This window comes from Centropristis striata, chromosome 15 (genome assembly GCF_030273125.1).
Source record: "Centropristis striata isolate RG_2023a ecotype Rhode Island chromosome 15, C.striata_1.0, whole genome shotgun sequence".
Classification (NCBI taxonomy): Eukaryota; Metazoa; Chordata; class Actinopteri; order Perciformes; family Serranidae; genus Centropristis; species Centropristis striata.
Genome location: NC_081531.1, coordinates 1,742,442 through 1,813,310, shown reverse-complemented (window position 1 = coordinate 1,813,310; position 70,869 = coordinate 1,742,442). Strand labels below are relative to the sequence as shown.

Genomic DNA, 70,869 nt, shown 5'->3' with positions numbered 1-70,869 from the left:
TAACTACTTCACTTCACCATTTACATCATTTATTTCCTCTTTAAACTGTCTTTTAGAGCCCAACCAGGAACTGTTTGGCCCTAACCTTAGAGAACTGCTGACGGAGCACAAATTCAACCAAACGGCAGCTTTTTTCTTTACAACACTGAACCTTATGATTATGTAGAATGATGTGTTGATCTCCTGCGGATGGTATTTTGGGGTAGGAACAAACAACACATGGTTGTATGTTTTAGAGGACTTGTTGGACTTTACGTTGCTTCAACACAGGTCAGTATTTGAGGGATAACTACCAATTTCAGTACATTACTTTACACATGAAATGATACAAACGGTTCATGAGAACAGCGACTGTATTTCAGTTTCTTCTCTCTTACAGGTCGTACAGAGCACAAACAACAACAAGTTTATTTCCTTGTCGGCGTCAGTAAACTTGTGCACTAAGAGTTCTGCAGTAAAACTTTGTTGTGAACAGTACAAACTATGAAAGCTATGAACTGTTTCATGTTGGGAGCTCAGGGGAGCACAGTGCCCCCCGACGGTCCACCAGTTTCATCAGTGTGTTCCCGTTGTCACAACAGCCAGTAACGAGTGTTAATGTTTCTGATCATTAATGAGGTCCACTGTGAGTGGCTTCCTGACAAAACACTTATCAACACTTTCTGATGGTAATTAGCCCTCAGGGAGCAAAGACAGAGGAGGTGATGGATGTTTATCAGAGCTCAGAGGATCACGCTAATGAAAGCTCCTGGGATCTACAGGGAGGAAACTTCAGCTGCTGGTTTTCATACACAGCAAGACAACTTCTGACATTCAGGGTCCAAAACAAACTTTTCATCTGGTGCCATCAATCTTTGAATCTTCATAATATAACGGTCTGTTGGACAGACTCCTCACACAGGTTTTTTGGCTTTAATCACAACCAGGAATTTCATCCATAAAACACAGAATTGTGCTTCTGTCCGGGTTCTTTCAGTCTGAAAGCTGCGTTTCCTGGTTCCCAAACAACAAAGAACGAGTCTACACAATGGTTTCCCCAGTTCGGTTTGGAAGAAGTTGACAGAACCCTGAACTCAGCCTCGTCCAACACCTTCGGTATAAACTAGAGCACCAACTGTGAGCCATAAAGACAAGTTGCAAAATTATTTTGAAAGCCTTTCCTGCGCTCACGCTTCTTTAGAATCAGAGACAGCGGACGGACAGAGAAGGCAGAGAGAAAAGTGTGAAGGCTGCAGGCTGGAGTCTCTCCGGCCCCTGAATGCCTCACTGCAGCTCTTAATTCAATTAACCTGCTGGTCACTGAGACACCTGGGAGCTCTGAGGCCTCCAGGACGCTCATTACAGCCCAATTATGAGTGGAAAAGGTCACTCAGTAGAGTTCAAATCTCTGCCAGGTCAAAATCTCTAGCTAGCTCAGCCAGAAGCTGTGAGACACTCTCCTCTTGTACAATTGTTGGACGGACAAATATAATATCATTTAATAAACTAATGGATGATGGGGAGGCCATTCGTTCTGGATTATGGCTGCATGGCTGGCTCACACTGCTCTTCCACCAGCCGTACAGCGGTTTACAACTTTAAAACCAAAACATTTGTACTGAATGACAATAACAACCCAAACTGCATGTTATCAGCATAAAGTGGACATAGCAGCTCAATTTATTCACTGAGCTCAAGTTTCACTCACTAACATCATCAACATGAAGAACTTTGGGCTCATTGGATCCACAAGAGTCTCAGCTTTACACTCAGACCTGATTTATGCAGCTCTCAGACTGTTTAGGACCCCAGGATGCACAAAGACTCACACACAAGAGGACACAACAACACATTTACTGCAGGAGAAACTCTGACTGTTATCAGCATAAAGTGGGCATGTCAGTAAAGAGGAGACTCGTGGGTTATCAACATAAAGTGGGCATGTCAGTAAAGAGGAGACTTGTGGGTTATCAACATAAAGTGGGCATGTCAGTAAAGAGGAGACTCGTGGGTTATCAACATAAAGTGGGCATGTCAGTAAAGAGACTCGTGGGTTATCAACATAAAGTGGGCATGTCAGTAAAGAGGAGACTCGTGGGTTATCAACATAAAATGGGCATGTCAGTAAAGAGGAGACTCGTGGGTTATCAACATAAAGTGGGCATGTCAGTAAAGAGGAGTCTCGTGGGTTATCAACATAAAGTGGGCATGTCAGTAAAGAGGAGACTCGTGGATTATCAGCATAAAGTGGGCATGACAGTTAAGAGGAGACTCGTGGGGTATCAACATAAAGTGGGCATGTCTGTAAAGAGGAGACTCGTGGGTTATCAACATAAAGTGGGCATGTCAGTAAAGAGGAGACTCGTGGGTTATCAACATAAAGTGGGCATGTCAGTAAAGAGGAGACTCGTGGGTTATCAACATAAAGTGGGCATGTCAGTAAAGAGGAGTCTCGTGGGTTATCAACATAAAGTGGGCATGTCAGTAAAGAGGAGACTCGTGGGTTATCAACATAAAGTGGGCATGTCAGTAAAGAGGAGACTCGTTGGTTATCAACATAAAGTGAACATGTCTGTAAAGAGGAGACTAATATGTAACATAGAACCCAATTTATTCAGAAATCTGGAGGTCAGGGGTCAAAGGACCAGTTTGAAAATGGACATCACCCCCCCAAACAATTTTGTTTGGTAAGCTTTGCTTGAAGTGCAACTCTTTCTTTCTGTGGGACAATAAGTGACATCTTTGGAAGAAATAATCATCCTTGTCCAGTCTTGAGACCAGCTTCAGACCTGCAGAGGGTGTTTCAGGGCGGGGTTGATGTTTCGACGGTAACTGGCCTCACTGACGGCATCAGAACACGAAGTAAAATCAATAAAAGTTAAAGCACTCTCCTAGACAAGTCAGAGCATCAACTCTCCGATGAGAGGACGGGAGGATGGATCAGGACGATTTACAGTGCTGCCGTCATTAGACATTAACTTTTAATTTGTGTGTTTGATGAAACACTGAACTGCTCACTGTTTTATTGCAGGTAATATTGTGATTTTTTTTTTATTTAGTCAAATCAGAGAACTCTTTAGTTCACGTTTGTTTGACATTATTTTACTAGAGTTCACCGTTGTTAGAATGTTGTTTTAGGTCTGAAATTCTTATCCCTGATGCCTGTTTGGAGGTTTTGATGAACTTGTGTTTTACAGAGTGGTTCTGCTTGGGATGGAGAACGTGACGGTGGTGACTCCTCTCAAACAGCCGATTGTGTTCGAGCTGGAGGGTTTCTTTATCCCTCTGGGCTACGGCGCCTTTTTCTTTACCCTGGCCCTTATTCTCTTCATGATAATCCTGCTGGCCAACGGCCTGGTGCTCGGCGCCATCGTCCTGGACAAGAACCTGCACAGGCCCATGTTTGTGATGGTTGGTAACCTGATGGTCTGTGACTTGTTGGGGGCCACGGCCGTTCTGCCACGCATCATGATGCACTTCCTGATGGGCCAGAAGAAGATTGCCTACATCCCGGCCATCGCTCAGGCCTTCAGCGTGCATACGTACGGCACGGGAGTGCAGACCATTCTGGGTGTGATGGCCTACGACAGGTTTCCAAACACAGCAGCACATTCCAGTTTGTTACTGTCGAGCCAAAACGGTGCAAAGTGTTTGATCAAAGAGCTGATTTACAACTTCAAAACTTAACTATGTCTGGCTGTTTGCGTTTTTTTTTGTTGTTGCTGCATGTCAAACCCTCTTTCCCTCCTCTGAAGTATACTGTCTTTGTTTCTATAAATTGCTCTTTTAGATACCATCTTAGTGTTAATGCACACAATTTCTTCTTCATGGACAAGCAGCCATAAATTGTCACCTGGTTCATATGTTTGTATGTGAGCAGGAGCAACTTCAGGATATCTTAAAGTTCACAATTCACCTTTGTCCTGCTCTTTGTTTAATTTTGCCGTAAAAAGCGTCTTTGAGTATCTAAAGAAGCACAACATATATGTATTGTACCGTTGTTAATATTAAATTTACAAACAAATGCAAAATCATACATTTTATTAAGCTTTCATTTGGACAGATAATCTTACTTAGACGCAGGTTTATATTCTCTATGAAAATATGTTTGACTGTAGAAAGTGAAGGATGTGTTTGTGTCTGCAGGTACATTGCAGTGTGTGAGCCTCTCAGGTATAACACCATCATGACGCCGGCTCGGCTGCTCTCCTGCTGCACTCTCGCCTGGTTTTTCGCTCTGCTGGGTATTATTGTTCTCTTCTCCTTCCACATGAACGCCCCTCTGTGTGGCAACCTCGTCCAACACGTCTACTGCAGCAACCGATCCATCCTGAGGCTGGCCTGCAGGCCCACCCCCATCAACAACATCTATGGTCCGTTTACAGCAACACACAGAGTCTGATATTAAACAGTGGCCCTTATCCACAGGCCCTATGTTTATGGAGTTACTTTAATGTCAAGATTCAGACACAGCAAACAGAACTGTGAAATTTGACAACAAAACTTTTGGCTTTGCAAACAAAAGTTTACAATAATACATTTTATTTATTACTTTACTTGCAAAAACATTTTAATTGCAAAATTGATAATTTAGCTACCAAACAAACTCTATTTGGTTGAACAATAAAGACACAGAAGTAACTCGAGATGACAGAACGAGGTGTAAAGGTTGATATGCTACTTTATTAACTAAAATATTTCTCCTCCCTATGTTTTTGTAGGTCTGGTTATTACCTGGTCTTACAAATCTGTCACCTTCATCATTACTGCAGTTTCCTACTTCAGAATCCTGCACGTTTCTTTAAAACGTGGCCGAGCTGCGAGCAGGAAGGCCTTCCAGACGTGCACGGCACATCTCACTGTGTATGTGCTCTATGAAATAGCTACAGTGGTCATAGTTGTGAGTCACAGGTTCCCCTCACTCTCACAAAACATCAAGAAGTTCATCAGCATCCTGTTCATCATCCTGCCGCCGGCTCTCAACCCCATCATCTACGGACTGGCCAGTAAAGAGTTACGGAGGAGCATCATCAAGCAATTTACCAATTTACGAATCTGTCAAAAAAAAATGAGACCACTTTAACTTCTATTCCTGATAATTTCCCTAACTGAAGAACAGTCTTTTACTGAGAGGGGTCTGGCTGCAGACCTCCACCGACAGGCCCCCTCCACCGTCAGGCCCCTTCCACCTTCAGGCCCCCTCAACAGTCGAGCCTCCTGCACCGTCAGGCCCCCTCCACCGTCAGGCCCCCTCAACAGTCGAGCCTCCTGCACCGTCAGGCCCCCTCCACCGTCAGGCCCCCTCAACAGTCGAGCCTCCTGCACCGTCAGGCCCCCCTCCACCGTCAGGCCTCCTCCACCGTCAGGCCTCCTTCACAGTCAGGCCCGGAAGTAACGTTTTCTTTTTCTTTTTACGATTCACAAGGAACGTAACTTGTTTCTTTTTGAGTCTGTCAAAAAGAATGAGACAGCTTTAACTTCTGAGTCTGTCAAAAAGAATGAGACAGCTTTAACTTCTATTCCTGATCATTTCCTGAACTGAACAACAATCTTTTACCGAGAGGGGTCCGGCTGCAGCCCTCCACCGTCAGGCCCGGAAATGTCAGGGTTTTTTTTTACGCATCACTGCCGTTGTTGTACTTGTAGTATATTTAGTTTTTCTTCATTTATCCCTTCTCATTGAGCCATGGCAAAAAGTTTGCACCCTGGACAGATGCATCGGAAGCTGTCCAGCGAGGTGAGGTTCCACCAGTGTTTAAATGAAAGAAACAAAGGTTAAAGAACATTACTGAGGGCTGTTTATTAATGCAATACATTTTCTGTATTTGTATTTGTTTGTTTGTTTTGAGGTTACTCCTACATTATGTTTCAGTTTTGGTAATTGTTAAACTATTCAGTCTTTAAAATCAGGTTCACTATGCCAGCGTTCAGGGAACATTTTCTTCCTTGGTAGTACTCTATTTTTTGTTTGTTTTTTACCTGATGAAAGCGTCTGCTCAAACCTAAAAATATTTACATAAAAGGCACAATTGACTACAACTAGGATGGTTCACAGCAGTGGCACCTTCTGTCCTCTGTCAAGTCTAATTTGTAGTGACTGTAAAGAATGTGCCACCCCTCTAGATATGAGTCCCAGTTCAATAACTGGATGTGATATTTGTTTCTATTTGAACTATGAAAATGACTTTGTTTTTAAGGAAGACGAGCAAATGCAGCCTCAGCAAGCTGACGTCTCACAGGATGCAGAGACAACAGAGGAAGTGGTCGGATTGTTTCCCAGTTCTGTGCTGCTTACCCAACAGGGACCCTCTTTCTATGGTTTATTCAGACAGAATGCAAAGGGTCATTTTCATATATTCGGTACTAACTTTTTTCCTTCTCTTCCATAGACCAGTCTGGAGCAGAGAACTTTACCTGACTGCAAAAAGAAGCAGAATGGGTCCAGGTCTCAAAATCAATCAAATCAAATAGTCTTTATTGTCATTATATAGTTCACTATACAACGAAATTGAAAGTGCCACTGCATATGGTGCATAGTTATGACAATCATAACACAAAACAACATGAGTAAAAACATTTTAAAAAATACCGAGCTAAACAAGGACAAAAACAAGAACAAGGACATGTGATGTAATAAATAAGTATAAAAATAAATAAATGGATACTTAAAATGCTATAATTCATACATGAGGTAAATTGAGTGTTTTGCACATATCAATTGTATTGCACGTGTCCGTTTTATTGCACTTTTTAATTAATTTATCCTGTGTGGGTGTTGAGAGTTCTGGGTGTTAAGAGTTCTGACAGCCCAGGGAAAGAAGCTGTTTTTCATCCTGCTAGTTCTGCATTTAAGGCTTCTGTACCTCCTCCCAGAGGGCAGCAGGCTGAGCAGGTGCTGACCTGGGTGAAGGTGGTCACGGGCGATCTTCCTCGCTCTGGAAAGACATCGGGAGCTGGCGATGTCGTCCAGGGAGGGCAAGGGGCAGCCGATTGTTTTTTCAGCTGACCTAATCACCCTCTGCAGCTTCTTTTTATCAGCTGCTGAGCAGCCAGCAAACCACACAGAGATGGAGAACATTAAGACACTCTGGATGGTGGAGCGGTAGAAGGTTACCAGCAGCTTCTCCTCCAGTCTGTTCCTTTTCAGTACTCTCAGGAAGTGGAGTCGCTGCTGGGCCTTCTTCACCACTGCTGACGTGTTGCTTGACCAGGTCAGGTCCTCTGAGATGTGAGTCCCCAGGAATTTGAAGGTGGGGACCCTCTCCACACAGTCTCCATTGATGAGGAGAGGAGCCGTGTCAGATTTTTGCCTCCTGAAGTCTATGACCACCTCCTTGGTTTTTTTGGTGTTGAGGCTCAGGTTGTTTTTCGCACACCACGCTGCTAGATGTTGCACCTCGTCCCTGTAGGCCGACTCATCATCTCCAGTTATGAGCCCCACTATGGTGGTGTCGTCCGCAAATTTGATTATGGTGTTTGTGGGGTGAGTGGGGATGCAGTCATGGGTGTAGATGGCATACAGGAGAGGGCTCAGCACACAGCCTTGTGGAGAGCCGGTGCTGAGCGTGAGGGTGGAGGAGTTGTGGGCACCAACCTTAACAGTCTGTGGGCGGTTTGAAAGGAAATCTCTGATCCAGGCACAGGTGGGAGGGGGAAAGTCCAGGGCAGCCAGCTTGTCCACCAGGATGTCAGGAATGATGGTGTTGAAGGCTGAGCTGTAGTCGACGAACAGCATCCTCACCGAGGTCCCCGGGTGCTCCAGGTGGCTCAGAGCACAGTGGAGGGCTGTCGAGATGGCATCGTCTGTGCTCCTGTTGGTCCTGTATGCAAACTGGTGTGGGTCAAAGGCAGGGGGGAGGCAGTCCTTAATGTGTTGTGACACCAGTCTCTCAAAACATTTTGCAACTACTGATGTTAGTGCAATTGGTCTGTAGTCATTGAGGTTTTTGACGGTTGAGTTTTTGGGGACAGGGATAATGGAGGCTGACTTGAGACAGGCTGGGACGGTGGCGTGTGACAGAGAGAGATTGAAGATCTTAGTGAAGACAGGCGAGAGTTGGCTAGCACAGGCTTTGAGTACTTCACCAGTAACTCCATCGGGACCAGCAGCTTTCCTCATCTTCACTGATCTGAACACTCTACTCACTTGATGTTCCTGGACAGTGAGTGTGTGTGGGCTGTCAGTCTGTGGGGGCAGTGTGGCTGGGTGGGGGCTCATGGCCTCAAAGCGGGCAAAGAAATGGTTTAACTCCTCTGCCAGTGAGGCGTCACTGCTGATGGTAACTGAGGAGCTGCCTTTATAGTTAGTTATCTGTTTTAGTCCTTGCCACACCTGCCGGGGGTTGTTGTTGGACAGGTGTTCCTCTACCTTCTTCTTGTAGGCCACCTTGGCACTTTTAATCCCTCTCCTCAGGTCCGCTCTTGCAGTACTGTACAGGTCCTGGTCACCCGTCCTGAAGGCGGAGTTACGAGCCCTCAGGAGTGACTGTACTTGGCCTGTCATCCAGGGCTTCCGGTTTGGAAAGACACGGATGTGCTTTTCCACTGTTACATTGTCCATGGAGAACTTGATGTAGGACAGTACGGAGTCGGTGAAGACCTGAAGATTCTGATGCTCAAACATACTCCAGTCAGTGGTGGCGAAGCAGTCCTCCAGCTGAGAGAGAGCACCCTCTGGCCAGGTTTTTACAGTTATTGTAACTGGCTTGGTTTTCCTCCTGAGGGGAGTATATGCAGGGATGAGCAGCAGGGAGAGATGGTCAGACAGGCCCAGATGTGGGAGGGGGACAGCTATGTAGGCATGCTTAAGATTGGAATAAACCCGGTCCAGTGTGTTAGCCCCTCTGGTGGAACACTGTACATACTGTACAAATCTGGGAAGGACAGTCTTAAGGCATGCTTGGTTAAAGTCCCCAACGATGATTTGTACTCCCTCAGGATGAGCCAGTTGCAGTTTATTGACAGTGTCATGTAGGTGAGTGAGAGCCATGCTAACGTTAGCATCTGGTGGAATGTAAACAGCAGTGATGATCACTACTGTTAGCTCTCTAGGCAGGTAGAAGGGCCTACAGACAACTGTCATAGCTTCAATGTTGGGGGAGCAGTGTGTGTCTGTGATCTTGCTGTTATTGCACCAATCATTGTGGACATAAACACACAGTCCTCCTCCTCTGCTCTTACCCGAGTCTCCGTTCCTGTCGAAGCGGTGGGTGGTCCGACCCGCTAGCTCAACCGTAGCGTCCGGGATTAGCTGGTGTAGCCACGTCTCTGTGATGACCAGCACACAGCAATCGCGAACGGTAGCGTTAGCTGCAAGGTGAAGCTCCAGCTCATCGATCTTGTTAACGATGGATCTCACGTTGGACAGGAAAATGCTGGGTAGTGGGGGTTTGAGCGGCTGTTTCCTTAGCCTGGCTAGCAGGCCCGCTTGGCAACCCCGATTCTGCTTCCGCTCTCTACGCCGTCTGCGCCGCTTGCCGGTGCCGCCAACAATCCAGGGAGCCCCCGGAGATCGTGCTATAGCCAGCGGGATGTTGTGAGTTTGCTGGAAAACTCTCGAGACAACAGCCTCGTGACGTAGTCCGAGCCTCAGGAGCTCTATACGACTGTACACAGTTGTCGCATTACAACATGTACTGAAACACACTGCATACACATATAACGCAATCATCATAATAATACACCGATACAGAGAGCCAAGAGCCGCTGCGTCCATGCGCGCCGCCATCATCGCCATCATCGCAGCCAGATGTGCTGCAGATGGGAGAAGAGGAGCTTGCTGAGGCTGCAGAGCCGTTTGGAAAGCTCTGGCTGGATGAAGCAGGTGAAGGAACAAGTGAAGGCTTCCATGATCATGAAATGGAACAATCTTGGAGCCATTCAAGTTTGTTTTTCATGATATTGAAGATGTGGAAGTTCTGTGAAGAAATCGTCGGCCGCAGAGGATATTTCCACGTCTCTAAGCTGTCAGGATGTCAAATGAAAATTGTCTGACTTTGAATAAAAATAAAGTGCTATTATTGTACCAATATGCTTTTATTTTGTCTTTTTTATGCAACACTTTTTTCATGCATCGTTCTGTATCAGATCAAGTGCAACGCTTGAATTTCCAACCGAGGATGAATAAAGTATTGTAGATTGTGATAAAGAGGCCTAATTTAAACTACATATTGGTTTTCAAATACAATTAAGTGGATTGAAGTAATACGTATTATTTTTCAATGGTTAATTCTGAGGAGTGTGATTTCTAAGAAAGAGAAGGGAGCCTTAAGCTCCAGCTTCAAACTTAACAAGCTTTTTTAAAATGAATTTGTCACTCTCCCGTTTATCTCCCATTTTTGCAGAATACATCAATAGCGAGTTTAAATGGATACCGTAACCGTTACAGCTACTAAAACGCTTACACCAGAAGTGTATACCCAAGTTAATGTTGAACATCTTTGCGTGTATTTCCGGGCCTGACAGCGGAGGAGGCCTGCAGCCAGACTCTCCTGCTTTTACTTGCTTGTAGGTTTAAGTTTTCAGTAACTTAGAACATCATTGTCCTGTCTGCAACTGCTTTCAACCATCAAAATTAAAATATACTGTGAATTATTTTACCTGGAGGGGGGTGATTGGGAGGAGCGGCCTGCCCGATCTGAACCCAAATGTTGTTTTGTTATTGGACTTCTGTGCCGAGCACTCTGGGCCAAAGATCGATTTCATTATCGTGTCATCAGATCTGCGGCCACATGTTCTGGACACTCGGGTGAAGAGAGGAGCAGAGCTGTCAACTGATCACCACCTGGTGGTGAGTTGGATCAGGTGGCAGGGGAGGCTGCTGAACAGACCTGGCAAACCCAAACGTGTACTGAGGGTGAACTGGGAACGTCTAGCAGAGGGCCCTGTCTGCGGGATCTTTAACTCACACCTCCGGAAGAATTTCTTCAGCATCCCGGGTGAGACTGGGGACATGGAGTCCGAATGCGCCATGTTCAAAGCCTCAATTGTTGAAGCGGCTGGTAGGAGCTGTGGCCTGAAGGCCGTCGGTGCCTGTCGTGGTGGCAACCCAAGAACCCACTGGTGGACACCAGCGGTGAGGGAGGCCGTCAAGCTGAAGAAGGAGGCCTTTCGGTCTTGGCCGGCTGGGGGGTCTCTGGAATCAGCAGACAGGTACCGTTCGGCGAGAAGGGCTGCAGCTGTGGCAGTCGCCGAAGCAAAAAGTCAGGTATGGGAGGAATTCGGGAAGGCCATGGAGGAGGACTTTCAGTCTGCCTCAAAGAGGTTCTGGAAAACTGTCGGGCGACTCAGGAAGGGAAAGCAGGGCTTGGCCCAAGCTGTGCTCAGCGGGGCGGAGACCTGCTGACCCGACCTTGGGATGTCCTCAGATGGTGGAAAGAACACTTTGAGGAACTCCTTAATCCAGCCAACACGTCCTCTGTGGAGGAGGCAGAGTCTGAAGACTCAGGTTAAGACTCATCAGTATCCCTGGCAAAAGCCGCCGATGTAGTTAAAAAGCTGCCTGGCAGCAAGGCGCCAGGGTTGGATGAGATTCAGCTGAGATGCTGAAGGCTCTGGACATTGTTGGGCTGTCATGGTTGGCCTCCTCAAGGGTTGCCCCTTGTCTCCGATTCTGTTTGTGGTTTTCATGGACAGGATCTCAAGGCGCAGCCGAGGGGAGGAAGGGATTCGGTTTGGTGACCTAAGAATTGCATCTCTGCTTTTTGCAGATGATGTGGTTCTTTTGGCTTCATCAAGCCGGGATCTCCAGCACTCACTGAGGTGGTTTGCAGCCGAGTGCGAAGCGGTTGGGATGACAGTCAGCACCTCCAAGTCTGAGGCCATGGTTCTCTGCTGGAAAACGGTGGACTGGCCCCTCTGGGTGGGGAGAGACTTACTGCCTCAAGTGAAGGAGTTCAAGTATCTCGGGGTCTTGTTCACGAGTGAGGGTAGAACGGAATGTGAGATGGACAGGCGGTTTGGTGCGGCGTCGGCAGTGATGCGGGCGTTGTACCGGACCGTCGTGGTGAAGAAGGAGCTGAGCCGGAAGGCAAAGCTCTCGATTTACCAGTCCATCTATGTTCCAACCCTCACCTATGGTCATGAACTTTGGGTAGTGACCGAAAGAGCAAGGTCGCGGATACAAGCGGCTGAAATGAGTTTCCTCCGTAGGGTGGCTGAGCTCAGCCTTAGAGATAGGGTGAGGAGCTCAGACATCCGGAGGGAGCTCGGAGTAGAGCCGCTGCTCCTTTGCGTCGAAAGGAGCCAGCTGAGGTGGTTTGGGCAGCTGGTAAGGATGCCTCCCAGGCACCTCCCTTTAGAGGTGTTGCGGGCACGTCCAACTGGTAGGAGGCCCCGGGGAAGACCCAGAACACGGTGGAGGGATTATATCTCTCTCCTGGCCTGGGAACGCCCCGGGGTCCCCCAGGAGGAGCTGGATGTTGTGGCTGGGGAGAGGGACGTCTGGAATGCCCTGCTTAGCCTGCTGCCCCCGCGAACCGACCCCGGATAAGTGGACGAGAATGGATGGATGGATGGATGGATGGATGGATGTATGGATGGATTATTTTGGTTTCATTTCTTAGCCTAATAGTTAGTCGTTTGCCCTAGAAACTGGTGGAGTTACATAAACGGGGGCTCGTCCGGGATATTTGTAAAAAGGTTAATTGGTAAGTTGAATAATTGTTTGGTGTATATAAACTTTATTACAGGCTCTAGACCCAATAGCAAGACATACAACATACAAAAAACAACAGATACATAAACACATTCAAACATACTCTTATTCATGACAGTTTTAAAAGGCACCCATACCAATGTTTCCACAGATATGATTGATATCTGACCGAGCTGCACTTGGGACTTGTGAGCATCATTATAATACAGTTTTGTGACTCATCAAGTCGAGACATAAATTTAAACATCAGGTTCCTCAAGAGAGCCTGTAAAGTGCTGAGCCCTGAGTCACAAAAGAGCTTACTAGCACTGCTACTGCTGGGCTTTTTCAGTAGTATCCTCAGACAGTCATTGTATGCTACCTGAAGTTTGCGCAGGGTCTCCTTTTTGTAGCTGACCCATAATGGGGCTGCATACATAGGGGTGCAGTAAGCACGAAACAAGTTTACTTTTACGTCATCAGAACAGTAGTGGAATTTCCTGACTAACATGTTTGCTTGGACATAAAACATTCGTCTCTGCCTGTACATGTCAGCATCATCTTCCATCTTGTCAGTGATGATGTGCCCAAGATATTTCATACAGTTAGATACACAAAGGGATTGCCCTGACAGGTAAAACATTGGAAAGTGCAACTTCTGATCTTCCTTGGTCCTACATATCAATACAACACTCTTTTTTGCATTGTACTGTACGTCAGACTCAACCCCATACTTGGAGCATATATCCAACAGCTTCTGGAACCCAACAGTTCTGGTGGAGATAATAACCAAATCGTCTGCGTACATCAGATGGTTTAATGTTTTATATTTCCGTGTAGGTTAGTGGTTGAGGTTGAAGGTCAGGTTTGCTATAAACAGACACAGGATCTTACATGTAACTAGCTGTCTTCTCTTCTGACCTGGTACACTAGAAATACCCAATATATTTTGAACTGGCTTTTCCAACACAGACATACCCCTCTGACGAGGAAATTAAAGCTGGCACATGATCCTTGAAAGTTTAGTAATTTTATGAGACTGATATAGTTAAAGTGGCTAAATTTTCTGTTTTTTACCCAGTGGTGTTCCATCTAGTGGTTACTTAGAGTAAATCAATTCATTCTAAAAGTTAATTATTATTTATGATAATTATGAATTATTTTGATAGCCATCTTGAACTGTGAGACCCACATAAATTAAGCTCAGGTTTGTGGCATACGTAAAACCCCAACCACATATTGGAAAAGGTGGATCTCTATAAACAATCTCCAAAGGAAGCTTAACAGGAAGCAGTGGAGTAACATCAGGTCACATGCTCCTATACGAACTCACACAAAAAAAGTTGCTGTGCTTGTACTCAAATTATTTTTTCCTCTGGAAATAAATTACATATTTGTAAAAAAATATATATTTTAAAACAAGTCTTGGGGCCAGAGGGACCTGCAGAGGGTGTTTCAGGGTGGGTCGATGTTTCGATGGTAACTGACCTCACTGACGTCAGCAAAATCAATGAAAGCTAAAGCACTCCCCGTAACAAGTGAGAGCATCAACTCTCTGAGTAGAGCGAGGACCTGTGAGGACGCTTTACAGTGCTGCAATCATTAGACATTAACTTCACTTCTTTAATTGTATGTTTGATGAAACACTGAACTGCTCACCGTTTTATTGCAGGTAATACTGTGATGTCTTTAATTTAATAAAATGTCAGAGAACTCTTTAGGTCACATGTTTGTCTTTTAATTTACTAGAGTTCACTGTTAGAATGTGGTTTTAGGTCTGAAATTCTTATCCCTGATGCCTGTTTGGAGGGTTTGATGAACTTGTGTTTTACAGAGTGGTTCTGCTTTGGATGGAGAACGTGACAGTGGTGTCTCCTCTCAAACAGCCGATTGTGTTCGAGCTGGAGGGTTTCTTTATCCCTCTGGGCTACGGCGCCTTTTTCTTTACCCTGGCCCTTATTCTCTACATGATAATCCTGCTGGCCAACGGCCTGGTGCTCGGCACCATCGTCCTGGACAAGAACCTGCACAGGCCCATGTTTGTGATGGTTGGTAACCTGATGGTCTGTGACTTGTTGGGGGCCACGGCCGTTCTGCCACGCATCATGATGCACTTCCTGATGGGCCAGAAGAAGATTGCCTACATCCCGGCCATCGCTCAGGCCTTCAGCGTGCACACGTACGGCACGGCAGTGCAGACCATTCTGGGTGTGATGGCCTACGACAGGTATCCAAACGCAGCAGCACATTCCAGTTTGTTACTGTTGAGCCAAAACGGTGCAAAGTGTTTGATCAAAAAGCTGATTTAGAACTTCAAAACTTACTCTCATGTCTGGCTGTTTGCTGCTGTTTATGTTTTATTTTTGAAAACAGTTACAAAACAGTATCCAGTATCCAGTCTTTGTTTCTATACAGTGCTCTTTTAGACAACAAGTACACTACAGGCCAAAAGTTTGGAAGCAACTTACATTTTCTGTTCACACTGGCGCTCTTAAAAACCAGTATGGATTCTTTGGATTTTTGGATGTGTTTACTGCATGATCAGACTTTACCTTTATTGAATTGAACCATTTTCTTCAAATTACCTTTAGGTATACATTGATGTCACCAGACCATTGCTGAATAAATGTTAACAAAAGAAAAGAAGGGCTTAATTTTAGGGTTGGAAGAGTCATAACTTCAGTGGAAAAGTAAAAATCAAATCATAGCTTGCATTTTTCACATCAGCTCTTTGGCTTTTGAGAGTTTGGATACAAAAATCCCAATAAATCTCAACTGTGTTCAGATCTCTGACAAACTTCCAAAGAAATGGTTGGATTGAAGCATCTGAGTAAAGAAACAAGAGTAGATTTATACAATAAGGAAAGAAGGATACACAAAGTCTGAGCAATAAAAACCTAAAGACCTGATAATTACTTTTTTTGTACAAATTTGATCTTGCTTCCAAAACTTTTGTCCTGTAGTATTAATGTTTAACATCTTTGCACACAATTTCTTCTTCATGGACATGCAGCCATAAATTGTCATTTCGTTCATGTGTTTGTATGTGAGCATGAGCCACTTCAGGATATTTTAGAGTTGACTTATTCACCTTGGTTCTGCTCGCTCTTTTGTTTTGTTTTGTTGTTGCTGTAAAACGTCCTTGAGTATCTAAAGAAGCACAACATGTATAGTACCATTGTTGATATTATATTTAGAAACAAATGCAAATGTATATATTTTGTTAAACTTTTCATTTGGACAGATAATCTTACTGAGACGCAGGTTTATATTCTATATAAAAATATGTTTGACTGTAGAAAGTGAAGGATGTGTTTGTGTCTGCAGGTACATTGCAGTGTGTGAGCCTCTCAGGTATAACACCATCATGACGCCGGCTCGGCTGCTCTCCTGCTGCACTCTCGCCTGGTTTGTTGCTCTGCTGTGTATTATTGTTCTCTTCTCCTTCCACATGAACGCCCCTCTGTGTGGCAACCTCGTCCAACACGTCTACTGCAGCAACCGAACTATCCTGAGGCTGGCCTGCAGGCCCACCCCCATCAACAACATCTATGGTCCGTTTACAGACCTGGAGGGCAAAATGAGGCGAATGGATGACAGAACAAGGTGTAAAGGTTGATATGCTCCTTTACTAACTACTACTACTTTAATTAAAAATAATTCTTGTCTTTATGTATTTTCTAGGTTTGGTTTTCACCTGGTGTTTGCAAACCAGCATCTTCCTCATCACTGCAGTTTCCTACTTCAGAATCCTTAATACTTCTTTAAAACGTGGCCGAGCTGAGAGCAGCAAAGCCTTCCAGACGTGCACGTCACACCTCTCTCTGTATGTGCTCTATGAAATAGCTACAGTGGTCATGGTTGTGAGTCACAGGTTCCCCTCACTCTCACAAAACATCAAGAAGTTCTTGAGCATCATGTTCATCATCCTGCCACCGGCGCTCAACCCCATCATCTACGGACTGGCCAGTAAAGAGTTACGGAGGAGCATCATCAAGAATTTTACCAATTTACGAGTCTGTCAAAAAAAAAAAAAGAGACAGCTTTAACTTCTGTTCCTGATCACTTCCTGAACTGAAGAACAGCCTTTTACCTGCTTGTAAAGGTTTTTAGTAGCCTAGAACATCTCATTATCAAAGATAATTTAGGTTTTAGGTGGATTCACTGCTCTTTCCTCATGTGTCCTGTCTGCAGCTAATTTCAGTTTAAAAATAAAACATAATGTATATTATCTTTGTTTTTATTTCTCAGCCCATTACATTATATCGGTGTTTCACTCTAGATTTTATGAAGATATTTACTAAGCTATTTATTTTTACAAGACTTCCCAACAGGTAGTTTAGCAATTTGTACTGATTTAGGTGAATTGGCTATCTTTTCTCTGTTTTACAGAGTGGTGCCCCATCTTGAGGTGAGTCAAGCCATATCATTTTTATTATGATTATTAATTATTTACAATAATTGATCATAATTCTGATAGCCATCAAAACCCACTTTTAAACCTATACTTAATTCTGATACCTCTGTTGTGAGGTATCCATACATTTATTTTGGGACATCTTATGTCCCCTCATTATATTGGTGCCCCGTGTGAGTCACAGTAGAATTGGTTTCACAACTAAAATGTTATGTGTCCACCCAAGTTAATTTTGAAAAATCTTTGCGTTGATTTCCGGGAATGTGAGTGGAGGAGGCCTGACAGTGGAGGAGGCCTGACAGTGTAGGAGACTTCACAGTTGGGGAGACCTGATGGTGGAGGAGGCCTGACAGTGTAAGGGAACTGACAGTTGGGGAGACCTGACAGTGGAGGAGGCCTGACGGTGGAGGTCTGCAGCCAGACTGTCCTGCTTTTACTTGCTTGTAGGTTTAAGTTTTCAGTAAGTTAGAACACCATTCTCCTGTCTGCAACTGCTTTCAACTATCAAAATTAAAATATAGTGTAAATTATTTTGGTTTTATTTCTCAGCCAAATAGTTACTCCTTTGCCCTACGAACTGGGTAAGTTACATAAACGGGAGCTCGTCCGGGATATTTGTAAAAAGGTAAATTGGTAAGTTGAATAATTGTTTGGTGTGTTTTATATTTGGTTTGTCTATTTTATGCAACACTTTTTTCATGCATCGTTCTGTATCAGATCAAGTGTAACGCCTGAATTTCCAACCGAGGATAAATAAAGTATTTCAGATTGTGATAAAGAGGCCTAATTTAAAGTACATATTGTTTTTCATATGCAATTAAGTGGATTGAAGTAATACATATTATTTTTCAATGGTTAATTCTGAGGAGTGTGATTTCTAAGAAAGAGAAGAGAGCCTTAAGCTCCAGCTTCAAACTTAACAAGCTTTTTTAAAACGAATTTGTCACTCTCCCGTTTATCTCCCGTTTTTGCAGAATACATAAATAGCGAGTGTAAATGGATACCGTAACCATTAGCCAGCTACTAAAACGCTTACACCAGAAGTGTATACCCAAGTTAATGTTGAACATCTTTGCGTGTATTTCCGGGCCTGACAGTGGAGGAGGCCTGACGGTGACAGAGGCCTGACAGTGGAGGAGGCCTAACAGCGGAGGAGGCCTGACGGTGGAGGTCTGCAGCCAGACTCTCCTGCTTTTACTTGCTTGTAGGTTTAAGTTTTCAGTAACTTAGAACAATATTGTCCTGTCTGCAACTGCTTTCAACCATCAAAATTAAAATATACTGTGAATTATTTTACCTGGAGGGGGGTGATTGGGAGGAGCGGCCTACCTGATCTGAACCCGAGTGGTGTTTTGTTATTGGACTTCTGTGCAGAGCCTCTAGCCAAAGATCGATTTCATTATCGTGTCATCAGATCTGCGGCCGCATGTTCTGGACACTCGGGTGAAGAGAGGAGCAGAGCTGTCAACTGATCACCACCTGGTGGTGAGTTGGATCAGGTGGCGGGGAAGGCTGCTGAACAGACCTGGCAAACCCAAACGTGTAGTGAGGGTCAACTGGGAACGTCTAGCAGAGGGCCCTGTCTGCGGGATCTTTAACTCACACCTCTGGAAGAATTTCTCCAGCATCCCGGGTGAGACTGGGGACATGGAGTCCGAATGCGCCATGTTCAAAGCCTCAATTGTTGACGCGGCTGGTAGGAGCTGTGGCTTGAAGGCCGTCGGTGCCTGTCGTGGCGGCAACCCAAGAACCGGCTGGCGGACACCAGTGGTGAGGGAGGCCGTCAAGCTGAAGAAGGAGGCCTTTCGGTCTTGGCCGGCTGGGGGGTCTCCATAAGCAGCAGACAGGTACCGTTCGGCGAGAAGGGCTGCAGCTGTGGCAGTCGCCGAAGCAAAAACTCAGGTATGGGAGGAATTCGGGGAGGCCATGAAGGAGGACTTTCAGTCGGCCTCAAAGAGGTTCTGGAAAACTGTCGGGCGACTCAGGAAGGGAAAGCAGGGCTTGGCCCAAGCTGTGCTCAGCGGGGCGGAGACCTGCTGACCCGACCTAGGGATGTCCTCAGATGGTGGAAAAAACACTTTGAGGAACTCCTTAATCCAGCCAACACGTCCTCTGTGGAGGAGGCAGAGTCTGAAGACTCAGGTAAAGACTCATCAGTATCCCTGGCAAAAGTCGCCGAGGTAGTTAAAAAGCTGCCTGGCAGCAAGGAGCCAGGGTTGGATGAGATTCGCCCTGAGATGCTGAAGGCTCTGGACACTGTTGGGCTGTCATGGTTGGCACGCCTCTTCAGTGTCGCATGGAGGTCTGGGACAGTGCCAGTGGAGTGGCAGACCGGGGTGGTGCTTCCCACTTTCAAAAAGGGGGACCGTAGGGTGTGTTCCAATTACAGTGGAATCACACTGCTCAGCCTCCCCGGAAAAGTCTACTCAAGGGTGCTGGAAAGGAGGCTCTGGCCGATTGTCGAATCTCAGATTCAGGAGGAACAATGCGGCTTCCGTCCTGGCCGTGGAACAACGGACCAGCTCTTTACCCTTGCGAGACTTCTGGAGGGGTCATGGGAGTTTGCTCATCCAGTCTACATGTGTTTTGTGGACTTGGAGAAGGCCTACAACCGTGTCCCTTGGGGAGTCTTGACTACGAGCTATCCGTCCCTATATAACCAAAGTGAGAGCTGTGTCCGCATACTCGGCACAACGTCAAACACGTTCCCAGTGGGTGTTGGCCTCCGCCAGGGTTGCCCCTTGTCTCCGATTCTGTTTGTGGTTTTCATGGACAGGATCTCAAGGCGCAGCCGAGGGGAGGAAGGGATTTGGTTTGGTGACCTAAGAATTGTATCTCTGCTTTCTGCAGATGATGTGGTTCTTTTGGCTTCATCAAGCCGGGACCTTCAGCACTCGTTGGGTCGGTTTGCAGCCGAGTGCGAAGCGGTTGGGATGACAGTCAGCACCTCCAAGTCTGAGGCCAAGGTTCTCTGTCGGAAAACGGTGGACTGGCCCCTCTGGGTGGGGAGAGAGTTACTGCCTCAAGTGAAGGAGTTCAAGTATCTCGGGGTCTTGTTCACGAGTGAGGGTAGAACGGAGCGTGAGTTGGACAGGCAGTTTGGTACGGCGTCGGCAGTGATGCGGGCGTTGTACCGGACCGTCGTGGTGAAGAAGGAGCTGAGCCGGAAGGCAAAGCTCTTGATTTACCGGTCCATCTATGTTCCAACCCTCACCTATGGTCATGAACTTTGGGTAGTGACCGAAAGAGCAAGATCACCGATACAAGCGGCTGAAATGAGTTTCCTCCGTAGGGTGGCTGAGCTCAGCCTTAGAGATAGGGTGAGGAGCTCAGACATCCGGAGGGAGCTCGGAGTAGAGCCGCTGCTCCTTTGTGTCGAAAGGAGCCAGCTGAGGTGGTTTGGGCATCTGGTGAGGATGCCTCCCGGGCGCCTCCCTTTAGAGGTGTTGCGGGCACGTCCAACTGCTAGGAGGCCCAGGGGAAGACCCAGAACACGGTGGAGGGATTATATCTCTCTCCTGGCCTGGGAACGCCTCGGGGTCCCCCAGGAGGAGCTGGACATTGTGGCTGGGGAGAGGGACGTCTGGAATGCCCTGCTTAGCCTGCTGCCCCCGCGACCCGACCCCGGATAAGCGGAGGAGAATGGATGGATGGATGTATGGATGGATTATTTTGGTTTCATTTCTTGGCCTAATAGTTAGTCCTTTGCCCTAGAAACCTGTGGAGTTACATAAACGGGGGCTCGTCCGGGATATTTGTAAAAGGTTAATTGATAAGTTGAATAATTGTTTGGTGTGTTTTATATTTCTGTGTAGGTTAGTGGTTGAGGTTGAAGGTCAGGTTTTCTATAAACAGACACAGGATCTTACATGTAACTAGCTGTCTTCTTTCTGACCTGGAACTCTAGAAATACCCAATATATTTTGAACTGGCTTTTCCAACACAGACATACCCCTCTGAAGAGGAATTTAAAGCTGGCACATGATCCTTTAAGCACCTTAGGAGTGGGTAATTTTATGAGACTGATATAGTTAAAGTGGCTATATTTTCTGTTTTTTTTACACAGTGCTGTTCCATCTAGAGGTTACTTAGAGTAAATCAAGTCATATTGTTCCAAAAGTTAATTATTATTTATGATAATTATGAATTACTTTGATAGCCATCTTAACACATTTGAACTGTGAGACCCACATAAATTAAGCTCAGGTTTGAGGCATATGTAAAACCCCAACCACATATTGGAATAGGTGGATCTCTATAAACAATCTCCAAAGGAAGCTTAACAGGAAGCAAGGCAAGGCAAGGCAAGTTTATTTGTATAGCACAATTCAACACAAGGTAATTCAAAGTGCTTTACATACACATTAAAAACAGCAAGACACAATTGAAAACAATAAAAACAGTCAATTAAAACAGGGAAGATACAGCAGGATAAAAAAAAAGAGATAAAATAATAAAAAGCACAAGTCAAACATTGTGTAGTTAAAAAGTAAGGGCAGTAGAGTAGAGCAGATAAGTGTTAAAGTTAAGAGTACGCTTCAGTAAACAATAGTGTTTTTAGTCCTGATTTAAAGGAGCTGACCGTTTGGGCAGACCTCAGATCTACAGGTAGTTTGTTCCACAGGTGAGGAGCATAATAACTGAAAGCTGCCTCACCCCGCTTAGTTCTTGTTTTTGGGACACGCAACAAGCCAGTTCCAGATGACCTAAGGGGTCTGGATGCTTCATAGAGAGGGAGCAGATCAAGCATGTAATTTGGTCCGAGACCATTCAGAGCTTTGTAGACCAGCAGTAAGATTTTAAAATCTATCCTCTGACTCACAGGAAGCCAGTGTAGTGATTTAAGGACCGGTGTAATATGGTCCAGTTTCCTGGTGTTTGTGAGGACTCTGGCGGCAGCGTTCTGGATCAGCTGCAGCTGCCTGATTGATTTTTTGTTAAGACCTGTGAAGATGCCATTGCAGTAATCCAACCTACTAAAAATAAATGCATGGATAAGTTTTTCCATGTCTTGTTTGGACAGAAGACCCTTAATTCTAGCTATGTTTTTCAGGTGGTAATAGGCAGATTTAGTGATAAGCTTTAGATGGCTGTTGAAGTTCAGGTCTGAGTCAATAATTACACCAAGATTTCTGGCTTGATTTGTAGCTGTCAATGACATAGAGCCAAGGTGAGCGCTGATCTTAGATCTTTCATTTTTAGGGCCGAAAATGATCACCTCTGTCTTCTCTGCATTTAGCTGGAGAAAGTTCTGGCACATCCACTCATTGATTTGATGAATACAGTTACTCAATGAGAGTAAGGGACTGTAGTCGTTTGAGGACACTGAAATGTAGAGTTGTGTGTCATCGGCATAAGTATGGTAGGAGATGTTGTGATGTTCCATAATCTGAGCTAGCGGTAGCATATAGATGTTGAATAGAAGCGGTCCGAGAATGGACCCATGAGGAACCCCACATGTGATCTTAGTTCGCTCAGACTCATGGTTTCCAATTGACACAAAAAAGTCCCTATCTTGTAAGTAAGATTTGAACCATTGTAGCACAGTGCCAGTGAGCCCCACCCACTGTTCCAGTCTGCTGACTAGTATGTTATGATCAACTGTGTCAAATGCAGCACTGAGATCCAGTAAAACCAGGACAGAGGATTTGCCTACATCAGTGTTCAGATTTATATCATTTAAGACTTTGATAAGTACAGTCTCAGTGCTGTGGTGTCGCCGAAATCCAGACTGAAATGTGTTAAAAAGATTATTTTGCATCATAAAAGCATGAATTTGCTCAAAAACAACCTTTTCAATGATTTTCCCCAGAAATGGCAGATTTGATATTGGCCTATAGTTACTAATTGTTGTGGAATCCAGATTAGATTTTTTTAGGAGAGGTTTTATTACTGCAGTTTTCAAAGTCTGTGGAAACTGTCCTGCTTGGAGAGAAGAATTTATTATCTGCAGTACATCCGGAGCTATGCAGTTGAAAACAGTTTTAAAAAAGTTTGAAGGCAGAATATCAAGGCAGCAGGTTGTGGGCTTTAATTTTGAAACCGTTTCCGTGAGTGTTGTGTAATCTAGGAGGCTAAAATGTCCTAGCTTGACTAGAGGATGGGAAGGCACCAGTGTTATCATTCCTGAGCTGGAGCTGCACACTGCTTGTCTTATCTGTAATATTTTGTTTGTGAAGAAGGCTGCAAAGTCATTGCATGACTTGTTAGACAGCAGCTCAGGAGGGACTGATGCTGTGGGATTTGTCAGTCTGTCTACTACAGAAAAAAGTGTGCGGGCATTATTACTGTTTCTATTGATAATCTCTGAAAAATATGACTGCCTTGCAATCTTCAATTCTTGATTATAGTTGCGAAGACCCTCTTTATAAATACCGTAATATACTTGGAGTTTGTTCTTTCGCCACCTGCGTTCAGCTTGTCTACATACTTTTTTCTGCACTTTAACTAGTTTGGCGTTTCTCCAGGCTGACTTTTTCTTCCCCGACAGAACTTTGGTCTTAATTGGGGCGATAGAGTCGATAACAGTCAAAACATTGGAACTAAAACTGTTAACAAGGTCATCAACTGGAGCTGAGGGCAGGGTTGGTGATGGTGTAAAATCCTGGGTGAATAATGCACAAGTGTTTTCATTTATATAGCGCTTCCTGATTACCTCTGCTTCACCTTTTGTTGGATTGGCAAGGGTGGTCGTTTTAAACAAAACACAGTAGTGATCAGAAAGAGCAACATCATTGACCACAACCTCAGAGATATTAAGACCTTTGGTAATAATTAGATCTAATATGTGTCCTCTGTTATGTGTTGGATCTGTGACATGCTGAGAAAGCCCAAAATTATCCAGAATATTTAAAAGTTCTTTAGCACACCCATCTTCAGGATTATCAACATGAATGTTAAAATCACCTACTAAAACAACACAGTCAAAATCTATGCACACAACAGACAGTAGTTTGGCAAAGTCATCAAAAAACCTTGCATCATATTTGGGGGGTCTGTAGATGGTCAAATAGATTGCTCTATAGGGTGATTTTGACTGAATGGCAACATATTCAAAGGAGTCAAACTGACCATAAGACATGTTTTTGCATTGGAAGCTGTCCTTGAACAGGGTGGCAACTCCACCTCCTCTCTTATGTATTCTTGCTTCACTGAAGAAACTAAAATTTGGGGGGGTTGACTCAATAAGAACTGCTGCACTATTATCCTGACTTAACCAAGTTTCAGTTAAAAACATAAAATCAAGGTTGTGCTTGTGAATAAAATCATTGATTAAGAAAGATTTGCCAAGCAGAGATCTGATATTTAAAAGAGCTAAATGTAAATCCTTAACAGGAGACGCTGGTGAGTTTGGAGGATGACATGCTATACTCAGTAGATTGGCAGAGTTAATTCAACTCTTTTTATTTCTCACCAGTTTGATCCCTTTTCTGTTACCTATTATCACAGGGATTGAGAAAGCTGACTGAACTCCATGGGGCCCTGACTGCTGCTGGAACAGAGCAATTTTGATATTGATATCAGAGTCTGGACCCGGCACATATCAGTCAGACTGACAGATAGGGTCATTCAGGGATTCCCAGGTATGGTGATTCAGAGGGGGTGGGGGAGGGCGGTGACTTTTGGTTGAGCGTTCTTTCCGAGGTGGTGGAGTGGGAGGGGCTGGATGTGGGAGGTTAAGGGGGGTAAATAAGGGATTTTGGCGAGGTGTTAGCTGGATTCCAATCTTGACAAGGCTCTTCATCCTGTCTGTGAAATCCAGAAGTGAAAAGTCCTGGCTGCATGGAGAGAGTTGGAGGCTGGGTGGGGTCTGGGGGGGTGAGGATTGGGGGCTGGGTGGAGTCTGGGAGGGTGAGGGTTGGGGGCTGGGTGGAGTCTGGGGGGGTGAGGGTTGGGGGCTAGGTGGAGTCTGGGGGGGTGAGGGTTGGGGGCTGGGTGGGATCTGGGGGGGTAAGGGTTGGGTGTCTCCTGCCGTGACTTGGTGAGACTCCCCTCGTTGGGCTGTTGGGGCTGGTGGAGACTCCATTTTTTGGGGAGAGGATGATGATGCTGGCGGCTCTCTCAGACTCTGCTGTCCTCCATGGTCAGTCCTTATCATAGCGCCCTCACCAGAGCGACGTCTTATCCGTTGTTTGGGAACGTCTCGCATGTCCTTGACACAGGCTGCTTGTGTGTGACGCAAATGATAAAAAATGTTGGAGCTTAGCAACTGCACTCCTGCCTTGTTAAGGCGAAATCCATCTGCCTTAAAGAGGTGCCTGCGTCCCCAAAAGATGTTGAAATTGTCAATAAAGTTCATTGATTGGGCGGCACAGATATCTTTGAGCCATCTGTTTAGCATCATCAGCCTGCTGAATCTCTCATCCCCTTGCCGAACTCCTGGTTGTGGTCCACTGAAAAACACCTCAGTATTTAAACATTGAACTTTGTTAATCAGATCAGTGAAGTCTTGCTTTAATACCTCTGATTGTTGCTTCACAACATCAAGGGCTCCTGTGTGTATGATGAGAGCATTAGCTGTTGGATGCTCAGCAGCAATGTTCAGGATCTTCTTTGAGATATCAGACACCATGTCGTTGGTAAAACAGAGTACTTTGGTGTTCTTGCTGCAAGAGCGTTTTATCTCATTCAAAGCTCCATCACCCACTATCAGAGTTTGGGGCCCAGTGGTTAGCTCTTTCTGTAGCCTTTTAGCATATGAATTAGCCTCATACCTTTCTCTGGAGCTGGAAGATGAGCCCACTTTCGGGGAGTCAGGATTCTGGGAGAGTGGAGCAAATCTGTTCTTCCGTAGAATTCCTGTCTTGGGGCAATTTGCTCTTCGTTTTTGTTGTAACCTTGGTCCATGGTTGCTTTCTCTTTGGTACTGGGGTTGAAGCGACATTCCTGTATGATGGTAGTGCAGGCCACTCGGTGTCATCGTAAGTCTCCAGGTGCTGGGTTTTGCCTGATAACCGTCTTCCCAAAACTGAGGGAGGTGATTTGTAGTGCTTTGGCTTTGCACCAAGAGAGTTCCAGGGAGGACTTGTTGGTTTATTGCCATTTACACCCAGCTCCTGCTGCGTCTTGGTGGTGCTAGTTAGCTTTCCGTTAGCCTGCTCCCTTTCACTGTTAAGGGAAATCGGCAGAGTAGTTTCATTCCCATTCTGTCCATTTACCTCCACATTCACTTCGAGCCGGTGAATTTTTGTTTCCAGTACTGCTATCTTCTGGAACAGTTTGTGGTAATCATCCGCGGAAAAGGGAGGCATCTTGCTGCTGTAGTCTGCTGTAGTCTGCTAATCTTATAAGAGCTCACAAATACACGTCTGCACTCCTCTGCTGCCGGAAGCGAAGTAGTGGAGTAACATCAGGTCACATGTCCCCATACGAAGTCACAGCAAAAAGTTGCTGTGCTTGTACTCAAACTATTTTTTCCTCTGGAAATAAATGACATATTTGTAAAAAAAAATTATTTTAAAACAAGTCTTGGGGCCAGAGGGACCTGCAGAGGGTGTTTCAGGGTGGGTCGATGTTTCGATGGTAACTGGCCTCACTGACGTCGGCAAAATCAATAAAAGTTAAAGCACTCCCCGTAACAAGTGAGAGCATTAACTCTCTGAGTAGAGCGAGGACCTGTGAGGACGCTTTACAGTGCTGCAATCATTAGACATTAACTTCACTTCTTTAATTGTATGTTTGATGAAACACTGAACTGCTCACCGTTTTATTGCAGGTAATACTGTGATTTCTTTAATTTAGTCAAATGTCAGAGAACTGTTTAGTTCACATGCTTGTTTGACATTATTTTACTGGAGTTCACTGTTGTTAGAATGTGGTTTTAGGTCTGAAATTCTTATCCCTGATGCCTGTTTGGAGGTTTTGATGAACTTGTGTTTTACAGAGTGGTTCTGCTTTGGATGGAGAACGTGACAGTGGTGACTCCTCTCAAACAGCCGATTGTGTTCGAGCTGGAGGGTTTCTTTATCCCTCTGGGCTACGGCGCCTTTTTCTTTACCCTGGCCCTTATTCTCTACATGATAATCCTGCTGGCCAACGGCCTGGTGCTCGGCACCATCGTCCTGGACAAGAACCTGCACAGGCCCATGTTTGTGATGGTTGGTAACCTGATGGTCTGTGACTTGTTGGGGGCCACTGCCGTTCTGCCACGCATCATGAGACACTTCCTGATGGGCCAGAAGAAGATTGCCTACATCCCGGCCATCGCTCAGGCCTTCAGCGTGCACACGTACGGCGCAGCAATGCAGACCATTCTGGGTGTGATGGCCTACGACAGGTATCCAAACGCAGCAGCACATTCCAGTTTGTTACTGTCGAGCCAAAACGGTGCAAAGTGTTTGATCAAAAAGCTGATTTAGAACTTCAAAACTTACTCTCATGTCTGGTTGTTTGCTGCTGTTTTATTTTTTTCTACAACAGTTATGAAATGACCTTTGCTGCATGTCAAAACCTTTTTCCCTCCTCCGAAGAATACATTTATAGTATATAGGATAGTATATAGGTACATAGGATAGTATATATTTGTTTCTATAAAATGCTCTTTTAGACACCATCTTAATGTTTATGCACACAATTTCTTCTTCATGGACTTGCAGCCATAAATTGTCACCTGGTTCATGTGTTTGAGTTTCTAAAGAAGCACAACATGAATTTATAGTTTATCATTGTTGTCATTATATTTACAAACAAATGCAAATGTATATATTTTGTTAAGCTTTCATTTGGACAGATAATCTTACTTAGACGCAGGTTTATATTCTCTTTGAAAATATGTTTGACTGTAGAAAGTGAAGGATGTGTTTGTGTCTGCAGGTACATTGCAGTGTGTGAGCCTCTCAGGTATAACACCATCATGACACCGGCTCGGCTGCTCTCCTGCTGCACTCTCGCCTGGTTTTTCGCTCTGCTGTGTATTATTGTTCTCTTCTCCTTCCACATGAACGCCCCTCTGTGTGGCAACCTCGTCCAACATGTCTACTGCAGCAACCGATCCATCCTGAGCCTGGCCTGCAGGCCCACCCCCATCAACAACATCTATGGTCCGTTTACAGCAACACACAGTCTGATATTAAACAGTGGCCCTTATCCTCAGGCCCTATGTTTATGGAGTTACTTTAATGTCAAGATTCAGACACAGCAAACAGAACTGTGAAATTTGACAACAAAACTTTTGGCTTTGCAAACAAAAGTTTACAATAATACATTTTATTTATTACTTTACTTGCAAAAAACATTTTAATTGCAAAATTGATAATTTAGCTACCAAACAAACTATTTGGTTGAACAAAAAAGACACAGAAGTAACTCCAGATGACAGAACGAGGTGTAAAGGTTGATATGCTACTTTATTAACAAAAATATTTCTCCTCCCTATGTTTTTGTAGGTCTGGTTAGTGCCTGGTCTTTCAAGTCTGGCACCTACATCATCACTGCAGTTTCCTACTTCAGAATCCTGCACGTTTCTTTAAAACGTGGCCGAGCTGCGAGCAGCAAGGCCTTCCAGACGTGCACGGCACATCTCTCTGTGTATGTGCTCTATGAAATAGCTACAGTGGTCATAGTTGTGAGTCACAGGTTCCCCTCACTCTCACAAAACATCAAGAAGTTCATCAGCATCCTGTTCATCATCCTGCCACCGGCGTTCAACCCCATCATCTACGGACTGGCCAGTAAAGAGTTACGGAGGAGCATCATCAAGCAATTTACCAATTTACGAATCTGTCAAAAAAAATGAGACCACTTTAACTTCTATTCCTGATCATTTCCCTAACTGAAGAACAGTCTTTTACTGAGAGGGGTCTGGCTGCAGACCTCCACCGACAGGCCCCCTCCACCATCAGGCCCCTTCCACCTTCAGGCCCCTTAACAGTTGAGCCTCCTCCACCGTCAGGCCTCTTCCACCGTCAGGCCCCCTCAACAGTCGAGCCTCCTCAACTGTCAGGCCCCCTCCACCAACAGGCCCTCTCAATAGTTGAGCCTCCTCCACCATCAGGCCCCCTCCACTGTCAGGTCCCCTCCACCGTCAGGTCCCCTCAACAGTCGAGCCTCCTCCACCATCAGGCTCCCTCCAATGACAGGCCCCCTCCACCGTCAGGCCCCTTCCACCTTCAGGCCCTTTAACAGTTGAGCCTCCTCCACCGTCAGGCCTCCTCCACCTTCAGGCCCCTCAAGAGTCGAGCCTCCTCCACCGTCAGGCCCCCTCCACCGTCGAGTCTCCTCCACTGTCAGGCCCCCCTCCACCTTCAGGCCCCCTCCACCGTCAGGTCCCCTCAACAGTCAAGCCTCCTCCACCGTCAGGCCCCCTCCACAGTCAGGCCTCCTCCACATTCAGGCCTCCACCACAGTCAGCCCTCCTCTACCATCAGGCCTGGAAGTAACGTTTTCTTTTTCTTTTTACGATTCACAAGGAACGTAACTTGTTTCTTTTTGAGTCTGTCAATAAGAATGAGACAGCTTTAACTTCTATTCCTGATCATTTCCTGAACTGAACAACATCTTTTACCGAGAGGGGTCCAGCTGCAGCCCTCCACCGTCAGGCCCGGAAATGTCAGGGTTTTTTTACGCATCACTGCCGTTGTTGTACTTGTAGTATACTTAGTTTTTCTTTGTTTATCCCTTCTTATTGAGCCATGGCAAAAAGTTTGCACCCTGGACAGATGCATCGGAAGCTGTCCAGCGAGGTGAGGTTCCACCAGTGTTTAAATGAAAGAAACAAAGGTTAAAGAACATTACTGAGGGCTGTTTATTAATGCAATACATTTTCTGTATTTGTATTTGTTTGTTTGTTTTGAGGTTACTCCTACATTATGTTTCAGTTTTGGTAATTGTTAAACTATTCAGTCTTTAAAATCAGGTTCACTATGCCAGCGTTCAGGGAACATTTTCTTCCTTGGTAGTACTCTATTTTTTGTTTGTTTTTTACCTGATGAAAGCGTCTGCTCAAACCTAAAAATATTTACATAAAAGGCACAATTGACTACAACTAGGATGGTTCACAGCAGTGGCACCTTCTGTCCACTGTCAAGTCCTAATTTGAAGTCACTGTAAAGAATGTGCCACCCCTCTAGATATGAGTCCCAGTTAAATAACTGGATGTGATATTTGTTTCTATTTGAATTATGAAAATGACTTTGTTTTTAAGGAAGACGAGCAAATGCAGCCTCAGCAAGCTGACGTCTCACAGGATGCAGAGACAACAGAGGAAGTGGTCGGATTGTTTCCCAGTTCTGTGCTGCTTACCCAACAGAGACCCTCTTTCTATGGTTTATTCAGACAGAATGCAAAGGGTCATTTTCATATATTCGGTACTAACTTTTTTTCCTTCTCTTCCATAGACCAGTCTGGAGCAGAGAACTTTACCTGACTGCAAAAAGAAGCAGAATGGGTCCAGGTCTGCAGCCAGATGTGCTGCAGATGGGAGAAGAGGAGCTTGCTGAGGCTGCAGAGCCGTTTGGAAAGCTCTGGCTGGATGAAGCAGGTGAAGGAACAAGTGAAGGCTTCCATGATCATAAAATGGAGCAATCTTGGAGCCATTCAAGTTTGTTTTTCATGATATTGAAGATGTGGAAGTTCTGTGAAGAAATCGTCGGCCACAGAGGATATTTCCACGTCTCTAAGCTGTCAGGATGTCAAATGAAAATTGTCTGACTTTGAATAAAAATAAAGTGCTATTATTGTACCAATATGCTTTTATTTTGTCTTTTTTATGCAACACTTTTTTCATGCATCATTCTGTATCAGATCAAGTGCAACGCTTGAATTTCCAACCGAGGATGAATAAAGTATTGTAGATTGTGATAAAGATGCCTAATTTAAACTACATATTGGTTTTCATATACAATTAAGTGGATTGCAGTAATACATATTATTTTTCAACGATAACGAAGTGTGTTTTCTAAGAAAGAGAAGAGAGCCTTAACCTCCAACTTCAAACTTAACAAGCTTTTTTAAAATTAATTTGTCACTCTCCCATTTATCTCCCGTTTTTGCAGAATACATCAATCGTGAGTGTAAATGGATACTGTAACCGTTACAGCTACTAAAACGCTTACACCAGAAGTGTATACCCAAGTTAATGTTGAACATCTTTGCGTGTATTTCCGGGCCTGACAGTGGAGGAGGCCTGACGGCGGAGGAGACCTGATGATCCAATTCAATCCACTTCATTTATATAGCACAATTTTAGCAAACACAAGGTTTCCAAAGTGCTGCACAAACAATAAATAGATAACACAATACAAATGGCTGTAGTTGTAACCCCTACTTGTACCTGTTGAGGCAGGTAGTATCAAACAATAAAATTAGGGTTAACTTTTATTCTAGACCCGATGAGGAGACTACTGATTTTTACCTGACTGATGGCTGGATCAGACTTGTAACATCTACCCCAAATAACACACACACAAACAACAGACTGAAGGTTTAAAGGAGTTATATTGGACCCAATGAATATCTTTTGGCAGCACAGTATCTTCAAAAAAGTAAGCAACTTAACATGAATACTGCATAGAAATCAACAGTACCTAGTATGTTCATTCAAGGTTGGATCCGAAGTATACAATTGTTTCAAGTACCTTTGTTGGTTGATTTGAACCTGAAAAATTAAAATGAAAATGACAAAACCCTCTGAGATCTCAGGTAATAAAAAGTAAATTGTCCCCAAAGTTCAAATGAATAGGAGAAAAATAAAATAAAATGAGTGCACTCAAGTCCTCCCCCCGTAACAATGAATGTCCAATGGTGGGTATTGCAGGAGGATGCAGGTGTGGATGAAGGCGTGGGTGACCGGGGGGTAGCAGCCGGGATGGAGATGGACCGAAGTGAAGGACTCTGGAGAAAAAAACAGCCTACACAACCATGCAAGAATAATTACTCATTCAGTCCATAATACATTATGTTGATTTTATGATTTTTTTTGTTTGTTTTTTATTTGTATACATGCATATTTTATTTTGTGCGGGTAGTACATTTAATATTTTATTTTATTTATTTTATGCTATTTTTAATTGTGTATGTTTTATTTTTAAAAACAGTTACAAAACAGTATCCAGTATCCAGTCTTTGTTTCTATACAGTGCTCTTTTAGACAACAAGTACACTACAGGCCAAAAGTTTGGAAGCAACTTAAATTTTCTGTTCACACTGGCGCTCTTAAAAACCAGTATGGATTCTTTGGATTTTTGGATGTGTTTACTGCATGATCAGACTTTACCTTTATTGAATTGAACCATTTTCTTCAAATTACCTTTAGGTATACATTGATGTCACCAGACCATTGCTGAATAAATGTTAACAAAAGAAACGAAGAGCTTAATTTTAGGGTTGGAAGAGTCATAACTTCAGTGGAAAAGTAAAAAACAAATCATAGCTTGCATTTTTCACTTCAGCTCTTTGGCTTTTGAGAGTTTGGATACAAAAATCCCAATAAATCTCAACTGTGTTCAGATCTCTGACAAACTTCCAAAGAAATGGTTGGATTGAAGCATCTGAGTAAAGAAACAAGAGTAGATTTATACAATAAGGAAAGAAGGATACACAAAGTCTGAGCAATAAAAACCCAAAGACCTGATAATTATTTTTTTGTACAAATTTGATCTTGCTTCCAAAACTTTTGTCCTGTAGTATTAATGTTTAAAATCTTTGCACACAATTTCTTCTTTATGGACATGCAGCCATAAATTGTCATTTGGTTCATGTGTTTGTATGTGAGCAGGAGCAACTTCAGGATATTTTAGAGTTGACTTATTCATCTTGGTTCTGCTCGCTCTTTTTTTTTGTTTTGTTGTTGCTGTAAAACGTCTTTGAGTATCTAAAGAAGCACAACATGTATAGTACCATTGTTGATATTATATTTAGAAAGAAATGCAAATGTATATATTTTGTTAAGCTTTCATTTGGACAGATAATCTTACTGAGACGCAGGTTTATATTCTATATAAAAATATGTTTGACTGTAGAAAGTGAAGGATGTGTTTGTGTCTGCAGGTACATCGCAGTGTGTGAGCCTCTCAGGTATAACACCATCATGACGCCGGCTCGGCTGCTCTCCTGCTGCACTCTCGCCTGGTTTGTTGCTCTGCTGTGTGTTGTTGTTCTCTTCTCCTTCCACATGAACGCCCCTCTGTGTGGCAACCTCGTCCAACACGTCTACTGCAGCAACCGGTCCATTCTGAGGCTGGCCTGCAGGCCCACCCCCATCAACAACATCTATGGTCCGTTTACAGACCTGGAGGGCAAAATGAGGCAAATGGATGACAGAACAAGGTGTAAAGGTTGATATGCTACTTTACTAACTAAAAATAATTCTTGTCTTTATGTATTTTCTAGGTTTGGTTTTCACCTGGTGTTTGAAAACCAGCATCTTCCTCATCACTGCAGTTTCCTACTTCAGAATCCTTAATACTTCTTTAAAACGTGGCCGAGCTGAGAGCAACAAGGCCTTCCAGACGTGCACGTCACACCTCGCTGTGTATGTGCTCTATGAAATAGCTGTAGTGGTCATTGTTGTGAGTCAGAGGTTCCCCTCACTCTCACAAAACATCAAGAAGTTCTTGAGCATCATGTTCATCATCCTGCCACCGGCGTTCAACCCCATCATCTACGGACTGGCCAGTAAAGAGTTACGGGGGAGCATCATCAAGAAAATGACCAATTTACGAGTCTGTCAAAAAAAAAAAAGAGACAGCTTTAACTTCTGTTCCTGATCACTTCCTGAACTGAAGAACAGCCTTTTACCTGCTTGTAAAGGTTTTTAGTAGCCTAGAACATCTCATTATCAAAGATAATTTAGGTTTTAGGTGGATTCACTGCTCTTTCCTCATGTATCCTGTCTGCAGCTAATTTCAGTTTAAAAATAAAATATTATGTATATTATCTTTGTTTTTATTTCTCAGCCCATTACATTATATCGGCGTTTCACTCTAGATTTTATTAAGATATTTACTAAGTTATTTATATTTACAAGACTTCCCAACAGGTAGTTTAGCAATTTGTACTGATTCAGGTGAATTGGCTATTCTCTGGCTTTTCTCTGTTTTACAGAGTGGTGCCCCATCTTGAGGTGACTGGAGTAAGTCAAGCCATAACATTTTTATTATGATTAGGCCTACTAATTATTTACAATAATTGATCATAATTCTGATAGCCATCAAAACCCACTTTTAAACCTATACTTAATTCTGATACCTCTGTTGTGAGGTATTCATACATTTATTTTGGGACATCTTATGTTCCCTACATTATATTGGTGCCCCGTGTGAGTCACAGTAGAATTGGTTTCACAACTAAAATGTTATGTGTCTACCCAAGTTAATTTTGAAAATCTTTGCGTTCATTTCCGGGAATGTGAGTGGAGGAGGCCTGACAGTGGAGGAGGCCTGACAGTGTAGGAGACTTCACAGTTGGGGAGACCTGATGGTGGAGGAGGCCTGACAGTGTAAGGGAACTGACAGTTGGGGAGACCTGACAGTGGAGGAGGCCTGACGGTGGAGGTCTGCAGCCAGACTGTCCTGCTTTTACTTGCTTGTAGGTTTAAGTTTTCAGTAAGTTAGAACACCATTCTCCTGTCTGCAACTGCTTTCAACTATCAACAAATATATATTAATATATATTAATATATTAAAATATAGTGTAAATTATTTTGGTTTTATTTCTCAGCCAAATAGTTACTCCTTTGCCCTACGAACTGGGTAAGTTACATAAACGGGGGCTCGTCCGGGATATTTGTAAAAAGGTAAATTGGTAAGTTGAATAATTGTTTGGTGTGTTTTATATTTGGTTTGTCTTTTTTATGCAACACTTTTTTCATGCATCGTTCTGTATCAGATCAAGTGTAACACCTGAATTTCCAACCAAGGATAAATAAAGTATTTCAGATTGTGATAAAGAGGCCTAATTTAAAGTACATATTGTTTTTCATATACAATTAAGTGGATTGAAGTAATACATATTATTTTTCAATGGTTAATTCTGAGGAGTGTGATTTCTAAGAAAGAGAAGAGAGCCTTAAGCTCCAGCTTCAAACTTAACAAGCTTTTTTAAAATGAATTTGTCACTCTCCCGTTTATCTCCCGTTTTTGCAGAATACATCAATAGCGAGTGTAAATGGATACCGTAACCATTAGCCAGCTACTAAACGCTTACACCAGAAGTGTATACCCAAGTTAATGTTGAACATCTTTGCGTGTATTTCCGGGCCTGACAGTGGAGGAGGCCTGACGGTGACAGAAGCCTGACAGTGGAGGAGGCCTAACAGCGGAGGAGGCCTGACGGTGGAGGTCTGCAGCCAGACTCTCCTGCTTTTACTTGCTTGTAGGTTTAAGTTTTCAGTAATTTAGAACATCATTGTCCTGTCTGCAACTGCTTTCAACTATCAAAATTATAATATACTGTGAATTATTTTACCTGGAGGGGGGTGATTGGGAGGAGCGGCCTACCTGATCTGAACCCGGGTGGTGTTTTGTTATTGGACTTCTGTGATCGATTTCATTATCGTATCATCAGATCTGCGGCCGCATGTTCTGGACACTCGGGTGAAGAGAGGAGCAGAGCTGTCAACTGATCACCACCTGGTGGTGAGTTGGATCAGGTGGCGGGGGAGGGGCCTGTCTAGCAGAGGGCCCTGTCTGCGGGATCTTTAACTCACACCTCCGGAAGAATTTCTCCAGCATCCCGGGTGAGACTGGGGACATGGAGTCCGAATGCGCCATGTTCAAAGCCTCAATTGTTGACGCGGCTGGTAGGAGCTGTGGCCTGAAGGCCGTCGGTGCCTGTCGTGGCGGCAACCCAAGAACCCGCTGGTGGACACCAGCGGTGAGGGAGGCCGTCAAGCTGAAGAAGGAGGCCTTTCGGTCTTGGCCGGCTGGGGGGTCTCCAGAAGCAGCAGACAGGTACCGTTCGGCGAGAAGGGCTGCAACTGTGGCAGTCGCTGAAGCAAAAACTCGGGTATGGGAGGAATTCGGGGAGGCCATGGAGGAGGACTTTCACTCGGCCTCAAAGAGGTTCTGGAAAACCGTCGGGCGACTCAGGAAGGGAAAGCAGGGCTTGGCCCAAGCTGTGCTCAGATGGGCGGAGACCTGCTGACCCGACCTGGGGATGTCCTCAGATGGTGGAAAGAACACTTTGAGGAACTCCTTTATCCAGCCAACACGTCCTCTGTGGAGGAGGCAGAGTCTGAAGACTCAGGTAAAGACTCATCAGTATCCCTGGCAAAATTCGCCGAGGTTGTTAAAAAGCTGCCTGGCAGCAAGGAGCCAGGGTTGGTTGAGATTCGCCCTGAGATGCTGAAGGCTCTGGGCACTGTTGGGCTGTCATGGTTGGCACGCCTCTTCAGTGTCGCATGGAGGTCTGGGACAGTGCCAGTGGAGTGGCAGACCGGGGTGGTGCTTCCCACTTTCAAAAAGGGGGACCGGAGGGTGTGTTCCAATTACAGTGGAATCACACTGCTCAGCCTCCCCGGAAAAGTCTACTCCAGGGTGCTGGAAAGGAGGCTCCGACCGATTGTCGAATCTCAGATTCAGGAGGAACAATGCGGCTTCCGTCCTGGCCGTGGAACAACGGACCAGCTCTTTACCCTTGCGAGACTTCTGGAGGGGTCATGGGAGTTTGCTCATCCAGTCTACATGTGTTTTGTGGACTTGGAGAAGGCCTACAACCGTGTCCCTTGGGGAGTCTTGACGGGGTACTGTGGGAGTATGGTGTACCGGGTTCGTTGCTACGAGCTATCCGGTCCCTATATAACCACAGTGAGAGCTGTGTCCGCATACTCGGCACAACGTCAAACACGTTCCCAGTGGCTGTTGGCCTCCGCCAGGGTTGCCCCTTGTGTCCGATTCTGTTTGTGGTTTTCATGGACAGGATCTCAAGGCGCAGCCGAGGGGAGGAAGGGATTTGGTTTGGTGACCTAAGAATTGTATCTGCTTTTTGCAGATGATGTGGTTCTTTTGGCTTCATCAAGCCGGGACCTTCAGCACTATGGAAGAATTATCCTATCTTTATTCAAGAGCGTAGATTTTCAGTTTGAGAGCATAATTTGTCTTTCTCATGCTCAGATTTGTTCTCCTCATGCTCACATTTTGCGCTCGCACACAGATTTCTGCTGCTTTCTTTCAAAATGTATGCGTGCACTTAAAAATCACATGCTTGTGCTCACATTTCTTCTGCTTGGACACAAACATTTCGCTCGCACTCAAATATGTCCTGTGCTCGCTCAAATCTAAAGTCTACGCGCTCAGATCTCAACTCTGCGCTCTCAAAACTTTTGTGCTCGGACTCAGAACATGCACGTCCTCTCAGGTTGAGGTGTCTGCTCAGACTGAACGATGTCCCGCCCTGCGCTTAAACTAGTGTGTTTCACCAGCCAATAGGGAGACAGCTAGATTGTGGCCCGTCTTAGTTGCGTTGCCTCGCCTTTTTGAGCGCTCCGTCGGGGCGGGTATATGGTCTGTTTGTAAAACTGCTTCTCTCTTAAAATACACCAATTGACCATATTAGCCAGCTATTTGAATCGTCACCTATTTAAGACGCAGCATATTTATGTAGAATTAATCTTAAGTAGTCCTAAAAAGAGTTATCGTAGTTTAGATTATATATATATATTTTTTTAATTATTATTTATATATATATATTTATTGTTTTTTATTTTTCACCTGTTCAGTGGTGTCACGATAGTCCAGTGGTGAAGGACGCTACCATCTGTTGCATTTTAAACCATGGGACGCCGGTTCGCATCCCGTCCGCTGCACTCTTGCTGCATGTCTTATTATGATTTACATTTTTAATTGATAAATTAATGTAACAGTAATACAATCCATGTAACCAGCTGCTTCTCTTATTGAAACGTTTAACAAGAGATGATGGGTAAATAGACTTGGCTACGTGATTTAAAAAAGTATAATGAAAAATACGCTATGATGATGATAATGATTTGAGGATAACATTGGTGCGTGTAATGCAGTGTATCACCGTCCTATTTACGCGGTCAAAGCCAGGGGGCGCGTAATTAGGCTAATGTTGGTAATACTTTCACTTTCACAAGAAGAAGACTTTGAGCAGGATTCGGAGCGCGGCAGCGAATGAATGGGAGACGAGATGTATGGCCAAAGACCTCAAGTAAGTTCATTGCTAAATGTTGCTACAACTCAAAACACATCGACCATATACAGTAGTTTCAATTTCAATTTCAATAGTTTCAACAGTACCGTAATCATTTTGACACTCGTACTTATCAACATATAGAGGGGGCCTTCATTGTAACATGTACAACGAAAGTACAATAATTGGCAACGTATGATCGTACCAGCGGCAGGTCGGCACACATAATGATGCGCGAGCTGAAGGGAATCCCCGCTGACGTCACTTCATTCATAATGAGTTGCTGTCCCTAGTGCCGACAAAGGCCCGCTATATATGTTGATAAGTACGAGTGTTTTGAGTTGTAGCAACATTTAGCAATGAACTTACTTGAGGTCTTCGGCCATCCATCTGTCTCCCATTCATTCGCTGCCGCGCTCCGAATCCTGCTCAATGTCTTCTTCTTGTGAAAGTGAAAGTATTACCTACATTAGCCTAATTACGCGCTCCCTGGCTTTGACCAGGGAGCAATATGGTCAATTGGTGTATTTTAAGAGAGAAGCAGTTTTACAAACAGACCATATACCCGCCCCGACGGAGCGCTCAAAAAGGCGAGGCAACGCACCTAAGACGGGGTCACAATCTAGCTGTCTCCCTATTGGCTGGTGAAACACACTAGTTAAAGCGCAGGGCGGGACATCGTTCAGTCTGAGCAGACACCTCAACCTGAGAGGACGTGCGTGTTCTGAGTCCGAGCACAAAAGTTTTGAGAGCGCAGAGTTGAGATCTGAGCGCGTAGACTTTAGATTTGAGTGCGCACAGGACATATTTGAGTGCGAGCGAAATGTTTGTGTCCAAGCAGAAGAAATGTGAGCACAAGCATGTGATTTTTAAGTGCACGCATACATTTTGAAAGAAAGCAGCAGAAATCTGAGTGCGAGCGAAAAATGTGAGCATGAGGAGAACAAATCTGAGCATGAGAAAGACAAATTATGCTCTCAAACTGAAAATCTACGCTCTTGAATAAAGATAGGATAATTCTTCCATACAGCACTCGTTGGGTCGGTTTGCAGCCGAGTGTGAAGCGGTTGGGATGACAGTCAGCACCTCCAACTCTGAGGCCAAGGTTCTCTGCCGGAAAACGGTGGAATGGCCCCTCTGGGTGGGGAGAGAGTTACTGCCTCAAGTGAAGGAGTTCAAGTATCTCGGGGTCTTGTTCACGAGTGAGGGTAGAACGGAGCGTGAGATGGACAGGCGGTTTGGTGCGGCGTCGGCAGCGATGCAGGCATTATACTGGACCGTCGTGGTGAAGAAGGAGCTGAGCAGGAAGGCAAAGCTCTTGATTTACCGGTCCATCTATGTTCCAACCCTCACCTATGGTCATGAACTTTGGGTAGTGACCGAAAGAGCACGATCGCGGATACAAGCGGCTGAAATGAGTTTCCTCCGTAGGGTGGCTTAGCTCAGCGTTAGAGCTAGGGTGAGGAGCTCAGACATCCGGAGGGAGCTCGGAGTAGAGCCGCTGCCCCTTTGTGTCGAAAGGAACCAGCTGAGGTGGTTTGGGCATCTGGTAAGGATGCCTCCCGGGCTCCTCCCTTTAGAGGTGTTGCGGGCACGTCCAACTGCTAGGAGGCCCCGGGGAAGACCCAGAACATGGTGGAGGGATTATATCTCTCTCCTGGCCTGGGAACGCCTCGGGGTCCCCCAGGAGGAGCTGGACGTTGTGGCTGGGGAGAGGGACGTCTGGAATGCCCTGCTTAGCCTGCTGCCCCCGCGACCCGACCCCGGATAAGCGGAGGAGAATGGATGGATGGATGTATGGATGGATTATTTTGGTTTCATTTCTTAGCCTAATAGTTAGTCCTTTGCCCTAGAAACTCGTGGAGTTACATAAACGGGGGCTCGTCCGGGATATTTGTAAAAAGGTTTTTTGGTAAGTTGAATAATTGTTTGGTGTGTTTTATATTTCCGTGTAGGTTAGTGGTTGAGGTTGAAGGTCAGGTTTGCTATAAACAGACACAGGATCTTACATGTAACTAGCTGTCTTCTTTCTGACCTGGAACTCTAGAAATACCCAATATATTTTGAACTGGCTTTTCCAACACAGACATACCCCTCTGAAGAGGAATTTAAAGCTGGCACATGATCCTTGAAAGTTTAGTAATTTTATGAGACTGATATAGTTAAAGTGGCTATATTTTCTGTTTTTGTACACAGTGGTGTTCCATCTAGAGTTTACTTAGAGTAAATCAAGTCATATTGTTCTAAAAGTTAATTATTATTTATGATAATTATGAATTATTTTGATAGCCATCTTAACACATTTGAATTGTGAGACCCACATAAATTAAGCTCAGGTTTGAGGCATACGTAAAACCCCAACCACATATTGGAATAGGTGGATCTCTATAAACAATCTCCAAAGGAAGCTTAACAGGAAGCAGTGGAGTAACATCAGGTCACATGCTCCCATACGAACTCACACAAAAAAAGTTGCTGTGCTTGTACTCAAACTATTTTTTCCTCTGGAAATAAATGACATATTTGTAAAAAAAAAAATTTAAAACAAGTCTTGGGGCCAGAGGGACCTGCAGAGGGTGTTTCAGGGTGGGTCGATGTTTCGATGGTAACTGGCCTCACTGACGTCTGCAAAATCAATAAAAGTTAAAGCACTCCCCGTAACAAGTGAGAGCATTAACTCTCTGAGTAGAGCGAGGACCTGTGAGGATGCTTTACAGTGCTGCAATCATTAGACATTAACTTCACTTCTTTAATTGTATGTTTGATGAAACACTGAACTGCCCACTGTTTTATTGTAGGTAATACTGTGATTTCTTTAATTTAGTAAAATGTCAGAGAACTGTTTAGTTCACATGTTTGTTTGACATTATTTTACTGGAGTTCACTGTTGTTAGAATGTTGTTTTAGGTCTGAAATTCTTATCCCTGATGCCTGTTTGGATGTTTTGATGAACTTGTGTTTTACAGAGTGGTTCTGCTTTGGATGGAGAACGTGACAGTGGTGACTCCTCTCAAACAGCCGATTGTGTTCGAGCTGGAGGGTTTCTTTATCCCTCTGGGCTACGACGCCTTTTTCTTTACCCTGGCCCTTATTCTCTACATGATAATCCTGCTGGCCAACGGCCTGGTGCTCGGCACCATCGTCCTGGACAAGAACCTGCACAGGCCCATGTTTGTGATGGTTGGTAACCTGATGGTCTGTGACTTGTTGGGGGCCACGGCCGTTCTGCCACGCATCATGATGCACTTCCTGATGGGCCAGAAGAAGATTGCCTACATCCCGGCCATCGCTCAGGCCTTCAGCGTGCACACGTATGGCGCAGCAATGCAGACCATTCTGGGTGTGATGGCCTACGACAGGTATCCAAACGCAGCAGCACATTCCAGTTTGTTACTGTTGAGCCAAAACGGTGTAAAGTGTTTGATCAAAAAGCTGATTTAGAACTTCAAAACTTACTCTCATGTCTGGTTGTTTGCTGCTGTTTTATTTTTTTCTACAACAGTTATGAGATTACCTTTGCTGCATGTCAAAACCTTTTTCCCTCCTCTGAAGTATACTGTCTTTGTTTCTATAAAATGCTCTTTTAGACACCATCTTAATGTTTATGCACACAATTTCCTCTTCATGGACTTGCAGCCATAAATTGTCACCTGGTTCATGTGTTTGATTATCTAAAGAAGCACAACATGAATTTATTGTTTATCATTGTTGTCATTATATTTACAAACAAATGCAAATGTATATATTTTGTTAAGCTTTCATTTGGACAGATAATCTTACTTAGACGCAGGTTTATATTCTCTTTGAAAATATGTTTGACTGTAGAAAGTGAAGGATGTGTTTGTCTCTGTAGGTACATCGCAGTGTGTGAGCCTCTCAGGTATAACACCATCATGACACCGGCTCGGCTGCTCTCCTGCTGCACTCTCGCCTGGTTTTTCGCTCTGCTGTGTATTATTGTTCTCTTCTCCTTCCACATGAACGCCCCTCTGTGTGGCAACCTAGTCCAACACGTCTACTGCAGCAACCTATCCATCCTGAGGCTGGCCTGCAGGCCCACCCCCATCAACAACATCTATGGTCCATTTACAGCAACACACAGAGTCTGATATTAAACAGTGGCCCTTATCCTCAGGCCTATGTTTATGGAGTTACTTTAATGTCAAGATTCAGACACAGCAAACAGAACTGTGAAATTTGACAACAAAACTTTTGGCTTTGCAAACAAAAGTTTACAATAATACATTTTATTTATTACTTTACTCGCAAAAAACATTTTAATTGCAAAATTGATAATTTAGCTACCAAACAAACTCTATTTGGTTGAACAATAAAGACACAGAAGTAACTCCGGATGACAGAACGAGGTGTAAAGGTTGATATGCTACTTTATTAACAAAAATATTTCTCCTCCCTATGTTTTTGTAGGTCTGGTTAGTGCCTGGTCTTTCAAGTCTGGCACCTACATCATCACTGCAGTTTCCTACTTCAGAATCCTGCACGTTTCTTTAAAACGTGGCCGAACTGCGAGCAGCAAGGCCTTCCAGACGTGCACGGCACACCTCACTGTGTATGTGCTCTATGAAATAGCTACAGTGGTCATAGTTGTGAGTCACAGGTTCCCCTCACTCTCACAAAACATCAAGAAGTTCATCAGCATCCTGTTCATCATCCTGCCACCGGCGTTCAACCCCATCATCTACGGACTGGCCAGTAAAGAGTTACGGAGGAGCATCATCAAGCAATTTACCAATTTACGAATCTGTCAAAAATAATGAGACCACTTTAACTTCTATTCCTGATCATTTCCCTAACTGAAGAACAGTCTTTTACTGAGAGGGGTCTGGCTGCAGACCTCCACCAACAGGCCCCCTCCACCGTCAGGCCCGTTCCACCTTCAGGCCCCTTAACAGTTGAGCCTCCTCCACCGTCAGGCCCCCTCAACAGTCGAGCCTCCTCCACCATCAGGCCCCCTCCACCATCAGGCCCTCTCAACAGTCGAGCCTCCTCCACCATCAGGCCCCCTCCACCGTCAGGTCCCCTCAACAGTCGAGCCTCCTCCACCATCAGGCCCCCTCAAATGACAGGCCCCCTCCACCGTCAGGTCCCCTCCACCGTCAGGTCCCCTCCACCGTCAGGTCCCGTCTACCGTCAGGTCCCCTCCACCGTCAGGTCCCCTCCACCGTCAGGTCCCCTCAACAGTCGAGCCTCCTCCACCATCAGGCCCCCTCCAACGACAGGCCCCCTCCACCGTCAGGCCCCTTCCACCTTCAGGCCCTTTAACAGTTGAGCCTCCTCCACCGACAGGCCCCCTCCACCGTCAGGTCCCCTCAACAGTCGAGCCTCCTCCACCGTCAGGCCCCCTCCACAGTCAGGCCTCCTCCACATTCAGGCCTCCACCACAGTCAGCCCTCCTCTACCATCAGGCCCGGAAGTAACGTTTTCTTTTTCTTTTTACGATTCACAAGGAACGTAACTTGTTTCTTTTTGAGTCTGTCAAAAAGAATGAGACAGCTTTAACTTCTGAGTCTGTCAAAAATAATGAGACAACTTTAACTTCTATTCCTGATAATTTCCTGAACTGAACAACATCTTTTACCGAGAGTGGTCCGGCTGCAGCCCTCCACCGTCAGGCCCGGAAATGTCAGGGTTTTTTTTACGCATCACTGCCGTTGTTGTACTTGTAGTATATTTAGTTTTTCTTTGTTTATCCCTTGATATTGAGCATTGGCAAAAAGTTTGCACACTGGACAGATGCATCGGAAACTGTCCAGCGAGGTGAGGTTCCACCAGTGTTTAAATGAAAGAAACAAAGGTTAAAGAACATTACTGAGGGCTGTTTATTAATGCAATACATTGTCTGTATTTGTATTTGTTTGTTTGTTTTGAGGTTACTCCTACATTATGTTTCAGTTTTGGTAATTGCTAAACTATTCAGTCTTTAAAATCAGGTTCACTATGCCAGCGTTCAGGGAACATTTTCTTCCTTGGTAGTACTCTATTTTTTGTTTGTTTTTTACCTGATGAAAGCGTCTGCTCAAACCTAAAAATATTTACATGAAGGCACAATTGACTACAACTAGGATGGTTCACAGCAGTGGCACCTTCTGTCCTCTGTCAAGTCTAATTTGTAGTGACTGTAAAGAATGTGCCACCCCTCTAGATATGAGTCCCAGTTCAATAACTGGATGTGATATTTGTTTCTATTTGAATTATGAAAATGACTTTGTTTTTAAGGAAGACGAGCAAATGCAGCCTCAGCAAGCTGACGTCTCACAGGATGCAGAGACAACAGAGGAAGTGGTCGGATTGTTTCCCAGTTCTGTGCTGCTTACCCGACAGGGACCCTCTTTCTATGGTTTATTCAGACAGAATGCAAAGGGTCATTTTCATATATTCGGTACTAACTTTTTTTCCTTCTCTTCCATAGACCAGTCTGGAGCAGAGAACTTTACCTGACTGCAAAAAGAAGCAGAATGGGTCCAGGTCTGCAGCCAGATGTGCTGCAGATGGGAGAAGAGGAGCTTGCTGAGGCTGCAGAGCCGTTTGGAAAGCTCTGGCTGGATGAAGCAGGTGAAGGAACAAGTGAAGGCTTCCATGATCATGAAATGGAACAATCTTGGAGCCATTCAAGTTTGTTTTTCTTGATATTGAAGATGGATATTTGCAGAGGATATTTCCACGTCTCTAAGCTGTCAGGATGTCAAATGTAAATTGTCTGACTTTGAATAAAAATAAAGTGCTATTATTGTACCAATATGCTTTAAGTTTGTGTTTTTTTTATGGAGCACTTTTTTCATCCATCGTTCTGTATCAGATCAAGTGTAACGCCTGAATTTCAAACCGGGGATAAATAAAGTATTTAGGATTGTGATAAAGAGGCCTAATTTAAAGTACATATTGTTTTTCATATATAATTAAGTGGATTAAAGTAATACATATTAGTTTTCAATGGTTAATTCTGAGGAGTGTTATTTCTAAGAAAGAGAAGAGAGCCTTATGCTCCAGCTTCAAACTTAACAAGCTTTTTTCAAATGAATTTGTCAGTCTCCCGTTTATCTCCTGTTTTTGTAGAATACATCAATAGCGAGTGTAAATGGACACCGTAACCATTAGCCAGCTAATAAAATGCTTACACCAGAAGTGTATACCCAAGTTAATGTTGAACATCTTTGCGTGTATTTCCGGGCCTGACAGTGGAGGAGGCCTGACGGTGACAGAGGCCTGACAGTGGAGGAGGCCTGACGGCGGAGGAGGCCTGCAGCCAGGCTCTCCTGCTTTTCCTTGCTCGTAGGTTTAAGTTTTCAGTAACTTAGAACATCATTGTCCTGTCTGCAACTGCTTTCAACTATCAAAATTAAAACATACTGTGAATTATTTTACCTGGAGGGGGGTGATTGGGAGGAGCGGCCTGCCCGATCTGAACCCGAGTGGTGGTTTGTTATTAGACTTCTGTGCTAGTCACGGATTGTTCATAACAAACACCATGTTCGAACATGGAGTTGCTCATAGGTGTACAGTTCAGTTCAGTTCAGTCAACTTTATTGTCAAGTATGCCACATAAAAAAACATGACACAGATGAAATTGCTGTCCTCTCTGACCCACGGTGCAAACAAGCAAAACAACATATAGACATTCAAATAGTGCAGACAAAGAGGTAGACAGTGCAAAAGTATATATAAATAATAAAGTGAAATGTGCAGTCCCTGAATCAGTGATGTTAGTAGTGGTGTGAGGGAGATGTGGCAGGGGGCAGAGGAGGGAAGAGGGGCAGAGCAGGGAGGGAGTTGAGCCTCTGGACCGCCTGGTGGAAAAAACTGTCCCTGAGTCTGCTGGTTCTGGCCCGGAGACTCTGCAGTCTCCTCCCCACGGCAGAAGGTTGAAGAGGCTGTGAGATGGGTGGGTGGGGTCACCTGCAATTCTGCTGGCTCTGCTGGTGAGGCGGGTGTTGTAAGTGTCCTGCAGTGGGGGGAGAGAGACACCTATGATCCTCTCGGCTGCTCTCACGACACGCTGCAGGGACTTTCGGCAAGACACGGTGCAGGCGCCGTACCACACGGTGATGCAGCTGGTCAGAATGCTCTCTATGGTTCCTCTGTAGAAGGTGAGCATGATAGGAGGGGAGGCTCCAGCTCTTCTCAATTTCCGGAGGAAGTAGAGGCGTTGATGTGCTTTTTTTGCCAGTGATGCAGTGTTTAGGCTCCAGGAGAGGTCTTCAGAGATGTGCACACCCAGGAACTTGGTGCTGCTCACCCTCTCCACTGCAGCACTGTTGATGGTTCGTGGAGCATGCTGGGTGTGCACTCTCCTGAAGTCCACAACAATCTCCTTCGTCTTCTCCACGTTCAGACGGAGATTGTTGGTCCTGCACCACGTAGCCAGCCTGCTTACTTCACGCCTGTAGATGGTCTCATCGCTGTTGTTGATCAGACCCACCACAGTCGTGTCGTCCGCGAACTTGACGAAGAGGTTGGAGCTGGATGTTGGTGTGCAGTCGCGGGTCAGCAGAGTGAATAGGAGGGGGCTTAGCACACATCCTTGGGGGGCCCCTGTGTTCAATATGATGGTCCTGGAGGTGCTGCTGCCGACCCGAACTGCCTGTGGTCTCCCTGTCAGAAAGTCCAGCAGCCAGTTGCACAAGAAGGTGTTGAGTCCCAGCTGGTCCAGTTTCTGAATGAGCTGCTGGGGGATGATTGTATTGAATGCCGAGCTGAAGTCAATAAACAGCATTCTGACGTATGCTTGTTTAGTCTCCAGGTGGGTGAGGGCTGAGTGGAGGGCAGTGGAGATGGCATCATCGGTCGAACGGTTGGACCGATATGCAAACTGGAAAGGGTCTAGAGTGGGGGGGAGGGCAGACTTGATGTGGTGCATGACCAGCCTCTTGAAGCACTTCATAAGGATGGGAGTGAGTGCGACTGGGCGGTAGTCATTATGGCAGGAGGGAGACGACTTCTTGGGGACTGGGATGATGGTGGTGGCTTTGAGGCACGTGGGGACAACCGCCTGGCTCAGCGAGGTGTTGAAGATGTCTGTGAAGACATCTGTGAGCTCCTCAGCACAGTCCCTCAGGACACGACCAGGGATGTTGTCAGGACCCGAGGCTTTCCGTGGGTTCGTCCTTCTGAGGGATCGCCTCACACTATCTGGGGATAGCGTCAACACCTGGTCGCCGGGAGGGGGTGGGGTCTTCTGTGCCGGGGTGCTGTTGTCTGCCTCAAAGCGGGCGAAGAAGTCGTTCAGCTGGTTCAGCAGAGAGGTGGAGCTATCACAGGTCTGTGGAGAGGGCTTGTAGCCTGTCATGGTCTGGATCCCTCGCCACAGGTTCCTGGTGTCTCTGCTGTCGCTGAAGCGGTCGGCGATCCTCCTGGAGTATTGTTTCTTGGCTTTCCTGATGCCTCGTGACAGGTTGGCCCTGGCTGTTTTCAGGCCCACCTCATCTCCAGCTCTGAAGGCGACGTTCCGAGCCCTCAGGAGTCTGTAGACTTCCCCTGTCAACCATGGCTTCTGGTTGGCCCGAATGGAGATCGATGCATTTCTTCATATAGGAGGTGACGGTCTCTGTGTACTCCTGGAGGTCTGTGATGTTGTTGTAGGTGGCTGCCTGTCTGAACATGCTCCAGTCGGTGATGAGGAAGCAGTCCTGGAGTGTCTCTGAAGACCCCTCAGGCCACACGCGTATCTGCCTTTTTTCCGGTCTGATGGCTTTAACCAGAGGTCTGTATGCTGGCATTAATAGGACAGTGGTGTGGTCTGAGGCTCCTAGGTGGGGAAGGGGAAAGGCTTTATAGGCACCTCTGTGTGTGGTGTAGACATTGTCCAGGATGTTATCTCCACGTGTGGGAAAGTTGATGTGTCCATGGAGTTGTGGAAACACGCTCTTGGGGTTTGCGTGGTTAAAATCCCCAGCCAGGATGAGGAAAGCATCAGGATGGGCTGTCTGCTGCTCACTGATGTGCTGGTAGAGTTCATACAGTGCCTCGGTCCTGCTGTTATTAGAGCCAGGAGGGATGTATATTGCTACCAGCAATATGGCACTGAATTCCCTCGGCAGGTAGAATGGCCGGCATTTAATAGCCATAAACTCCGCCAGTGGTGAGCAGTGAGTACACACCACAGCAGTGTCGCGGCACCAGGCATCACTAATGTAAACACACAGTCCCCCGCCGCGAGTCTTCCCCCGCTCGACAAGCGCTCTGTCCGCCCGGTAGCATGTTAGCCGGGACAGTTGAATGGCACAGTCTGGGACACTGTCAGTAAGCCATGTTTCCACAAAGACAAAGGCACAACAGTCATTCACAGATTTGGTAGATGTCCGGAGTAGGCGGATATAATCCAGTTTATTGTCCAGCGAGCGTACGTTGGCCAGTATGATGGTAGGAATAGCTGGCCGGTAAGGGCTAGCCTTTAGCCTAGCCCGGATACCTCCGCGTTTGCCCCTCTTCTGCATCCTCATGTTCCGCCTGTGGCGCCTCCACCGTGGGCTGGTTGCAGGAGTAGGGGTCGGTGTTTCAGCAGGCCGCTGGAGCAGACCGCAGCCGCGTAGTACTTCTGCGTCTGCTGGGTTTATGCCCATGATAATGGTTCTGCCGATGGCGAGCAGAAACTCACGGGGGTATGTGCACCTTGAGACAGATGGACGCGACGATGACGGACATATGCACGTAGAAACACAACACAATAAACATAAAAACACCGGTCTGACGGGAGAGAGAGGAGCCGCTGCGTGTGTACGCACCACCATATCATGTTACTATTCTTGCCAGAGAATGGCACCTGGTACCTGGTACCAGAGCACTCAAAGCCAAAGTTCGATGATCGATTTCATTATCGTATCATCAGATCTGCGGCTGCATGCTCTGGGCACTGAGGTGAAGAGAGGAGCAGAGCTGTCAACTGATCACCACCTGGTGGTGAGTTGGATCAGGTGGCGGGGGAGGCTGCTGGACAGACCTGGCAAACCCAAACGTGTAGTGAGGGTCAACTGGGAACGTCTAGCAGAGGGCCCTGTCTGCAGGGTCTTTAACTTACACCTCCAGAAGAATTTATCCAGCATCCCAGGTGGTGTTGGGGACATGGAGTCCGAATGCGCCATGTTCAAAGCCTCAATTGTTGACGTGGCTGGTAGGAGTTGTGGCCTGAAGGCTGTCGGTGCCTGTCATGGCGGCAACCCAAAAACCCGCTGGTGGACACCAGCGGTGAGGGAGGCCGTCAAGATGAAGAAGGAGGCCTTTCGGTCTTGGCCGGCTGGGGGGTCTCCAGAAGCAGCAGACAGGTACCGTTCGGCGACAAGGGCTGCAGCTGTGGCAGTCGCTGAAGCAAAAACTCGGGTATGGGAGGAATTCGGGGAGGCCATGGAGGAGGACTGCCAGTCGGCCTCAAAGAGGTTCTGGAAAACCGTTGGGCGACTCAGGAAGGGAAAGCAGGGCTTGGCCCAAGCTGTGCTCAGCGGGGCGAAGACCTGCTGACCCGACCTGGGGATGTCCTCAGATGGTGGAAAGAACACTTTGAGGAACTCCTTAATCCAGCCAACACGTCCTCTGTGGAGGAGGCAGAGTCTGAAGACTCAGGTAAAGACTCATCAGTATCCCTGGCAGAAGTCTCCGAGGTAGTAAAAAAAATTGCCTGGCGGCAGGGTTGGATGAGATTCGCCCTGAGATGCTGAAGGCTCTGGACACTGTTGGGCTGTCATGGTTGACACGCCTCTTCAGTGTCGCGTGGAGATCTGGGACAGTGCCAGTGGATGGCAGACCGGGGTGGTGGTTCCCATTTTCAAAAAGGGGGACCGGAGGGTGTGTTCCAATTACAGTGGAATCACACTGCTCAGCCTCCCCGGAAAAGTCTACTCCAGGGTGCTGGAAAGGAGGCTCCGGCCGATTGTCGAACCTCACATTAAGGAGGAACAATGCGGCTTTCGTCCTGGCCATGGAACAACGGACCAGCTCTTTACCCTTACGAGACCTCCGGAGTTGTCATGGGAGTTTGCTCATCCAGTCTACATGTGTTTTGTGGACTTGGAGAAGTTCTACAACCCTGTCCCTCTGGGAGTCTTGTGGCGGTACTGCGGGAGTATGGGGTCATGGGCTCGTTGCTACGAGCTATCCGGTCACCTATAACTAAAGTGAGAGCTGTGTCCACATACTCGGCACAACGTCAAACACGTTCCCGGTGGGTGTTGGCCTCCGCCAGGGTTGCCCCTTGTCTCCGATTCTGTTTGTGGTTTTCATGGACAGGATCTCAAGGCGCAGCCAAGGGGAGGAAGGGATTCGGTTTGGTGACCTAAGAATTGCATCTCTGCTTTTTGCAGATGATGTGTTTTTTTTTGGCTTCATCAAGCCGGGACCTTCAGCACTCGTTGGGTCGGTTTGCAGCCGAGTGCGAAGCGGTTGGGATGACAGTCAGCACCTCCAAGTCTGAGGCCATGGTTGTCTGCCGGAAAACGGTGGATTGCCCCCTCTGGGTGGGGAGAGAGTTACTGCCTCAAGTGAAGAAGTTCAAGTATCTCGGGGTCTTGTTCACAAGTGAGGGTAGAACGGAGCGTGAGATAGACAGGGGTAGACAGCCGGAAGGCAAACCTCTCGATTTACCGGTCCATCTATGTTCCAACCCTCACCTATGGTCATGAACTTTGGGTAGTGACCGAAACAGCAAGATTGCGGATACAAGCGGCTGAAATGAGTTTCCTCCGTAGGGTGAGGAGCTCAGACATCCGGAGGGAGCTCGGAGTAGAGCCGCGGCTCCTTCGCGTCGAAAGGAGCCAGCTGAGGTGGTTTGGGCATCTGGTAAGGATGCCTCCCGGGCGCCTCCCGTTAGAGGTGTTCCGGGCACGTCCAACTGGTAGGAGGCCCCGGGGAAGACCCAGAACACGGTGGAGGGATTATATCTCTCTCCTGGCCTGGGAACGCCTCGGGGTCCCCCAGGACGAGCTGGACGTTGTGGCTGTGGAGAGGGACGTCTGGAATGCCCTGCTTAGCCTGCTGCCCCCGCGACCCGACCCCGGATAAGCGGAGGAGAAGGGATGGATGGATGGATGTATGGATGGATTATTTTGGTTTCATTTCTTAGCCTAATAGTTAGTCCTTTGCCCTAGAAACTCGTGGAGTTACATAAACGGGGGCTCGTCCGGGATATTTGTAAAAAGGTTAATTGTTAAGTTGAATAATTGTTTGGTGTGTTTTATATTTCCGTGTAGGTTAGTGGTTGAGGTTGAAGGTCAGGTTTGCTATAAACAGACACAGGATCTTACATGTAACTAGCTGTCTTCTTTCTGACCTGGAACTCTAGAAATACCCAATATATTTTGAACTGGCTTTTCCAACACAGACATATTATTTTGATAACCATCTTAACACATTTGAACTGTGAGACCCACATAAGTTGAGCCAAGGTTTGAGGCATACGTAAAACCCCAACCACATGTTAGAATAGGTGGATCTCTATAAACAATCTCCAAAGGAAGCTTAACAGGAAGCAGTGGAGTAACATCAGGTCACATGCTCCCATACGAACTCACACAAAAAAAGTTGCTGTGCTTGTACTCAAACTATTTTTTCCTCTGGAAATAAATGACATATTTGTAAAAAAAAAAAAAATTTAAAACAAGTCTTGGGGCCAGAGGGACCTGCAGAGGGTGTTTCAGGGTGGGTCGATGTTTCGATGTTAACTGGCCTCACTGACGTCGGCAAAATCAATAAAAGATAAAGCACTCCCCGTAACAAGTGAGAGCATTAGCTCTCTGAGTAGAGCGTGGACCTGTGAGGACGCTTTACAGTGCTGCAATCATTAGAAATTAACTTCACTTCTTTAATTGTGAATGAATTTAATTGTATGTTTGATGAAACACTGAACTGCTCACCGTTTTATTGCAGTTAATACTGTGATTTCTTTAATTTAATCAAATGTCAGAGAACTCTTAAGGTCACATGTTTGTCTTTTAATTTACTAGAGTTAACTGTTAGAATGTGGTTTTAGGTCTGAAATTCTTATCCCTGATGCCTGTTTGGAGGTTTTGATGAGCTTGTGTTTTACAGAGTGGTTCTGCTTGGGATGGAGAACGTGACAGTGGTGACTCCTCTCAAACAGCCGATTGTGTTCGAGCTGGAGGGTTTCTTTATCCCTCTGGGCTACGGCGCCTTTTTCTTTACCCTGGCCCTTATTCTCTTCATGATAATCCTGCTGGCCAACGGCCTGGTGCTTGGCACCATCGTCCTGGACAAGAACCTGCACAGGCCCATGTTTGTGATGGTTGGTAACCTGATGGTCTGTGACTTGTTGGGGGCCACGGCCGTTCTGCCACGCATCATGATGCACTTCCTGATGGGCCAGAAGAAGATTGCCTACATCCCGGCCATCGCTCAGGCCTTCAGCGTGCACACGTATGCCGCGGCAGTGCAGACCATTCTGGGTGTGATGGCCTACGACAGGTATCCAAACGCAGCAGCACATTCCAGTTTGTTACTGTCGAGGCAAAACGGTGCAAAGTGTTTGATCAACAAGCTGATTTAGAACTTCAAAACTTACTCTCATGTCTGGTTGTTTGCTGCTGTTTTATTTTTTTCTACAACAGTTATGAAATGACCTTTGCTGCATGTCAAAACCTATTTCCCTCCTCTGAAGTATACTGTCTTTGTTTCTATAAAATGCTCTTTTAGACACCATCTTAATGTTTATGCACACAATTTCTTCTTCATGGACTTGCAGCCATAAATTGTCATTTGGTTGATGTGTTTGTATGTGAGCAGGAGCAACTACAGGATATCTCAAAGTTGACAATTCACCTTTGTCCGCTCTCTTTGTTTCATTTTGCTGTACAGCGTCTTTGAGTATCTAAAGAAGCACATTAATTTATTGTTTATCATTTTTGTCATTATATTTACAAACAAATGCAAATGCATATATTTTGTTAAGCTTTCATTTGGACAGATAATCTTACTTAGACGCAGGTTTATATTCTCTATGAAAATATGTTTGACTGTAGAAAGTGAAGGATGTGTTTGTGTCTGCAGGTACATTGCAGTGTGTGAGCCTCTCAGGTATAACACCATCATGACGCCGGCTTGGCTGCTCTCCTGCTGCACTCTCGCCTGGTTTTTCGCTCTACTGTGTGTTATTGTTCTCTTCTCCTTCCACATGAACGCCCCTCTGTGTGGCAACCTCGTCCAACACGTCTACTGCAGCAACCGATCCATCCTGAGGCTGGCCTGCAGGCCGACCCCCATCAACAACATCTATGGTCCGTTTACAGCAACACACAGAGTCTGATATTAAACAGTGGCCCTTATCCACAGGTCCTATGTTCATGGAGTTATATTTATATTAAGATTCAGACACAGCAAACAGAACTGTGAAATTTGACAACAAAACTTTTGGCTTTGCAAACAAAAGTTTACAATAATACATTTTATTTATTACTTTACTTGCAAAAAAACATTTTAATTGCAAAATTGATCATTTTGCTACCAAACAAACTATTTGGTTGAATAATAAAGACACAGAAGTAACTCCGGATGACAGAATGAGGAGTAAAGGTTGATATGCTACTTTACTAACTAAAATAATTGTCGTCCCAATGTTTTTCTAGGTCTGGCTAGTACCTGGTCTCTCAAATCTGGCACCTTCATCATTACTTCAGTTTCCTACTTCAGAATCCTGCATGTTTCTTTAAAACGTGGCCGAGCTGAGAGCAGCAAGGCCTTCCAGACGTGCACGTCACACCTCGCTGTGTATGTGCTCTATGAAATAGCTACAGTGGTCATTGTTGTGAGTCACAGGTTCCCCTCACTCTCACAAAACATCAAGAAGTTCTTGAGCATCATGTTCATCATCCTGCCACCGGCGTTCAACCCCATCATCTACGGACTGGCCAGTAAAGAGTTACGGAGGAGCATCATCAAGCAATTTACCAATTTACGAGTCTGTCAAAAAAAAGAGAGACAGCTTTAACTTCTGTTCTTGATCACTTCCCGAACTGAAGAACAGTCTTTTACCTGCTTGTAAAGGTTTTTAGTAGCCTAGAACATCTCATTATCAAAGATAATTTAGGTTTTAGATGGATTCACTGCTCTTTCCTCATGTGTCCTGTCTGCAGCTAATTTCAGCTTAAAAAATAAAATATAATGCATATTATCTTTTTGCCCATTACATTCTATCAGTGTTTCGCTCTAGATTTCTTGAAGATCATTATTAAGACTTCCAAATTGGTAGTTTAGCAATTCGTACTGATTTAGGTGAATTGGCTATCTTTTCTCTGTTTTACACAGTGGTGCCCCATTTCGAGGTGACTTGAGTAAGTCAAGTCATATTTTTTTAATTATGATTACTAATTATTTACAATAATTGATAATAATTCCGGTAGGCATCAAAAACCACTTTTAAACCTATACTTAATTTTGATACCTCTGTTTCGAGGTATCCATACATTTATTTTGGGACATCCTATGTTCCCTACATTATATTGGTGCCCCGTGTGAGTCACAATAGAATTGGTCATTAATTATAATTGTGCAATATTGATATTTACACATACTACACATACTAAACATAATTCTACACACTATACATACTGCATCAGGTGTCCAGTGCACAGGTTCACGTCTGTAATGCGATGGAACTCAGCAAACACCTTCAGATATACAAACACATAAATGTACATAGATTCGATTTTTAACAGGAAAATATCATGCATCCATTACACATTTTAAGCAGCAAAGTTAAATAAAATAAATAACACATCCTAAGTCCACATACACCTGAATACTTCAAAATCAATAGACTAACACAGATGAAGAGAATTCCAATTGAAAACATGCCTTGAATGAATTGAATTGCCTCTATACACAGTTTGATCCTGTGGGAACCATATGAAGTAATTCACATTAGTCCAATCAACATGAATGTCATCAAAGCTTTTTAAAACATATATTTATATTTATCGCACTCACCAATACATACAGCTGCTTTCTGGTAAGTCATGTGTTAATGTGCATTATGGAACCCCATTAGCATCCATCTCCATAGTCCATAATGACCACACAAAATAACTTTTCATTCATTTTCAAAATAGTAAGACATTCATTTATATTTAGTCTCCAAGATTAGGTTATTAGATACACCAAGCTAAACTGTAATTTAGTCTAATCCAACATTCCTGCTAAAAATCATATTGTTGTGAAGATGGTAATGATTTTCTTGAATCTGTTTTAAAGATATTCAACTGTACAATGTATTTTAGAAGCTGCAGTGTGTGCTGCTGTTCAATTGTATCACATTATACTGAGGTGTTTCTATTATTTTGTCCATCCCATTTATAATCAATGAGGCTATACTAAATAATAGACACTTCTGTGTATAACCCAATATAGTGCACAAATTACATCCTATTATAATAAAATAAAAATACAGTCAACCATCAACACTATTTCAGGATACTTACCAAGATGTCTTTGAAGCTTGAGGAAACTTGATGCTTCCACTTGAACCTACAAGGAAAGATCAATTACAACTGATAGAAGTTAACCTTAAATACATACAGGACTTATCAAATAAATGTTAAATAGTTACAATATATACTGGTTAAGCTTACATTATGCAAATAAATGTTTAGGAACGAAATGTCATACTATGCATCAATATATCTATCTGATGGTAATTGGATTTTTGAATAAAGGCCTTCCTTTTACACTGAAACTTCGTTTTATACTGAAATCTCAGTAGTATTTAGCGTTTCAATAATGTGTGTGAGAGCACAACATTTCAGTTGTATGTATAAAAGCATTTCAGTTGTGTGTATAAAAGCATTTCAGTTATATGTATAAAAGCATTTCAATTGTGTATATAAAAGCATTTCACTTGTGTGTATGAAAGCATTTCACTTGTGTGTATGAAAGCATTTCACTTGTGTGTATGAAAGCATTTCAGTTGTGTGTATAAAAGCATGTTAACTGTATGTATAAAAGCATTTCACTTGTGTGTATAAAAGCATTTCAATTGTGTGTACAAAAGCATTTCAGTTGTGTGTATAAAAGCATTTCAATTGTTTGTATAAAATAATTTCAGTTGTGTGTATAAAAGCATTTCAGTTGTGTGTATAAAAGTATTTCAATTGTGTGTATGAAAGCATTTCAGTTGTATGTATAAAAGCATTTCTGTCATGTGTGTGAAAGCATTTCACTTGTAGTGTGTCAATGTGGGTTTTTTTTATGTGTGTGAATGGTAAATCTGAATTATGTCCCTGACGGCCCCTCATACCAAACTGCTTCTTCATACTGATAAACCAAGCACACGGATGTAAAATAAAAACACAAGAACACAGAACAAATCTTTCTTTCAAAGCGCGACAGATATAATTGTATTCTCTTGACTTTAGTAACTTACCAACAGTAAATGAAAAGTTTTCCTCTATTACTTCAAAATTCCTCTCCCTCGCCAAACGGTAGCCATCTTGATTTATTTTGAAACGTGAAGTCCCAGCCTGAAGGTCGTGATGTCGATAACGTCAGACGCTACGTCCCTCCATTCACTCAGAAGTTATGATTTAGACACAGGTTTTCACTCAGAAAAATTGATCCACACAAAATTAAAACATTAATAGTTAACATGAGGATTAAAGCCATCATGATTGCATGATGTTGCATGATCTGATCTGACGTGGAATGGCTCCCCCAAGAATCAAAGTGTAACTATAAGAAACTGTAAGCAGGAGAGAGAGCTTCTTTGGATGTTACCAACCAACAAAGACAAACAGCCTGGAGCCAGACAAAGACTCAAGAAGGTATTACTGAACTATGTTTTTTCTTTGATGTTTAATGACACTTTTTGATCAAAACATAATTATTTCACTTTGTGAAAGTTTGTGTAGCTTTGTTCTTTTGGTGAACTACATCATGTGCTCAAAGTTAATACTGGCTTCCTGTTTGTCTCAGGTTGATGGAAAACTTCACATTCAACAGCTTCACGCTGCAGTTGGAGGGCTTAAACGTTTCTAAATACTGGATGTACCCTGTCTTTTTCTGCTTCTTTTTCTTCTACCTCTTTATAATGATTACAAATGTTGGCATTGTAGTCCTGGTGTTCATTGACAAAAGCCTTCACCAGCCCATGTATCTGCTTTTCTGCAACCTGCCAGTTAATGACATTGTTGGCAGCTCGATCATGGTGCCCCGTTTGCTTTCAGATATCTTGCAGCCTCCATCTGAGCGTCTCATCAGTTATTATGAGTGTGTGGTGCAAGCTTTCATCTCACACATGTTCGGCACCACTTGCTACACAGTGCTCATGATTATGGCCTTTGACAGATATGTGGCTATCTGTAATCCTCTGCGCTATGCTGCCATAATGACCAACAAAATGGTGATCAAGCTGACCGTTTTTGCCTGGGGAGTAGCACTTGTTTTAGTTGGGATTCTGCTGGGTCTGACCATTCGACTGAACCGATGTAGAACTCGGATCATGAATCCCTACTGTGACAATGCTTCTCTGTTTAAACTCTCCTGTGAGAGTGTGGTAATTAATAATGTGTACGGCCTCACTTTCACTGTCATCCTGTTCACAGGTTCCATAGGCAGCACGGTTCTCACCTACGCTAAGATTACAGTCGTCTGTCTCACCAGTAACAACAAGTCTTTGAACAGTAAAGCCTTAAAGACGTGCAGCACTCATCTGGTTGTGTATCTCGTCCTGCTGTTCACTGGATTTATTAACATTATTCTGCATCGCTTCCCTCAGTACTCTGAACACAGAAAACTGGTTCTCATTATGTTTTTCATCGTCCCTGCCTGCCTCAACCCCATTATTTATGGCATTCAGTCTGCAGAAATCTCCAGATCCTTGTCAAAATTATTCAGATCAAAAAAATTAACACCGTTATCCTGAGATTTAATGTTGTGTTTAGCTCTCTTAACCCCAGAAAAGGATGTTTTGTGTATATGTAGAAAATATGTTATTGTAGAAAGAAACTGTTAAAACACACTCTAGTCATGGATGTTACTCTACAGCTGCAGGACTTGTATAGATTATATATATTGCAGTGAAATTCAAGGCCACAGTGTGTAAAACGACCTGAAACTACTTGTTGGGGTTTAGAGGGTTAAAGTTAACATAATTTGGATAGTTCTTTTGAAGTTACCATTGATAATTATAATACTTTGTTAAATCCTTTAAAAATACTCTTTGTGAAGCATCTATACATTCATATACCAATTTAAAGCACATTTTCATAATACACTGATTATTTTAAGCATTAGTTGCAACTTTATACATGGATCCAAATATAATTTATTTGCATCTACTTATAATAGCATAAAAGAAAGAATAATGAAAAAAATATTAATTCAAAATGTTTTGATGAACAATAATAAACGTAACTCATTGCTCATAGTAAATGAAACTAAAACATTTTACCAATATTACCAAATTATTTGTAAATCATCTATAAACATTATTTGGATGGCTATTATAGAGTTGCAAATGATGGCGACAATACTTTGTTAAATGGTGAATACTTTGTAAATCATCTATAAGAATTATTTAGATAGTTCAATGTTCGTCACTGTTTTTTTTTTCAAAACAATCAATAAACTTTATATTTGCATTTAAACACTTATCTCTGTGAGTTTGTGTTGCATGACATTATCTTTGTTTTATAATGAATTTGTTGCATTTCAAGGCAGTTAGTCAGTTCAGTTTATTGATTAATTTCTGAACAAAACCAGGGCTGACCTGTGATGACCCTAGTACTCATATTTTATTTTTATTCAAATCATTTTTTGAGATTGTTTTTTATGTGCTGTGTAGACAGGGGTGGATAGTAACCATTACTTCAGTACTGTATGGTAGTACAGGTTCTTTTTTTCATTTAGTTAGGATGGCCATAGGCTGTGTAGGGATGGACACAGAGACCCAGTATTAAACGGTCCTTAGGGCTAAATTATTCAAGACTTATTCAAAACTATTAATAAGTAAAACATTTGAATGAGGAACTGAAGGGAATATTTGACCAGGAGTATCTGTACTTTTGCTCAGGTAAGGGAGTTGTGCACTTTGTCCACCACTGTGCAGGTGATATAAGAGAGAATTAAGACCTAGTTGTGGATCAAAAAGGTTTAGTTCTGAATGCAAACCTTTTCTGCAAAATCATAACTATTGTTGCAAATCAAAACTGTTGTCTGTAAAATCCAGATCTTTTGTTTACAATTATATGAATGATAAATTTTATCAGCCTAATGTTTGTTCATTTATGGTCACTTTGATAAAGTCTTCCCGGGCTAAACAAGTTGGGTATCCCTCGCTTCTGGTGTGTTTCCATCAAGCACGAGAGGATTTGTTTGTGCAACTAAATTACATACAAAGTCAATGCAAAGATGCGAGTATTCACATCTCTGTGTAGAACAATGTGAGCTATTTGCATCTTCCTAAATTTTAGAGTTGTTGGAGTTTACATATGCCTTAAACATGAGCCCTACTATTAATTATATTAAATGATGAGACTTGATTTACTCCAGGTCACCACTGTAAAACAGAGAAACAAAAGCCAATTTAACTTAATCAGTCTAATAAAGTTATTAAAGTCTGATTATACTGATTAGTGGACTGATTTTTTCAGTCATTTTTCAGATTTTTACATGGCAGCTGAAACTCATTCTTCCAAAAATGGCACAGCCCCAGGATCGAGTTGCAATTGTATTGCTTCTCTGAAGAATGGACCCAAACGCAGACAGAGGGTGAAAAAACAAAAATAGTCTTTATTATCTCAAAGATAATACGGGCAGGGTAATTGGCACAAAGGGGGTAATCCACAAAGGAGCCGGGGCAGAGATGAGGAAACGAGGACAACGGGCAGGAACAGGAACAGGGAAAAACTCCTGGAAACAACAAACATGAAAAAACATTAGTCCAAGGAAGAGCACTCTGAGAGTGCATAAAAGATCAAAAAGAAACCGTGACCGAGTATACCACTTGAGAGTTGAAATGTTCTGACACTGAATGGATAGAGCGCCGAGGTTGATATCCTGCAGGGTGATGAGGTGATTGCAACCCTTCGATCGGTGGGCAACCCGCTCCACCAACTGAGCCACAGCTGCCCCATTATTATTTCTGCATCATTCAGAGACTCTGGTTGCAAGACTGTGTTTGTGTTTATTGTTTCCTGTGTAACCTGCTTGGTGTGGAACAATAAAAGAGACCTCAGTCTCAATCTTGGTTGTACTGCATTTGGATCCTGCCTGATTAATGACAGTACAATCTGGCCAAGAATGGATCCAGCTCACAACCCATCTCCGCTGAACCGCATCGAGAAGACTGAGAGCGATCTCCAGCAGCACGAGGCCATGATGTCTGCTGCCAAACTGGAAGCCAGGCAGGCAGCGAAGGGTTAACGCACGGACGCTAGCGGCATTAGCCGAGCAGATGAGGCAGCTAACGGTGCATCTAGCTAATCCTACTGCTCACGACCTGGCAGCAACTCCTCCACTGGTTCTTCTCCCGAAGAAACGATACGATGGCGACCCGGAAACTTGCAACCTATTCCTGATAAACTGTTTCCTGCTGTTTTCTCTCCAGCTTTGCACTTTTGCCTCAGAGCAAGCAAGAGTAGTGTTTGCCATCAATCACCTCACAGGTAGAGCTCGTCTGTGGGGAACTGCTGAGTTGTGAGAGTCGGTCCCACCCTGCTCCTCTTTCAAGGCATTTGCAGATTAGCTACGCAAGGTTTTCGTTCTGGCCCCCGGACCCTGGCCATTTTAATAGACTCTGGGGCAGACACCGACACTGCGACGAGGGGCTGGTGCAGCAGTTGGGACTCAAACGGGTGCCATTGTCTGATCCGGTTTCTGCATGAGCTCTCGATGACCACTTCCTGGGAACCATCACACACCAGGTGCCTATGCTGCTGTCAGGAAACCACTATGAGCTGGCCCAGTTTCATATCCTGAACTCTTCCAGTCAGCCACTCATACTGGGGTATCCATGGCAACATCGGCACAATCTCAACATTGACTGGGAACGGGGGGTCATCTGTAAGTTGGGACCACCTGTCACCGTACCTGCCTGAAGCAAGCCTCATCTCCACTCCAGTCACCCTCTTCCAGTCCACCACCTGACATCTTCAGGGTGCCACCTGAGTACCACAGCCTCCGTCAGGTGTTCAGCAAAGCAAAGGCATTGTCTCTTCCTCCTCACCGGTCGTATGATTGCTCCATTGACCTCCAGCCTGGAACGTGTCCACCCAAGGGACATCTGTATTTGTTGTCGGCTCCCGAGAGGGAGTCGATGGAGGCCTTCATCAATGACTCCCTGGCTGCAGCATCATTTGTCCTTCTTCTTCACCTGCGGGGGCCGGATTTTTCTTCGTGGACAAAGAAGATAAGACTTTAAGGCCCTGTATTGATTACCAAGGCCTCAATGACATCACCATCAAGAACCGCTACCCACTGCCACTCATCTCGTTCGCCTATGAGCTGCTCCAGGGGGCCACCATCTTCACCAGGCTCGACCTTCACAATGCCTATCACCTGGCATCAGGGAGGGGGATGAGTGGAAGATGCCGTTCAACACCCCTTCTGGACATTACGAGTACCTCGTAATGCCCATCGGCCTCACCAACACTCCTGCCATCTTCCAAGCTCTGGTCAACGACGTACTCTGAGACATGTTCAACCAATTTGTGTTTGTCTACCTAGACGACATCCTGATCTTCTACATGTCCCGAGAGGAGTACATCAGCCATGTCCAGTCTGTGCTCCAACGTCTCCTTGAGAACTCCCTGTTTGTGAAGACGGAGAAGTGTGAGTTCCATGCATCCACAGTCTTGTTCCTGGGGTACGTCGTGGCCAAGGGCAGTCTCCAGATGGACCCGACGAAGGTCTCTGCAGTCACCTCCTGGCCCGTTCCCGACTCCTGTATACAGCTCCAATGCTAATGATAACGACTCAAACCAGCTCCAAGATCCCCTTCCTCCTGTTTGGTGGCGACTCTTACCTGGGACATTGAGGAGAGGGTAAGAGCGGCCACAGAGGGGCAGACTGGTCCTAGTGCCTGTTCCCCTAACTGCCTCTACGTTCCGGAGGCCTTAAGACAACACTCAACACAACACTTAACACATCGGAGTGAACAATGCTGTCCTCTCCATGCTTCACCGTGCCCTTGCTCATCTGGAGGAAACTGGTGCTTACGTGAGAATCATGTTCTTTGATTTTTCAAGCGCATTCAACAACCAACCCAACATACTGAAAAAAAAGCTCACAGAGATGGGAGTGGATCTTTTCTTCATCTCCTGGATCACAGATTACCTGACAGGAAGACCACAGTATGTCAGGTTGAGCAGCTGTGTTTCTGGGACATCAATGAGCAGCACAGGGGCTCCACAAGGCACTATTCTGGATCCACTCCTGTTCACACTGTACACTGTGGACTTCAAATACAACTCTGAGTCCTACCTCACCAACAGACCGCAGTATGTGAGGCTACAGCACTGTGTGTCTGATGTGGTGCTGTGCAGCACAGGTGCCCCTCAGGGTACGGTGCTCTCTCCCTTCCTCTTCACCTTTTACACCTCTGACTTCACACACAACTTCACAAACTGCCACATCCAGAAGTTCTCCGACAACACAGCCATTGTTGGATGTGTCTCGGAGGGGAACGATCTGGAATACAGGACGATCACCAAGGACTTCGTCAGCTGGTGTGAGATCAACCAGCTCCAGCTGAACACCAGCAAGACGAAGGAGATGGTGATCGACTTCCGGAGGAAAAAGCCACACTTCACTCTGTTGAACATCCAGGGTTTGGACATTGAGGTAGTGGAAAACTACAAATTCCTGGGTGTTCACCTCAATAACAGACTGGACGGATAATACCCACTCCCTGTACAAGAAGGGCCAGAGTCGTCTCTACCTGCTAAGGAGACTGAAGTCCTTCGGTGTCTGCAGGGTTCTTCTCAAGACCTTTAATGACTCTGTGGTAGCTTCCGCTTTTTTTTACACGGTGGTCTGCTGGAGAGGGGGCTGCACGGACAGGGACAGACTGAACAAACTGATTAGAAGAGCGAGCTCTGTCCTGAACTGTCCACTGGACTCCATAGAGGAGGTGGGTGAGAGGAGCATGTGAGCATCCATCATGGACAACCCCTCTCTGCCCTGCAGGACACTGTGGGGTCTCTGAGCAGCTCCTTCAGCAGCAGAATATTACATCCACGGTGTAAGAAGGAATGCTTCCGCAAATCATTCATTCCAGCTGCCAAAAGACTGAACAACACCAGCACAACCTGAACGTGTTGGAGTTTTCTTTCTTTTCTGCACATTTTTGCATATAATTTGGACTCTGCACATTCTTCACTTAATTTGCACTAAGTTGTATATAGTATATAGTATATTGTTAAATGTCTTTTTCTTAGATTGTTTATTTTTTATCTTTATCTTAAAGGGAAATAATTTTGTGTGAACATTTTTGTGGTCGGCTCTAACAAAGAAATTTCCCCGCTGTGGGATTAATAAAGTCAAAATCTAAAGTCTACTCTAAAGTCTAATCTAATCTAAGTACTCGGAAGACACTGCTGTTGTGGCATGTATCAGGAATGGACAGGAATCTGAATATAGGGACCTGATAAAAGCCTTCAGTGACTGGAGTCACAAGAACTATCTCCTACTGAACACGTTAAAGACTAAGGAAATTATCATAGATTTGTAAAAAAGCATTTCAGTTTTGTGTATAAAGCATTTCAGTTGTGTGTGTGAGAGACAGCATAACATTTCAGTTGTGTTTGTGAAAGCATTTCACTTTTAAGTGTGTGAGGTTTTTACTATAGTGTGTCAATGTGTTTTGTTTTTTATGTATGTGAATGGTAATTCTGAATTATGTCCCTGACGGCCCCTCATACCAAACTGCTTCTTCATACCGATAAACCAAGCACACGGATGTAAAATAAAAACCAAAGGACACAGAACAAATCTTTCTTTCACAGCGCGACAGATATAATTGTATTCTCTCGACTTTAGTAGCTTACCCACAGTAAATGAAAAGTTTATTACCTCTATTACTTCAAAATTCCTCTCGTTTATTTTGAAACATGATGTCCCAGCCTGAAGGTCGTGACGTCGATGACGTCAGATGCTACGTCCCTCCATTCACTCAGAGGTTATGATTTAGACACAGGTTTTCACTCAGAAAAATTGCTCTACACAAAATTAAAACATTAATAGTTAACATGAGGATTAAAGCCATCATGATTGCATGATGTTGCATCATCTGATCTGACGTGGAATGGCTCCCCCAAGAATCAAAGTGTAACTATAAGAAACTGTAAGCAGGAGAGAGAGCTTCTTTGGATGTTACCGACCAACAAAGACAAACAGCCTGGAGCCAGACAAAAGACTCAAGAAGGTATTACTGAACTATGTTTTTTCTTTGATGTTTAATGACACTTTTTGATCAAAACATAATTATTTCACTTTAGTTTGTGTAGCTTTATTATTTTGGTGAACGACATCATGTGCTCAAAGTTTATACTGGCTTCCTGTTTGTTTCAGGTTGATGGAAAACTTCACATTCAACAGCTTCACGCTGCAGTTGGAGGGCTTAAACGTTTCTAAATACTGGATGTACCCTGTCTTTTTCTGCTTCTTTTTCTTCTACCTCTTTATAATGATTACAAATGTTGGCATTGTAGTCCTGGTGTTCATTGACAAAAGCCTTCACCAGCCCATGTATCTGCTTTTCTGCAACCTGCCAGTTAATGACATTGTTGGCAGCTCGATCATGGTGCCTCGTTTGCTTTCAGATATCTTGCAGCCTCCATCTGAGCGTCTCATCAGTTATTATGAGTGTGTAGTGCAAGCTTTCACCTCACACATGTTCGGCACCACTTGCTACACAGTGCTCATGATTATGGCCTTTGACAGATATGTGGCTATCTGTAATCCCCTGCGCTATGCTGCCATAATGACCAACAAAATGGTGATCAAGCTGACAGTTTTTGCCTGGGGAGTAGCACTTGTTTTTGTCGGGATTCTGCTGGGTCTGACCATTCGACTGAACCGATGCAGAACTCTGATCATGAATCCCTACTGTGACAATGCCTCTCTGTTTAAACTCTCCTGTGAGAGTGTGGTAATTAATAATGTGTACGGCCTCACTTTCACTGTCATCCTGTTCACAGGTTCCATAGGCAGCACGGTTCTTACCTACGCTAAGATTACAGTCGTCTGTCTCACCAGTAAAAACAAGTCTTTGAACAGTAAAGCCTTAAAGACGTGCAGCACTCATCTGGTTGTGTATCTCGTCCTGCTGTTCACTGGATTTATTAACATTATTCTGCATCGCTTCCCTCAGTACTCTGAATACAGAAAACTGGTTCTCATTATGTTTCACATCGTCCCTGCCTGCCTCAACCCCATTATTTATGGCATTCAGTCTGCAGAAATCTCCAGATCCTTGTCAAAATTATTCAGATCAAAAAAATTAACACCGTTTTCCTGAGATTTAACGTTGTGTTTAGCTCCCTTAACCCCAGAAAAGGATGTTTTGTGTATATGTAGAAAATATGTTATTGTAGAAAGAAACTGTTAAACCACACTCTAGTCATGGATGTTACTCTACAGCTGCAGGACTTGTATAGATTATATATATTGCAGTGAAATTCAAGGCCACAGTGTGTAAAACGACCTGAAACTACTTGTTGGGGTTTAGAGGATTAAAGTAAACATAATTTGGATAGTTATTTTGAAGTTACCATTGATAATTATAATACTTTGTTAAATCCTTTATAAATACTCTTTGTAAAGCTTCTATACATTCATATACCAATTTAAAGCACATATTCATAATACGCTGATTATTTTAAGCATTGGTTGCAACTTTATACATGGATCCAAATATAATTTATTTGCATCTACTTTATATAATAGCATAAAAGAAAGAATAATGAAAAAAATATTAATTCAAAATGTTTTGATGAACAATAATAAACATAACTCATTGCTCATAGTAAATTAAACTAATTCATTTTACCAATATTACCAAATTATTTGTAAATCATCTATAAATATTATTTGGATGGCTATTATAGAGTTGCAAATGATGGCGACAATACTTTGTTAAATGGTGAAAACTTTGTAAATCATCTATAAGAATTATTTAAATAGTTCAATGTTGTTCAATGTCATTGTTTTTTTAAAAACAGTCAATAAACTTTATATTTGCATTTAAACACTTATCTCTGTGAGTTTTTGTTGCATGACATTATCTTTGTTTTATAATGAATTTGTTGCATTTCAAGGCAGTTAGTCAGTTCAGTTTATTGATTAATTTCTGAACAAAACCAGGGCTGACCTGTAATGACCCTAGTTCTCATATTTTATTTTTATTCAAATCATTTTTTGTGATTGTTTTTTTTATGTGCTGTGTAGACAGGGGTGGATAGTAACCATTACTTCAGTACTGTATGGTAGTACAGGTTCTTTTTTTCATTTAGTTAGGATGGCCATAGGCTGTGTAGGGATGGACATGGAGACCCGGTATTAAACGGTCCTTAGGGCTAAATTATTCAAGACTTATTCAAAACTATTAATAAGTAAAACATTTGAATGAGGAACTGAAGGGAATATTTGACCAGGAGTATCTGTACTTTTGCTCAGGTAAGGGAGTTGTGCACTTTGTCCACCACTGTGCAGGTGATATAAGAGAGAATTAAGACCTAGTTGTGGATCAAAAAGGTTTAGTTCCGAATACAAACCTTTTCTGCAAAATCATAACTATTGTTGCAAATCAAAACTGTTGTCTGTAAAATCCAGATCTTTTGTTTACAATTATATGAATGATAAATTTTATCAGCCTAATGTTTGTTCATTTATGGTCACTTTGATAAAGTCTTTGTTAAAAGGCTCAGACACTCGCTGCATGTTTCCCTTTCTTCCTGCCGATGTCCATGATCCGTGCATGCGTGGTGACGTGTGTGCTATAATAAAGTTTGTACATGGACATGTTGCCAGTGTGTTAGTGTTTACATGGGAGCAGACAACTGCAGCAGTTGCCGTGAATCGCCGTTCGCCTGACGATGTTCGCCGTTCCTAGGGGCATTAAGTCCGTGAAGGAATGTAAGTGTTGTTAAGTGTTAATATATACAATCGCCGACGATGATGTTGCGCTATTCGCGCTGTATATACAGGGGAAATTAACCTTTTATGTGTGTGTCTGCCGGCTGTGTGGACCTTGTTGGCCTGTGGGTAGCGCCATTGTGCGGTGTCCTGAGATGATAATAATAGCTTGCATTTTACAGCTGTTTGGTTCCCTGAGCTATTAGTGTTATTGTTTGGATGCTGGTGACTGCCTGTTTGTATTGAATAAGTGATATAAATGTAGCTTGGACTGCTGTTACATCCCTATGTGTGCAGATTTTTCTTTGTTTGTATTTGAGGTGGTTATGGCCTGTAACTATTATTTCTTTATTGAGTAATAATGATAAATGTGTTTTGTTTGTTATTACAGAAACTAACAATGCTAAAGACTGTAATGATTCTGATGACATTGAAGTGGAAATAAACCAGGATTCACAATCATTACACCTCATCTTTTCACCGTGTCCTGACATACACACCATTGTGGTCACTGCTAGAACCCTAAAAGAGCTAGCCCTACCCATTAACCTCCCAAACATTGGTCCTTCGAGCCGGACAGCAGTGTCCAAATGGAGTCCAAGGAAGCGATGTACCCTGATGTACGACCTAAGCGGCAGTTACATCGACTGGAGAGATTTCAAGACTTTGAAGTGGATTATGTGAGACCTCGCCGAAGAGACCTGCAACAGTGGGGCCCACCATCTTCACCTACAAAGGGGAGGATGTTTCCTTCTCGGGAGGGTCCAGTCGAGATGACGCCCTTCCAGCCATCCCTGATTCACCCTGCTGGTTTCCATGGGAATGCTGCTCGCTATGAGATTCCTCAGCTAGCCCCAGGACGCTTCCAGAGGAGTGATCTGCCCAGTGATGAAACCTGAATTCACACCCTACCGAGGGAGCCCATACCTGCATTCTTCTTTCCATGAGGAACTCAGGGTTATTCGCGAGGAGAACGCTAAACTGCTTCAGTCACGACAGGCCTTCCAGTCAGGGTTAAAGGAGCTCAATGAGGCACAAAGTGAGATCAAAGAGTTAATCGAAGTAGCCCGCTCACTGAGAGCAGACATGGCTCAACCTAACCCAGCCTCATCCTATAGCACCCACCAACCCCAACATCTGGTGCTGCAGCCACGAGGAGCTATCCTGCTTACACTGAGGTAAAGGAGGAGGATGAAGATTGGCCTGATCCTCCACCATGGCCTGAACCTGCTGAAGACCTGTGTGGAGGCATGGACAATCTTAAGTTTGAGGAACAAACATTTAACAGTGGCCTCCATCACTACCCTCCCAAAGATGCTGTTTACTCACCCTGTAAGCCTCCACCGCCAATCCAGCAGTATCCTCAGAGTTCAGTTGCTCTTCCCCATAGGGGAATGTCTCCTTTTCCATCTACACGACCCTATCAGCCATTCTCAGGGCCTTCTCCAGCTTATGCAGGTTGGACGCCCACTTCCCCTGCTCAAACCTCCCATCCACAGGCAGCCACTGGAGTGGCAGCTGACACAATAACCCCTAACCAATCAATGCAGTTTCCTCCTGAACAAGTCTACAGAGGTCCCGAGCCAACTATCCCCAAGTTCACTCACCCAGATCCCAGTGAGTTTGCGAGGCTTCGCATAGCTCTAGAGAACCTTCTCCCACTGAAGGCTACAGAGCTCTTCAAGTACCAAATACTCGTAGACCACCTGATTCTACAGGAAGCTAGGCTGATGCCTACCTTAATTCGCCAACCCCATACAATGGTAGCCTTGCAAGACAAATTTGGTCAACCCCACCAGCTTGCCCTTAGGAAGATAGCAAGCGTCCTGGAAGCCCCTGAAGTCAGGCGTGGAGATGCTGCAGCGTTTCAAAGGTTCTCCCTTCAGATACAATCTCTGGTAGGTCTGCTGCACACCCTGGGTCCAGAAGGGGAAATCGAACTGAACTGTGGTTCTCATGTAGCCCGGTTGCTAAGTAAGCTCCCAGAGGAGCAGCGGGCTGACTTCCGCCAGCATCAGCTAAAACAACCAGTGTCTACCCAAACCCTGTACGACTTGTCAGAATGGCTCCGCTATGAATCATGGTGTCAGGGTTTCGACAGTCAGGTTCCTGCCAGAAGCAATAGAGAAAGGCAGAACATGAAGCCCGATGGTCATCCTCGGAAACAATCAGTGACAGTTCTGCATGGTGGTCGAGAGCCTTCAGAAACACACCCCCTGCCAGAAAAAGATAATACAGCAAAGAGCAAAGCTAAGAGTAAAGCCTATTGTCCTTACTGTGAGAGCACTGAGCATTACTTCAGTCAGTGCAGTGAGTTCGCCAGACTCTCCAAAGAGCAACTCAAAGAGTGGATCCAGGTTAATAAGAGGTGCTGGCGCTGTGCTCGAAACCATCAAGCAGCCCCAGTGCACCTTAAAGAATTCCCAGCATTCCCATACCTGCTTTGAGAGAAGCACAGCCATCGCTTCTCATAGGCTCTCTGATCAGCCACATCTCACAACAGGGGTTGAGCCTGTGAGACTTGGCCCACCTGGCGGCCCGACAGCAGTCCACACCAGGCTTGGGTGGACCCTTCAAGGCCCAATCCAAATCATGGGGCGGCTGGTCCACTCAACATGTCTGTTCACCTCCCCTCCACCACCAATGGATGAACTATACAAGCATGTTGAAAGGCTCTGGAAAGTACCTGATCGACATGAGAGAGAGGTGACCCATTCCAAGCAAGACCAGCAGGCTGTAGCCTTGCTTGAATCCAAAACGGTCCATACCAAGGTTGATGGAGTCCTCAGGTATGCAACACCACTGCTACGGCATACTGACACTCTTGCATGCCCCCAAGGAGTCAGTCATGCCAATGCTGCGTAGCACCGAAAGACGTCTCCGTAAGGACCCCCAGCAAGCACATGCATACAAGACTGAGGTGGAAAAGCTCATTAAGGTGGGTGCAGTGCAGGAAGTGGCTCAGGAGACCTTCCCTAAAGAATGCTGGTACATCCCCCATCACCTCGTCAGCCACAACGGAAAGAGCCGCCTCATCTTCAACTGCTCTCACCAGTACCTCTGGCAGAATCTGAATCAACACCTGCTACCTGGCCCTACCCTTGGCGCCTCTCTGCTAGGAGTCTTGGTGAGGTTCCGTGAACATCCCATAGCAGTTAGTGGAGGCATCAAAGGGATGTTTCATCAGGTACGCCTTCTCCCACAGGATTGTTCCCTGCTAAGGTTCTTGTGGCGTGACCTGAAGGCTGATGAACCACCAAGAACATTCGAGTGGCAAGTCTTGCCCTTTGGCACAACATGCAGCCCTTGTTGTGCCGCATATGCCTTACAGCGCCATGTCATTGACCATAGCCAACCTGACAGTGACCTTAGACTCTCTATGGAGAAATGCTTCTATGTGGATAACTGCTTGCAGAGTGTGCCTACACCAGGTGAGGCCAAGCTGTTGGTGGACCGACTCAGAGGTCTCCTGGCTTCTGCTGGCTTTGAGCTCCGACAATGGGCCTGTAATGACACAAGTGTCCTGGGCCACCTACCCCAAGAAACCAGATCTGAGAGCCTTTGGAATCGACACTCAGCCTCAGCTGGAATTGGGAAACATACTCCCTGGGCTACAAACACAGGCCGGTGGTCTATGAGTCACTAACACTGAGGAACATTTATCGAG

The 70,869-nt window shown here is 44.6% G+C and overlaps 5 protein-coding genes across 5 annotated transcripts; all 5 read left to right on the top strand.

Moving 5' to 3' along the window:
- The first annotated feature begins 3,192 nt into the window (after positions 1-3,192).
- LOC131986943 (olfactory receptor 2K2-like) lies at positions 3,193-5,374 on the top strand. The gene is made up of 4 exons (XM_059352083.1): positions 3,193-3,569; positions 4,126-4,352; positions 4,701-4,985; positions 5,094-5,374. Exons 1-4 carry the CDS (start codon positions 3,193-3,195, stop codon positions 5,372-5,374), a joined length of 1,170 nt encoding a protein of 389 aa, XP_059208066.1.
- A 9,089-nt stretch (positions 5,375-14,463) lies between these two features.
- LOC131986941 (olfactory receptor 2K2-like) lies at positions 14,464-18,175 on the top strand. The gene is made up of 4 exons (XM_059352082.1): positions 14,464-14,840; positions 15,941-16,188; positions 16,298-16,629; positions 18,128-18,175. The coding sequence occupies exons 1-4, from the start codon at positions 14,464-14,466 to the stop codon at positions 18,173-18,175; spliced, it is 1,005 nt and encodes a 334-aa protein (XP_059208065.1).
- Positions 18,176-52,167: 33,992 nt separating this feature from the next.
- LOC131986940 (olfactory receptor 2A12-like) lies at positions 52,168-54,406 on the top strand. The gene is made up of 4 exons (XM_059352081.1): positions 52,168-52,544; positions 53,127-53,353; positions 53,702-53,986; positions 54,381-54,406. The coding sequence occupies exons 1-4, from the start codon at positions 52,168-52,170 to the stop codon at positions 54,404-54,406; spliced, it is 915 nt and encodes a 304-aa protein (XP_059208064.1).
- Positions 54,407-57,042: 2,636 nt separating this feature from the next.
- Positions 57,043-58,082, top strand: LOC131986803 (olfactory receptor 2A25-like). Its single transcript, XM_059351931.1, has one exon. The coding sequence runs from the start codon at positions 57,046-57,048 to the stop codon at positions 57,988-57,990; it is 945 nt and encodes a 314-aa protein (XP_059207914.1). The 5' UTR covers positions 57,043-57,045; the 3' UTR covers positions 57,991-58,082.
- A 6,556-nt stretch (positions 58,083-64,638) lies between these two features.
- On the top strand, positions 64,639-65,679 carry LOC131986747 (olfactory receptor 4E1-like). The gene has a single exon (XM_059351854.1). The coding sequence runs from the start codon at positions 64,642-64,644 to the stop codon at positions 65,584-65,586; it is 945 nt and encodes a 314-aa protein (XP_059207837.1). The 5' UTR covers positions 64,639-64,641; the 3' UTR covers positions 65,587-65,679.
- Positions 65,680-70,869: the final 5,190 nt, after the last annotated feature.

Excerpts from the sequence above, each read along its gene's own strand:
- LOC131986803 (XM_059351931.1), top strand. The coding sequence starts at position 57,046 with ATGGAAAACTTCACATTCAACAGCTTCACGCTGCAGTTGGAGGGCTTA.
- LOC131986747 (XM_059351854.1), top strand. The coding sequence starts at position 64,642 with ATGGAAAACTTCACATTCAACAGCTTCACGCTGCAGTTGGAGGGCTTA.
- LOC131986943 (XM_059352083.1), top strand. The coding sequence starts at position 3,193 with ATGGAGAACGTGACGGTGGTGACTCCTCTCAAACAGCCGATTGTGTTC. Across the intron at positions 3,570-4,125 it reads GGTGTGATGGCCTACGACAG|GTACATTGCAGTGTGTGAGC; the intron begins GTTTCCAAACAC and ends TTGTGTCTGCAG. Across the intron at positions 4,353-4,700 it reads CCCCATCAACAACATCTATG|GTCTGGTTATTACCTGGTCT; the intron begins GTCCGTTTACAG and ends ATGTTTTTGTAG.
- LOC131986941 (XM_059352082.1), top strand. The coding sequence starts at position 14,464 with ATGGAGAACGTGACAGTGGTGTCTCCTCTCAAACAGCCGATTGTGTTC. Across the intron at positions 14,841-15,940 it reads GGTGTGATGGCCTACGACAG|GTACATTGCAGTGTGTGAGC; the intron begins GTATCCAAACGC and ends TTGTGTCTGCAG. Across the intron at positions 16,189-16,297 it reads TCCGTTTACAGACCTGGAGG|GTTTGGTTTTCACCTGGTGT; the intron begins GCAAAATGAGGC and ends TGTATTTTCTAG.
- LOC131986940 (XM_059352081.1), top strand. The coding sequence starts at position 52,168 with ATGGAGAACGTGACAGTGGTGACTCCTCTCAAACAGCCGATTGTGTTC. Across the intron at positions 53,354-53,701 it reads CCCCATCAACAACATCTATG|GTCTGGCTAGTACCTGGTCT; the intron begins GTCCGTTTACAG and ends ATGTTTTTCTAG. Across the intron at positions 53,987-54,380 it reads CATCATCTACGGACTGGCCA|TGGTGCCCCATTTCGAGGTG; the intron begins GTAAAGAGTTAC and ends TGTTTTACACAG.